Consider the following 72,089-nt stretch of genomic DNA (forward strand, 5'->3'; position numbering starts at 1 on the left):
TTGCCAGATTTGTTAGCAGAGTTTTCAGAAATTGAAGGTTAAATTGTAGCTTCTCAAATCTAAGAGTTATAAGAGAGTTTATAAAAGTAGTTGGGCTTTCAGCTAACAACACAAATACTAATTTTGGTGGCTTGAGAAGAAAGGATCAAACACATAAAAATGTCTACAAGGCACTGATCCACATAACATGATTCTTACACTTCAAAATGTAGTATAACCTGGAAGAATACCAGATGTGCTATAACTATGACACACTGGTGTGACAGACAACCAGGGCAGGGGCTTTTGGAGGGGACTGTAGGCTAGCCTCTTGCCTACTGACCATGGCCCTTGCATCTGAGGGGACTCTATTCTTTGGTGGGTACCTGGGGGGGGGGGACTATTGGAGTAGATTACTTCAGATTCAAGTCCATGTCTCCCCAAAACACACAGACTCTGAGAAATGGAGGACAAGGATACAGATTTGGGGTCTCTGTGCCCAAACTGGCAATGACTGCTTCAACCCCCTCCTTCCTAGACTCAGAGACTCTAAAAAGATGATATAATCAACAAAACAACTTGATGTGAGGACTCTTGCTCTAATCTGTTTATTAAGATGTTATGTGTCTTTCTACTATTGTGTGCCTCCTAGGTGTTCATTCCATTGTTAATTGAGGTAATTGAGTCACCTATTGTTTGTCTGTTGGCAAGTCCTCTTAGATACACCTGCCTGATGAGATTAGACTGATGTCAGCTTCACCCAGTTATCAAATCAATGTGGTATTTATTTCAATGTATACTATTTGTTTTATTGTCGGGATTGCCCCTATTTCTGGAGTGTATAAAAATCTGTGTTTTTAGTTCAATAAAGAGTTCCAGTTTTGGCATCGAAGCTAGTCTCGTCCAGTCTTGGGTGCAATGCCCAGCTATAATACCTTGGTCCTGTGTCCCAGTGGCAAGCGGTTCTATGACGGAATCACCCAGTTGGGGTGACAGAAGTTTTGTCACAACTGGTAAGTATATTAAGTATATTAATATGTTCACACAAACAGTCAGCTCTAAGAGTGTAGCAAGTAAAACCAATTATTGGATAAAACATATTAAAATCCACTCCAAATCCAATCCAAAGTGAAAATGTGCTCACAAAAGCAGTAGAGAACAGTATCATCCCACCAATGTGCAGTGCAATGAATCTGACACATTTTACTGGCTGATAGCTAAAAAGAGTGGTAAATTTGAGTGTAGAGTGAAACACAGTTTTAATTTTGACTGCTGGTGATTTCTGGTGCTTGTAGTTGTTTCATTTTCTTTTTTGGGGTCTTGCTGGAAACTTTTACTTTTTTAAATCACTATTTTTGTCACTTTTTAAATATCATTTTTTTCTTCCTTTCCTTGCCTTCCTCCAGTCTGCTAATAAAGGGGAGAGGTTAATTGGTCACAGGTGATACAGGTACTATATAACTTGCTGTAGAGCTCACTCTGAGCTTGCTCATCCTTGAGCTTGCCTGTATTTTGCTTACTGGACCTTTGACCAAGTGGACCATTGATTGAGTGGAGTTAAAAAACCGGAGTTGAAAACAGGAGATTATAACAGGAGTTTACTAACCTGTAAGTGACATCTGATATTTACTATTAGTAAAATTAATATTGTAACTGGGATATCCTCTGAAATAAACAGCACTTGACAGGATATTATCTGTAAGAGAATCTTGATGGGTTATGGGGTTTATCCATAAAGGAATAACCAAATTGTCAGGCAAGACTTGTCAATAGACGTTAAGTCTTAGGTGGTTTGAGATATGTTGCATAACATCTTCAGGTGGCAGAAGACAACCGAGGTGCATGAGATCTTTGATGGATAGGCAGATGGGTCTTGTCCTTGGATCTTGCTGGTGTCCACAACTTGTTAGGGGTAGTAGTTGATCTTGGCTTAGGCAGAGGTAATGCTAGAGCTTCATCTGGGAGAGGAATAAAATTCCAATAAGGTAGGACCAACATCTTCAATAAAATGTTTATAATATGTGTAGGAGAATCTGTCTGGTCCCGGTGCTTTGTGTGTTGGTAACTCCTTAACAGTTGCACATAATTCCTCCATAGTGATAGGTGCATTTAGAACTAGTTTATCCTCCCTTTTTAATTTGGGGAGCTGAAGGGTGGAAAAAAAGGCGTCAAAGGAATCCTTATGAAAAGGGGATGTACGTCTGGTGCTAAACAGTTATAAAGTTTACGCTAAAAATCTCCAAACACTTGAGCTATTTGCTGTAGGCAGAAAGTAGGGACACCATCTACCTTAAACAGAAATTCAGGGGCGGAAGGTGTTGAGTGGGCCTTCAATGTATTAACTAACATCCTATGAAGTTTATTAGCGTAGTGATAACATTTCTGTTTCATCCAAAGCAGTTGCTGTGCGACAGAGCTGGCCTCAAGAGTTTTAAGTTGATCCTTGAGTTGTATCACTAATCAAAGCTTAGATACAGAAGGTGCATCTATAAGCTTTTTTTCCGCGTGGGCTAATTGGTTCATAAGATCAGTTTTTTGGTGGAGCCTAGATTTCTTAAGACGCAAGCTTTCTATTATAACTAACCTCTAATAAACTCTTTGTGGGCTTTCCACAATGTTGAAGAGGCTGACACAGAACCTGTATTATTTTTTAAAAATTCACACAGTGTCTTTGAAATGGAGGTGTTGATCTCCGCATTTCGTAAAAGTGTGTCGTTCAAGCGCCAGTGGCAAGTGCATGAGTATGGTTGATCCAGAAACAGATCTAAAACCAAAAAAGAGTGATCTGACCAGGAGCTTGGGACAATATCGGAACTGACCGTCTGTTTAAGTAGGAGAGATGAGAGTAAAAAATAGTCTAGTCTGGTGTAGCTATGATGTACCAGAGAGAAAACCGAGAACTGTCTGGTACTCGGATGTTGTATTCTCTAGATATCAAACAAACCATGTCCCCTTATCCACTGATGGAAGGATGCAGACTGTTTCAAAACATGTTTTGAAGGCAGTTGGCCCTGGAGGTATCTCCTATCGTGCTTAGCTGACATAGATAAATTTAAGTCCCCACCAATGATCGTGAAATGGTGTGTTGAACTCAAAAGTGGAGAAATGGTTTCCGTAAAGAATACTGATTGATTATCGTTTGGAGCATACACATTAAGGATTGTAAGGAAGGTATCACCATATTGGCATTGGAATAAAATATATCTACCTTGGGGATCTAACACCGAAGAAACTACCTGAATTGGGTAGCCTTTTTTAATGAGAATAGCAACACCTGCTTTACCTCTATTGTCTAAGGCGGAGTATGCTATAGGAAAGTATTTGAGGGCAAAGTTAAATGAGCTACCTTTTTTGAAATGTGTTTCTTGGATAAGAGTAACATCAGCTTTGGACTGGCGGAATTCCCTAAGAACTATCGACCTCTTCCTCATTGAATTTAAGCCTTTAACATTGCAAGAGTATAATTGTAAAGACATGTTGGTGTGGTCTGAGTATTAAGCAAATGTATGCAGGATATTATGACAAATAAACCATGCTGTTTCAACAGAATACAACAAAAAAACATTGGCTAAGGAAGACGCAGCCAGTGAGCCTTAGCATAATGAACAGCCATAAAACAAACAAATCAAAAGAAGACTTGTAAATACAGTATAAGGCCAAAACATGGAGAAGGCCAGATTAGCCGAGGCCACCCAGGTATCCACACCCACAGCTGTAGATGGATGGGGATGACATTGGACGGGTGAAGATTATGCAGTGACTTCACTTCTCTCCTCTGAAATAAACAGCACTTGACAGGATATTATCTGTAAGAGAATCTTGATGGGTTATGGAGTTTATTCATAAAGGAATAACCAAATTGTCAGGCAAGACTTGTCAATAGACGTTAAGTCTTAGGTGGTTTCAGATATGTTGCATAACATCTTCAGGTGGCAGAAGACAACCGAGGTGCATGAGATCTTTGAGGGATAGGCAGTTGGGTCTTGTTCTTGGATCTTGCTGGTGTCCTCAACTTGTTAGGGGTAGTAGTTGATCTTGCCTTAGGCAGAGGTAATGCTAGAGCTTCATCTGGGAGAGGAGGCAAGCCTAAATTATGTAGGAAGGCCTCTCCTTCTTGAAGGTCTCTGATTGTGTGTTGAACACCATCTTTGGTTACTGTCAATCTGAATAGAAAGCCCCATCTGTAGATAGTGTGGTGCTTCTGTAGGTGGAGAGAAAGTGGACAAAGTTTACGCCTCTTAGACAATGTGATGGGGGATAAATCACTATAGATTTGGATTTTTTCCCCTCTGAAATCAACGGAAGCAGTGTTACGTGTGGAATTCAGCAAAGACTCCGTACTGTCGTAATAGTGGAACCGGACGATAATGTCTCTAGTTCTCGCGCCCAGTGGCGGTTTTGGAGTGAGAGAACAATGAGCCCTGTCCATTCACCAATCTAAATCCAGTACCACCGGGGCCAATGCAGTAAACAGACCTCACAGATAATCCTGTAGGTTGGCATCTCCTATAGATTCTGGGACCCCACGTATTCGGAGGTTCTGTCTCCGCTCCCTATTCTCCAAGTCTTCCTGTAGGGATTGTAACTGGAACATCTGTTGTTTTAAAATGTGATTATCTTCTTCTAGCACATGTACATACTGTACGAGATCATCAAATTTGGTTTCTAAAAGATCTGTGCGCTCTTCCACCAGTGCTATCTCCCCTCTGAGCTATTTTCCCCACTGCTGACGAAATAGTATGTGTCAGTTTCTGTAAAAGATTGTGTAACTTATCATCCAGAACATCTGCTGTGAGATATGGAACAGGTGAAAGAGGAGAGGGAGCAGATTGGTGCATTACCTCCGCTGCACGACCTGGCCGAGCATACGGTTCCAGCATCAGGGCTGCAGAATCACTTGAGGCTGGGGATGCGGCCCGCGACACATACCTCTTCATGTGGGTAGGTTGTGGCTGCTTAGTGGGCGATGGAAGGAATTTCTGCCTGTCAATCTTGCCCATCGGGACTTGCGGATGTAGTTGGGCTTGTATCTGATGCTCTCTTGCTGGGAGAAGCTGCTGACCGCTGTGGGGGAGCCAGAGGAGAGAGGGGTGTCTCGGAACAGGCTCAAAGTGCGTCCGCCATCATTCCCCATCGTGCATTCACCCAGGAAAGATCATTTTTAATGACATTAAATTATATGGCTTGTGTATCAATTGTATATGCTATATTATTTTTTTTGCTATATTTTTGCAATGAAAGTAGAATTACCCTTTAGCACTACCGTTCACTGAAAATGCCTGAATTCAGTCATTTGGAGGTTTGGAGGGTGGTTCACACACATGGTCATATAGTGTTTTTGGAGATAGTGTTGTATTGTACAATAGATACACCAATGCACACTGAATAATTAAGTAATAATTCTGATTAAGAAAGAGAACACATCTGTAAAATACTACAGGATGAATCTAAAGCATAATAAAACAAATACTGTGAAATTTCACACAATTAAAGTAGCTCAGTATACATTTATACATCATTAAAAGCTCTAATGAGCAGGGTCCTCTGTTTCCTCTTGTATCAAATTGTATTGTAACTGTCATGTCTGCCTTCATTTTGTACAGCGCTGAGCAAACTGTTGGCGCTATATAAATCCTGAATAATAATAATAATAAAATGTATTTTTTTCCATTGAAGCAGTATTAATCGGGTATCATAGCAAAATCTGTTTTGGGGTGTAATTGTAAAGAGTATATAAACCCAACGCTTCATATTCTTGATACATGCCTGTTGTACCAAGTATACTGTTCTTTTTGTATTGCTTCCTTTGTGTAAAATCCCTGGTGTTCCTGTCAGTCCTTCTGCTTTACTAACATAAACTGACTACACTAAGCAGGAGAGCACAGTGTGGTCAGTTCTCTAGCTGTGCTGGGGACTGCCTGCTCTACTCCAATGATCATACATGTCCTGTCACCCCCCCCCCCCCCACACACACACACACACACCTACACAACTATTCACTGGGATCAGTGTGCAGTTGTCCCCCCCATCTCTTATTCACCTGAGAAAAGAGGGAATGAGAAGGTGACCACTTATAAAAAAGGGAAAAAGGGTATTTATACATTTTTTTATATCTATACAGAAATGTTTTGCCTTTTATTTTGATTTTTAACTGATTTCGTTGTTTTACAAGGTGATCATTTACAATCACTTTAACTATTTTTTATCATGAGTATTCAATGCTGCCTTGAGGCTTTTTAGCGCTTGATCCTCAGTTATCATGTGCCAGTCTTTGGGGGGGTTAGCTGGTTTGGCTCTGTACATTTCTGCAAGAGTTTCATTGAACTTTACAAAAACAAACTTCCAGTAATCTGACCTATCAGTAGTGGCGTCTGGGTAAATAGCCCAATCAGGGTAAATCATCTGGTAATCCTTGTAAGGATGGGGCTTCCATTTGGTGTCAGCACTGCTGAAACTCCTATTGGAGATGACATTTGTAGAACATATTGAATGGTCCAGAGCCCCTGTCTGCTCATCTTTGTGTTCTGCTAATCCTCTTGGTCGATGTATTGATGAAAAATGCTTCTTATGGTCAGCTCCTCCAGCTTCACAGGGGGCTTTACAGAATGGACACTGCTTGCCACACCCAATCACCTTCTTGACCAGTTCCTCCTCAGGCTTCAAGGTCAGCTGTGGAAGTACAGAACTGACACTTAATGAGCTTATTTCCATTTGCAGTTCTTTTAGTAAGTCTGGAAAATATTCTTCAATGTCATTAATAAACTTCCCTATATCAACATTACTTTGGAATGCCACAACTTTCAAATTATTCTGAGAAATAACCAAGTCTTCTTTCAAAATATTACAGAATTTGGCTAAAAATGCTGACATACTACTGAATTGAGCAGTACTTAAATTCTTTAGAGCTTGCATTATTTTCTTAGTCAGTGATTGTAAAACACGTATTTTCAATGTCTGAAGACGTTGTTGGTCATTACAGTGTTCAAGAACGTACTGGGAAATCCATTTTTCAACAAAATGTTCATAATCATTGATGTACTGTGAATATTCATCACATGATTTCTTTTTCAGTAACTCTTCCAGCAACACATTTTGATATACAGTATGACTTTTGAATTCCCATGGTCCTCCTTTCTGCAAAATCTTCTCCACTATTTCCTCTCCAAGATGTCTGTTGATGTGATCAGTGATTGCCGGCCTCAAACACAGTTCACAAAATTGTTCAGCTCGTTGTTGACATTCATTCCTTTTCTCAAACATACTTTGGAAAGTTGAAAAGTATTTTGGTTTTAGTATCTCTAAACAGCTTCTGGGGTCATTTCTTTGGACAAAGTCATTGTGCATCTTCTGAAATTTGGGAGCAGCACTTCCTAAAATGTGAAGCTTTAGATCCAATTTGAATTCTTTGGTAATACTGACATGCTTAACATTTTGGCTGTTCAATGTTCTATTAATTATTTTTAGTAATTCTTGGGACAATATTTCATTAAAGTTTTCACTTGTATTAGCACACTTAGAAACATAATGATTGCAATCTTGGAGTAAAGAAGAGACCAGATTTTGTATGAAGGTCAGCTCTTTTCTAGATGTGCCGTAATGGTGTGTATCATTAATCTCAAAACTCTTTTTATATGCAGCAAGACTTGTGATATTGTAAAATTTTTTGAGGGCCTGTTCATCATGCTTCATATCTTGTTTCAGCTGCTGAATGATGATTTGTTCAATATTTTGTCTCTCTATTTTACTTAGCTGCAATGTACATAAAGTATTTTCCCACATCATCTCAAATTCTCTCTTTAGTTGTTCAAGGCTCATAACATATCTGTTCCTTCCTTTTGCTGTCATTATTTCTGCCACTTTTGCCTCAATTATGTTGATATATTGCTCTTGCATAACTTGGATTTCACATTTCTCTCTCTGGGTGTGTATTGTTTTCTTACATTCGACAACCAGAGTATTTTCCAGCTCTTTCCTTAGGTAGTTGACACTCCTGAAAAAGTCTTCTCTGAACATGTCTAAGAGATGAGCATTGCCATAGCCCTGTTCAAAGTAATTTGCAAGTGATTGTAACATGATTTTCTCTTCCTTATCCAACAGTTGATTCATTTCATCTATTATTTTGTTCCAGGTCTCTCCGCTTAGTTTGTCAGATGGTAAGTTATAAATAAAAGTCTCAGTTTTTATCATCCATTGATGAGCATTTTTCTGGAATCTCCATTCCCAGTCTGAGTATTCCATGCAGAGCTGTTTGTAGGCTTCTGTCATAAACCGATTTCTGAAGCTAAAGATAAACTTTTCATGTTTCACGGCATTCCACAAGCTTTTTAGCAATTCTGTGAACTCTGTGATTGTTTGTGGTTTTCCGGGCATAGACTGCAGAGTGTCAATTATGGATTTTTTAAATTCTTGTATACTTTCACTATAACCTATGTTTATTGAAGCCATAGGAGGTAGACCATGCCACAGACCAGGTATGTACCAAGAGTGTTTTTCAAGATCACAATAAATAATGTCAGAAAAGCTGGCTATACCACTTCTTTTCTCTGCTTTTGCTGCAATTGTTGTTAGCTCATTCAGTTGTTCTAGAAATTTCTGTCTTGCTCTTTGGTTTTTCACATGAGTGGATGTATCACTCACATTCTGGTGTACAAACTGGCAGCTCAGTTTCTTCCCTACTTCTTTCATTCGAAGAAAAGCATGGACCACAATTTGCAATATGTCCTTAATCTCTTCTGTATTTTCCATGGCCATATTGACTATGGTAATATCACTCAACCCCACCACCACTGTTGCAATCTCATTATCATGTTCATAGCTGCCATCAAGGGAAGCCAGTTCCATAGATTTCAACCCCTCAGTGTCAATCAGCAGAAGTAACTGACAACCTAGGTCCTCCTGAAAGTTCTCTTCTACAGTTAGAAGAGTCATGAAGGCTCCTCTTGTACATCTTCCACTGGCCACAGGCAGCTGCAAACCAAACATGGTGTTCAGAAGGGTGGATTTCCCTGTACTCTGAACTCCCAGAACCGATATTACTCTTATCGTGCATTTTCCTCCTGTTTTAATGTCCGTTTCTTTTAGGACATCAGTAATCCACTGCAGGGGAATGTTGGAAGTATCTCCATCTATCAGCTCTAATGGGAACCCGTCAAGTAGAATATCTGAAGCTATTTTGGGAAGTTTACTATGTATTTCATCTGTATCTTGACCTTTTTCTTCCATGTACTTTGCTGCTTCATAAAACTGCCCCAGCTCACGCAGGAAATGCTCAATGCCTAAACTACTGTCAGCTATCCTTTGGTCTATGTTCTTTAGCTCACTTGCATTGACAGACGGGTCCTTGTATTTTTCCCTGTACTCTGCCTGTAACATTGAAAGATTATTTCTTCCAGCTTCATCAAGAAAATTTTTTAACCATTTTATGAAAAGCTGCTTCTCCTGGGAAGAGCTCACTGACAATGTTCCTATAAACTTTTGAATACTGTCAGCCATAGTTTGGTATCTTTGCTCTGTCCGAAGATGATGTATTTTTCCTCGGAGCTGTGATTTATATTCCTCTGGATCTCTATCGCCAAGTTCTCTCATTCTGCACAGTTCCTTCTCAACTTTGGTCAGTTGTCTCCAGAGGTCTCCTATTAGTTTCATTGATACATTTTTAAATTGTGTTATGTTTTGTATTTGATCTGTAATTTCCTTGGTTCTTCTTTTTGCAGATTCACAGATGTGAAAGTCTTCATCTACTGCAATTTTTAACTTGTTCCAAACCTCCATGCCTGCAATTTTCTGCAAACTTAACTTTTTTGTACCATTTGTAATTACAGTTTTTATTGCTGTCTGCAATTTACAGTTGCAAGAAAAAGTATGTGAACCCCTTGGGATTATGTGAAGTTTTGCATGAATTGGGCATAAAATGTGCTCTGAACGTCATCTAAGTCACAACAATAGAAGAACACAGTCTGCTGAACATAATACTACACAAACATTAGATGTTGCCATGGTTTAATTGCACATAACATGTAAACATTCACAGTGCAGGGAGGAAAAAGTATGTGAGGCCCTAGCTTAATGACTTCTCCCAGAGCTAATTGGAGCCAGGAGTGAGCCAACCTTGACTCCAATCAGTGTGATGATATTGGATGTGTTGCTGACAGCTGTCCTGCCCTTAAAAAACACGCACCTGTTTTGGGTTTACTGGTTTCAAGAAGCACTGTCTGATGTGAACCATGCCTCGCAGAAAAGGGCTCTCAGAAGACCTACGATCAAGAATTGTTGATTTGCATGAAGCTGGAAAGGGTTACAAAAGTATCTCCAAAAGCCTTGATGTTCATGTGTCCACGGTAAGACAGACTGTCTACAAATGGAGAAAGTTTAGCACTGATGCTACTCTCCCTAGGCGTGGTCGTCCTGTAAAAATGACTGCAAGAGCACAGCACAGAATGCTGCATGAGGTAAAGAAGAATCCCAGAGTGTCAGCTAAAGACCTACAGAAATCTCTGGCACATGCTAACATTTTTGTTGACACATCTACAATAAGGAAAACATTAAACAAGAATGGAGTACATGGGAGGACACCACGGAGGAAGCCATTGCTGTCCAAAAAGAATATTGCAGCACGTATGAAGTTTGCAAAAGAGCACCTGGATGTTCCACAGCACTACTGGCAAAATGTACTGTGGACGGATGAAACCAAGATTGAGTTGTTTGGGAAGAACACACAACACTATGTGTGGAGAAAAAAAGGCACAGCACACCAACATCAAAACCTCATCCCCACTGTGAAACATGGCGGAGGGAGCATCATGGTTTGGGGCTGCTTTGCTGCCTCAGGGCCTGGACGGATTGTTGTCATTGATGGGAAAATGAATTCCAGAGTTTATCAAGACATTTTGCAGGAAAACGTACGACCATCTGTCCGCCAACTGAAGCTCCGCAGAGGATGGGTGATGCAACAGGACAATGACCCAAAGCATACAAGTAATTCAACAAAACAATGGCTGCAACATCACAGAATACACCTTCTGGAGTGGCCCAGTCAGAGTCCTGACCTCAACCCCATTGAAATGCTGTGGCATAACCTTAAGAGAGCGATTCAAACCAGACATCCCAAGAATATTGCTACACTGAAACAGTTTTGTGAAGAGGAGTGGTCCAAAATGACTCCAGATCGTTGTGCAGGTCTGATCTGCAACTACAGGAAACGTTTGATTGAGGTTATTGCTGCCAAAGGAGGGCCAACCAGTTATTAAGTCCAAAGGTTCACATACTTTTTCCTCCCTGCACTGTGAATGTTTACATGTTATGTGCAATTAAACCATGGCAACATCTAATGTTTGTGTAGTATTATGTTCAGCAGACTGTGTTCTTCTATTGTTGTGACTTAGATGACGTTCAGAGCACATTTTATGCCCAATTCATGCAAAACTCCACGTAATCCCAAGGGGTTCACATACTTTTTCTTGCAACTGTAGATGCAATTTGTGAGTCATTCACATTTCTGTTTTTAATTATTACATTCATTTTTTTCAGTTTTAGCTTTTCTGAGACTTTGTTCAGGTATGTTGCTGTATCTTCTCCTGGTTTTATATTGTCTCCACTGACAATTAAAAAGTAATATATGTCTTTTTTTTCTGATAAACCAGAGAGAATTTTGTATTGTTCTTCATTTATGCTCTCAACAAATATGAACATGGCTGCTGATATGGATAATAGGAATTGGAACTGTTGGTTGTGAGATTCCAGGTTCCCCCGAAGATTGGTGACAGCTATGGGTTCACTAAAAATGTCTATACCTTTTTCACCAGAAGGAAAATACCAGCTTATCTCCACCAGTCCATCTGAACTTCTCTTCATAATGTTCCCGCCATCCATATCCTGATGTACAAAAAAATTATGAGTCTGCAGGGCAGAACTAAGAACATAATTGAGGAGTTTAGATTTTGATAAACTGCACAATCCCAGTCTGACAAAAGAGTAAAAAGGCATACAAATGTTTACCAAATTGTCTTCTCTGAACCCTTTTACGTTTGCTAATGAATGAGGTCTCCACCGCTTTATAATGTCTCTCATTGCCCACAACATGAAGGTGCAATGTGATTTGTCAGCAGATGGGGGGAGCAGCAAGGGGATGGCAAATTGACACATGGACATTTTTGTTACAATTTCCTGCTGATAAATGTAGTTTTTGCATGAGCTGTGCATCATCTCACAAATAGCATCTAAAGGATTAGCAGCATCAGATGACTTGACTGTGTCATTGTCAAAATCCATGTCTTCTGACTTCTGAGTCATCTCATGAATATCACAGTTCCTGGCAGTTTGTTCCAAGGCCATCAATTTACTCAGAAAAAATAATTGTTGCTCCTTTCCAGCATCATTGGAACAAACAGTTCTTCTAATTTTCCTCACAAGGAATAAAGGATCTGTAGAATTGAATCAAGAGAAGAAAAAAAAACACATCAGGCACTTGTTTCAAATGGTCAAATGATAGAAGAACATTTCTGTTGGAGAAATATTTTAAAATAATCTTATACAACTTAGGTAATAACATTTCTAAAGATACAATTTTGTATTTGTTGGTACTAAGCTTTTTGCTTTCTTACCTAAATTTCAAACCCTGGAATGTTTACATGCACATAACAGTCTGTAAAATGATCCATTTTATTTCTCAGTCTCCAGTTTCACAAGTGTGTGCTCATGAATTTTATATAAGAAATCCTGAAGAACAATTGGTATGAAAATGAATGGAACGCGGCATTGCTACCACTTATATGAATATGATAGCAGCTTGGCTTTTGTGGGAATCCAGTGGCTTTGATGCCTTCTGAGTCACTTACCTTAAACAAGTTTGCACATCATGCATTTTGTGAATTTAGTTTACCGTATTTTTCGCTCCATAAGACGCACTTTTTTCCCCCCAAAAAAGGGGGGAAAATGTCAGTGCGTCTTATGGAGTGAATATAAAGCGGCCGGTCCGGTATTTCTGCCGCCACCATGTCAGAATACCGGGCCGGCCGCTCAGCTGTTCTCTCCTGCAGGGCCTTACCTGTTCCTCGCTCCAGCGCTGCACAGTCTTCCCGCGCTGGCTTCTGTGACAGCTGGGTGCCCACTGCGCATGTGCTGCGCTTTGTGAATGATCCGGTGTCTTCTGGGACACATGACAGGTCCCAGAAGGCGCCGGGCCATTCACAAAGCGCAGCGCTTCTCGCGCATGCGCAGTGATCACCCGGCTGTCACAGAAGCCGGCCCGGGAAGAAGAGGGAAGGACAGCTCCGCAGAAGTTGGAGCGGGTACCTGTCAAATTCAGGTACCCGCTCCCCCTCCCTCCCCAAAGGTCAGCAGTCTCTGGTCATTCCCTGCACTGTCTGCAGTCTCTGGTCATTCCCTGCACTGTCTGCAGTCTCTGGTCATCCCCTTCACTGTCTGCAGTCTCTGGTCATCCCCTGCACTGTCTGCAGTCTCTGGTCATTCCCTGCACTGTCTGCAGTCTCTGGTCATTCCCTGCACTGTCTGCAGTCTCTGGTCATTCCCTGCGCTGTCTGCAGTCTCTGGTCATTCCCTGCGCTGTCTGCAGTCTCTGGTCATCCCCTGCACTGTCTGCAGTCTCTGGTCATTCCCTGCACTGTCTGCAGTTTCTGGTCATCCCCTGCACTGTCTGCAGTTTCTGGTCATTCCCTGCACTGTCTGCAGTCTCTGGTCATCCCCTGCACTGTCTGCAGTCTCTGGTCATCCCCTGCACTGTCTGCAGTCTCTGGTCATTCCCTGCACTGTCTGCAGTCTCTGGTCATTCCCTGCACTGTGTCCGCAGTCTCTGGTCATCTCCTGTACTATGTCCGCAGTCTCTGGTCATCTCCTGCACTGTGTCCGCAGTCTCTGGTCATCTCCTGTACTATGTCTGCAGTCCATTGGTTCAGAATATTTTTTTTCTTGTTTTTCGCCTCTAAAACCTAGGTGCGTCTTATGGTCAGGTGCGTCTTATGGAGCGAAAAATACGGTAATTTCATTGCATAATTGTTCTGGATTATTACTCTGGTCCATAGAAATCATGGAAGCTAGAATATTTATAAGACCAGCAATGATTTTCTACACATTTCTGTGATGACACATATCCTTTAAGAGCATTAGGTAGGATTCTTGTCAACAGATCTTTCCCCTGGCCTGTGACTAAAAATGACAGAAATTGAAGATCCTAAGAATGTAACCATGTCAAAGCAGCATTTTGTATATCATTGATGATATCAGCATGGGTACCTTTCAAAAAAATTTTCAAGTGAGGAAATAAGAAAAGGTAAAAGGTTTCCTATACAAATTCTCACAATGTTTCCTTTGACTGATAAGAGGAACGGGCAGGGGCATTGTTGTGGCGGAAGATGACTCTCCTATGAAGCAATCCACAGAGCTTTTTTGGCTAGCTGTTTAGCTAATTTTACACTTACATAATAAGCAGATGTCACTGTCTTTTCCCTTCCAAAATGTCAAACTAACAGAATTCCCTCAGCATCCCAGAAAATAGTCATCATAATCTTTCCTCCTCACAGGTTTGCTTTTGCTTTCACTGGACCATTTGCCACTTACTGTAGGTAGACATTGCTTGAAATGGGCTTTGTCTTCAGGATCATAATGATAAAGCCAAATTTCTTCTCCATTTACAATTCACTTCAGAAAGTCCTTTGGATTTTGATTCCATTTGTTCAAAATCTCAATTTAAAGCTCTGCTCTTGTTTGTTGCTGTGCTGGGCACAACACTTTGCAAACCATTTGCTTAGCTTTAATTTCTCAGATAAAAGTGAGTGAACAAAACCTACTGAGATGTTTAAGGTGCTAGCTTCTGCATCTGCCTGTACTCTTGTTTAGTTGCCAATAATCATAGGTCATCCTGGATTAAATCTCAAACAGCATCATTTTTTTTCTCACACACTGATGTCAATGGTCTGTCTGTTCGTTCTTCAACTCTGTCTCATGCTTCTTTGAAAAGGGCTGTCCATTTGTAATTGCTTTGGTTAGTAATCTCCATAAACTTTAATCAAAGCAGTAATGATGTTTTTATTCTTCTAAATGTCACCACAAATCTGATTTTAGTTTATACTTCAATTTTGACAGAATTCATGTTAATCCACAGAGAGTTGACTTTACACTGACATAAATTTCAATCTAACACCATTAAATAATGGAAGAATAAAGCATCACAACTACTCCCAACCAGCCCCTGTGAATAAACGATAAAGAGTGGCCTCAGCCTACATGTCTCCACCAAACCACATACCCTGATACATTTTGCCCTACCCACTGTGACTTAATCATAGGGTCCTTAGGATCCCTAAAAATATATTTTAAGCAACAGACACCATGGATTCATGGTCAGAGGGGTGTCTGTGGATGTGGTATACTTGGACAGAGGGGTGGAGGTGAAAGTGGTATACTTGGACAGAGGGGTGGATATGATCTCCATGTATAATACATAAGGGGGATATGATATCCATGTATAATACATAAGGGGGGATATGATCTCCATGTATAATACATGAGGGGGGATATGATCTCCATGTATAATACATAAGGGGGGATATGATCTCCATGTATAATACATAAGGGGGGATATGATATCCATGTATAATACATAAGGGGGGATATGATATCCATGTATAATACATAAGGGGGGATATGATCTCCATGTATAATGCATAAGGGGGATATGATCTCCATGTATAATACATAAGGGGGTGGAATGATCTCCATGTATAATACATAAGGGGGGATATGATCACCATGTATAATACATAAGGGGGGATATGATCTCCATGTATAATACATAAGGGGGGATATGATCTCCATGTATAATGCATAAGGGGGATATGATCTCCATGTATAATACATAAGGGGGTGGAATGATCTCCATGTATAATACATAAGGGGGGATATGATCACCATGTATAATACATAAGGGGGGATATGATCTCCATGTATAATACATAAGAGGGGATATGATCTCCATGAATAATACATAAGGGGGGATATGATCTCCATGTATAATACCTAAGGGGGGATATGATCTCCATGTATAATACATAAGGGGGGATATGATCACCATGTATAATACATAAGGGGGATATGATCTCCATGTATAATACATAAGGGGGGGATATGATCTCCATGTATAATACATAAGGGGGGGATATGATCTCCATGTATAATACATAAGGGGGGATATGATCTCCATGTATAATACATAAGGGGGGATATGATCTCCATGTATAATACATAAGGGGGGATATGATCTCCATGTATAATACATAAGGGGGGATATGATCTCCATGTATAATACATAAGGGGGGATATGTGGAGATACATTCTAATACCTGTCAGGTTTTTATTGCTATATCTGCTCCTATACGGGAGATACATCTGCCCTATTTGTCCTGTGTACCATTTTGAAAGTGAAAGTAAAAGAAAATCCCGAATTATGGGTTGTGCCCAGAAAAGTAAAGAGGAAATCTTCCAATTGGGACACTGGTTCTGGTGACCTGGGGGATCCCAAGTGATTTCCTTGATTTGTAAAGATTTCCTCTCACTTCCTCTTTTGGCTATGGGACAGGAAATGAAGGGAAATCTCCCCAATGGAGCACAAAATGGCCAAAAACACTGTAAGGGGTTATAACTCTTTCTTGCTCTATCCAAAATATATTTTAAAAAAGTTTCACTTGTAGCTCTACTTTAAGCTGTGCCTTAACATCTGTACAATTCACAAGTGATATATGTTTTCTTTTGTATTCATCATCTACTGTTACAATGGTGCCCCCTTCCTGTACTTAAAAAAAGGAAAAACTGACTCTCTTTAGAAATGTTCATAATTAATTACCTTTAAAAATAAGCGTAAGCCTAACTGCTTTAACCCCTCGCCCTCCAGAGGATTCCCCCCCTTCCTGACCTGGCCAATCTTGCGTTAAGCGCTGCTTTACTTTAACTGACAATTGCACGGTCATGCAATGCTGCACCCAAATGAAATTTATGTTCTTTCTTTCCCATGAATTGAGCTTTCTTTCGGTGGTATTTGATCGTCTGTGCATTTTTTATTTATTGCATTATAAAAAAAAAGACCGACAATTTTGAGAAAAATACAATATTTTTTGACTTTTTGCTATTAAACATGTCCAGCAAAAAATTTTAAAAATCTAATTTTGTCATAAATGTTCGCCAAAATGTGTCTTTGCTAAAAAAAATCCCAATACATGTAAATGATTTGGGTTACGTGAAAGTTATAGCGTCTTCAAATGGCGGTATAGATAATGGGATTTTTTTTTTTCATTTTTACTAGTAATGGCGGCAATCAGTGACTTATAACAGGACTGTAGGACTACAGCAGACATTCTGACACTGGGGGGGGGGGGGGAACTGTCTTGGTGTCACTGACATCCCCAGTAACACCAATACAGTGATCAGTGCTAAAAAAAAAAGCACTGACACTGTACTAATGGCACTGGGCAGGAAGGGGTTAATGTGAGGGGGATCAAATGGTTAACTATGTGCTGGGAGTGTTTTACTAGGGGGCAGGGTGTGTGTGCTTCACTGTAATCACACTGCTCTGGATGGCTGTGCTGTGCAGTGTGCCTGATCTGACAGGGAGGAGGACTGCTAGTAAACAAAACAGTCCTCCTCCCCACGGGAGATCCTCAGAAATCACCAGGCGCCAGCGAGTAATTACTGGCCGGCGCCCGGTGATTGACAGCCTTGGCCACAAATGGCAGCACAAGTAGGGTGCATGTGTAGCTCGCCCCCTATCCGGAAATACAAAATCACGTAAGATGGCATCTCTGGTGTCTTTTGACAGCTCTTTGGTCTTGCTCATGGTAGTGGTTGGCGTCTGACTGACTGTGGGGTGGACAGGTGTTTTTAAAGAGCTCAGACAGGTGCTATTAAGTTAGATTAATGAGTGGAGTAGAGGTGGACTTTTTAAAGGCGCAGTAACAGGTCTTTGAGAGCCAGAATTATTACTGTTTCTTAGGTGTTCAAATACTTCTGTTCAGCAGTACAAGACAAATAAATTCTTTAAAAATCATTCAATGTGATTTCCTGAATTTTTTTTTTTAAATTCTGTCTTTCAGAGTGGGAATGCACCTATAATGTGAATGTCAGACCCCTCCATGATTTCTAAGTGGGAGAACTTGCAAAATCGCAGGGTGTTCAAATACTTCTGTTCCACACTGTATACAATATATATATATATATATATATATATATATATATATATATATCTGCACTCCTGCCGCAGTATTTCTGCTATAGGGCGGTCGGGAAGCAGTTAGAACATCTGTATATCTGCACATTTACTTTTATTTTACCTTCTTTGGGATCTATTTGTTTGTCAAGTTTTTGTTTAGGCCTTCCAATGTCTTCCTCAGATTCAGTCTGATTATCCTTCTCACCGTCAGTTTTGGAAAAATTATCTGTCAAAAAAAATGTAATAAACTGTTATGTTTCTGTTAAATATATCACTAACGTGTAAAGTGAATTTAGGTAAAAATGAGAACCTCGTGTCCCATGAACATTCTGCCATAAAAAACATTGCAGAGTTAAAATACGATCTCTGCTCTGCTCTTTATTTACATTGGGCCTCAGGCGGAATCACTGCAATTCTGCCCGTCATCCGAAATACAATAGTGGCACGTGTCTTCGGGTGCCATTCATTTTCAATGACACCTAAATGGGATGCGGTTCTGCCATGATTGTCATATGATAAATTGCAATTGCAGCAAACCAAAATTGCGCGAATCTTGTCACCCAAAGAGGAGAAGGAGCTTCTTTTGGGTGACAAGCGTTGCGTGTTTGCCTCGATTGCAGTGCGGTTTATCGCACGAAATTCATGACAGAACCGAATCCCATTTAGGTGCCATTGAAATTTATTGGCACCCAAACACACGTGGTTCCTTTTGCCACTATTGCATTGCAATTTGTGAGGACAAGGGTCTGAATTTAGACAGAGCAAGTAATTGGCCAAATTTGCATGAGCGCCATTAACTACCTGCCAACCGCTCACAGCAAATAGACTGCAAATGGCGGCAGGTGCAGGCACGTTTATGGGTACCAGCCTTGTTCCAGGTTTGGGGCATGTATATGCTGACCTGTGCTGTGATTGGACACAGTGACAGCTTGGCAACTGATTTCAGCCAATGAGATTGACTGAAATCAGCTGATCGGCTGTGTCCAATCACACACAGAATTTTGGGTTTACAAAACACAGAACTCTGTTTACTGGGAACAGCAATCTGGCTGTTTTTTCCCTGCAAAGCAGATAGTAAAGTAAAAGCAGCACATATTACACAGATTACACATTGCTAGGCACACAATTAACCCCTTGATTGCCCCAGATGTTAACCCCTTCGCAGCCAGTGTCATTAGCGCAGTGTACAGTATTAGCACTGATCACTGTATTAGTGTCACTACTGATGTCAGTGTCAATTAGTGTACCTCTCAGCCAGCGTCAGATAGTGCCAGATTGCCCGCCACACTGTCAGACTCCCACTATAAGTCGCTGTTCACCACCATTATAAGTATAGCATCATAGCTGCGTAAATTCCAGTATATATAAAGCTCTATTTCTATGAAACAAAAAATGATATAAATTTCATTCAGGTACAGTGCTGCATGACTGAGTAGCAAAAAATGTCCCAGTCATGAAGGGGGTAAAATCTTCCAGAGGTCAAGTGGTTAATCCTATGAGCTGAAATGTGTGTGTGAAATACCTTGGCATCTTGCCTAAATTTCAGCAGCAGGAAAAGATTTAGGCCTGGTTCACACTAGTGCAGGCTGCGCAGCCCGCGTCACACTCCATGCATTTCAGTTGCTTTTTTTCTGCCTCCAAAATGCACAGAAAGTCGGTGATATGGTTATCAATATCATAGTTCACATCAGTGCTTGCAGTTTATTTTTTTCAGGTACTTATATAGCGCCACCAATTTACACAACGATTTACATACATATAACACCCTAATCCCCCCCCCCCAAAAAAAAAAGTAAAAATTCTATATAATTCATGCAAGCAGCCTCGGAAATGTAAAAACCGTTGAGATTGGTGTGCAAAGCAACAAATGCATGCAAATAGAAGTATTTTTTATCAGGTTTGTAATACCACTGCAACTTGATTGTATTTGCATAGTTGCCAACATTTCAGAAAAGAAAATTATTAGGGACACCTTTATTTGCTGTCTGCCCAATAAGCTATTGTAGGTGGAGAATGTATGTTTAATTAGGGGCGGGGCATTCATTTAAAATGGGTGTGTTTCTACAAGGGGCATGCCGTTAACCAATCATGCGCTTTCATTTTAAAAATCTGTCCATAAAAGATTTACCATATAAACAGGAACACAGTGAGGATGTTATTGTTTATTAATAAAAGGATTTGTGGATCTGTTTGGCTGCAACCTTTTAGTTTGCACAGTCTATATAAACCCAACAGTCCTTGCAGAGACTATAGTAATAAAAACCGATTAGGCCTTGATCACTCAGTACTCATCAATGTGTCCCTCGTGGGAGGGCCATATTTACCTGCGTAGGTGTTGAGCACGCCCCTGCGCAGGCAGTCCCATTCATGTTCATTGGGACCCAGCAGCTGCACGGACACAGGCAGTGTGCATTTGGGGCTGAGCGCCCGCATGATGTCACACTGAGATTAGTGTCTGTGTCCATGCAGCCGCTGGGTCCCAATGAACATGAATGGGACTGCCTACGCAGGGGCGTGCTCAACACCTACGCAGGTAAATATGGCCCTCCCACGAGGGACACATTGCTATGTACCAGGTGAATGAATGAGGACATACACTGCAAATACATTTGGCATAACATATTATTTGACAATGATCTGTCTTCGACACCGGTCTTGGAAAATGATAGGCTGAAGGATTTGTGGGGGCAAAAGTTAGCAAAAGTGGCAAGCTTGAAGGTATTATATGGTGGCAGACTCTAAATCTGTTGCCTGCACAATGCTGCTTGCAATGGTCTGCTGGAGTGCCATCCTCAACAGCTGTATAGTCATCACTTCACCCTCACCCCTCAGCATTCCTATATCCGCTCTCCCCGGACCCCAAATTCACTATATCCGCTCTCCCTGGACCCCAAATTCACTATATCCGCTCTCCCCGGACCCCAAATTCACTATATCCACTCTCCCCGGCCCCTGCATTCACTATATCCGCTCTCTCCGGACCCTGCATTCACTATATCCGCTCTCTCCGGACCCTGCATTCACTTTATCCGGTCTCCCCGGACCCTGCATTCACTATATCTGGTCTCCCCGGACCCTGCATTCACTATATCCACTCTCCCCGGACCCCGCATTCACTATATCCGTTCTCCCGGACCCCGCATTCACTATATCTGCTCTCCCCGGACCCCGCATTCACTATATCCGCTCTCCCCGGGCCCTGCATTCACTATATCCGCTCTCCCTGGACCCTGCATTCACTATATCCGCTCTCCCCGGACCCTGCATTCACTATATCCGCTCTCCCCGGACCCTGCATTCCCTATATCCAGTCACCCTGGACCCCACATTCACTATATCCACTTTCCCTGGACCCTCCATTCACTATATCCGCTCTCCCCAGACCCTGCATTCACTATATCCGCTCTCCCTGGACCCTGCATTCACTATATCCGCTCTCCCCGGACCCTGCATTCACTATATCCGCTCTCCCCAGACCCTGCATTCACTATATCCGCTTTCCCTGGACCCTCCATTCACTATATCCGCTCTCCCCAGACCCTGCATTCACTATATCCGCTTTCCCTGGACCCTGCATTCACTATATCTGCTCTCCCCGGACCCTGCATTCACTATATCCGTTCTCCCCGGACCCTGCATTCACTATATCCGCTCTCCTCGGACCCTGCATTCACTATATCCGCTCTCCCCGGACCCCGCATTCACTATATCCGCTCTCCCCGGACCCCGCATTCACTATATCCGCTCTCCCCGGAACCCGCATTCATTATATCCCCTCTCCCTGAACCCCGTATTCACTATATCCACTCTCCCCGGACTCCGCAGTCACTTCACCTGCTCTCCCCGGACCCTACATTCACTATATCCGCTCTCCTTGGACCCCGCATTCACTATATCCGCTCTCCCCGGACCCTGCATTCACTATATCCGCTCTCCCCGGACCCTACATTCACTATATCTGGTCTCCCCGGACCCTGCATTCACTATATCCTCTCTCCCCGGACCCCACATTCACTATATCCGCTCTCCCCGGACCCTACATTCACTATATCTGGTCTCCCCGGACCCTACATTCACTATATCTGGTCTCCCCGGACCCTGCATTCACTATATCTGCTCTCCCCGGACCCTGCATTCACTATATCCGCTCTTCCCGGACCCCGCATTCACTATATCCGCTCTCCCTGGACCCTGAATTCACTATATCCGCTCTCCCCGGACCCCGCATTCACTATATCCGCTGTCCCCGGACCCTGCATTCACTATATCCGCTCTCCCCAGACCCTGCATTCACTATATCCGCTCTCCCCAGACCCTGCATTCACTATATCCGCTCTCCCCGGACCCCGCATTCACTATATCTGGTCTCCCCGGACCCCACATTCACTATATCCGCTCTCCCCGGACCCTGCACTCACTGTATCCGGTCTCACACAGTACACAGAACATGGAAATGCAATTATTTTAGTAAATATAAAATGCTAAATACCTTTTCCCATCAGCAGTATAAGGCAGCTTGGTATCAAGAGGTCCCTTAATTTTCTACCTCTTAGTGGAAGTGATGATTGGCATATTCAAGGCTTTGGACATCTTTTTTTGTCCTTTTCCATCTTTATAAAGTTCCATTACCTTGTTATGCAGGACTTTTGACAGTTCTTTTCTGATCCCCATGGCTCAGGATCTAGCCTAGTCAGTGCTTCCACGTAACAGCTAACAAACTCATTGACTATTTATACATTGACACTAATGACAATTTAAAAAGTCACAGATGGGGGGCATTAACCTCTAATTGGCATTTTACCCCGTGTGTGTGTCACCTTGTGTGTGTGTACCAAGGCCCAACATTCCAGGGGGCGGAGACTTCAGATCCGGGCCATTTGGGTGTTTTCTGTTATCATTATGATTGAAAAAGGAGCCAAACAACGATGTGATAATAAATGGCTTCCTATGATCATCATCCTTCAATAAAAGAGCATTGCTTTGCATGATCAGTCATATTTACAATATTTATGACAAAATTTCACAATTTCTGCCAGGGTGTGCAAACTTTTGAGCACAACTGTATATATATATATATATATATGTGATTTTGCATTTCCAGGTAGGGGGCGCGTGTGAGCCGCGCACAGCCCTACCTGCTCCTCCATTGGCAGCCTCACCTGTTGGCACCCGGCGATCGCTGACAGGGGAGAGACCTGTAATGTAAACAATACAGATCTCTCCCCTGTCAGCTCCAGCACACTGATTTGTATGGCTCTGCATATCAGCATGCTTACAGTGAAACACACACAGCACACAGTGAGACAGCACACAGTTAACCCTTTGATCTCCCTTCATGTTAACCCCTTCCTGCCCTAGTGTCATTAGTACAGTGTCAGTGTTTTTGTATTAGCATCGATCACTGTATCGGTGTCACTGGGGATGTCAGTGACACCAAGTCAGTTCCCCTCCCAGTGTCAGAATTCCCGTCGCAGTCCCGCTATAAATTGCTGATCGCCGCCATTACTAGTATGAAAAAAAAAATCCCAGTATCTATACCGCCATTTGTAGACACTATAACTGTCACGTAAACCAATTAATTTACACGTATTGGGAATTTTTTTTAGCAAACACATGGAGCAAGATACATTTTGGCCCAAATTTATGATAAAATTAGATACATTTTTTTTACTGGACATGTTTTTTAGCAAAAAGTCCTTTTTTCTCAAAATTGTCGTTTTTTTTTATGGCACAAAAAATAAAAAACGCACAGGTGATCAAATACCACCGAAAGAAAGCTCTATTTGTGGGAAAAAAGGACTTACATTTCATTTGGGTTCAGCATTGCATGACCGCGCAATTGTCAGTTAAAGTAACGCAGTGCCGTAACTCCAAAAATGGCCTGGCCAGGAGGGGGGGGGGGGGGGGGGCAATCTCCTGGAGGGGAAGGGGTTAAGCAAAGAAATAAGAGAGGAATCTGCAGATGGTACCTCTTGCAGATTCGATGATTTCCTCCTGTGATGTGACGAGCTGATACTGATCTTTGGATTTATTTTGACCATTATTCCTGTCCTGTGTTGGGTAAAGATACAATTCTACATCTGAAAAGAAAAGAAACAACATTTTCTTATTGCAGACTCAGAATAATATCTATTTCACGTGACTTCGTCATGAAGCAAACCCATGCATGAAAAAACGATTCAAGTGATGGAGCCATTCCCCATTTATATGCCACAATTGTAACTTTAGAAAATGAAATCAAATTCGAAAACAAATTGCAATATTGCTGTCTCCTTCAAAAACTGTGTGTATTAGTGTTAGAATATAGCAGTCTTCCAAAATTCAGATTTTGAATAGAATAAAATAAAACAGAATAGAATATAAAAGAATAGAAGTTTGAATCTGCATATATTTACCTTCCCTGGTGCCTCCTGCCCCTCCCCCTTAATATGCTATTGAAATTGTATAATTCAAATCTTTTTGTTTTTCTATACTTTAGACCCTGTAACAAAATCACTGGGTCTCTATGCTTCTCTGTGCAATGCAGGCAGATCATGGCTTATGGGAAGGACTGGCAGGGTACTATCTCCCTGCCTCAGTACTCCTCTCAAGAGGGCTGGCAATTGGGAGGAGTTATGAAAATATAAAAATGCTTTGGTAGATCAATGCCAACTTGAAGGCGTTGACATTGTTAAACGTGTTTTTGCGCACCCAAGCCCTACTCCCCGATATACAGCTCTTCCAATTGCTGCAAATACAGCTATGGAATAAGTACCATATGATAAGCATCAGGCCTACAGGGAGAAGCAGAAGTTCCCGTACATTTATGAGAGTTCAAGTAGTCTCTGTATCCACAGACAGTGATGTATTTAGGTTTTGTGCTGCCCTAGGCAACAGAAAAATTGTCTGCCCTACAGACACCAACCAACACCACCCCGACCCCCTTCCCCCTCCTGCGGAGAGAGCCAGAAATTGACCAACAACACCCTTGCACCCCCATATATAGATAGAAAGAAAAACTCTCTTCTGCTTGGCTCCGGACATCCCCAGGAACAAGAGTCAGGCTCTACAGCCTATCTCAGATCCCACCTGGTTCCATCGCGCAAGTCCCTTCTTCCATCTCTTCTTCTGAGGGGTGGTGCTGCCCCCTGAAAAATGCCGCCCTAGGCAAGTGCCGTGTTTGCCTTGTGGTAAATACACCCCTGTCCACAGACCAAAGTTGTTTTCATGTACGTGCTGCTTCAATTGCAGGCAGGGCATGCTTGCCATTAGAGAATAGACAGGTGGCGCACACACCTAGGGCATTATCCAAGGTTTATTGAAAGGTAAAAACATACTCACAGATGAAGCATGTATCTAAAAAGCATTTGCATAATGACGATGGCCACAACAGCAAGCAAGGTGTTCCAACTGTCAGTGCGGTCAAACGGCTGACGCGTTTCGGGGACAAGACCCTTTCCTCAGAGCTAATGACCAGCCTCTGGTGCAGATGAGTATGGATGTGGATGGATGATGGGAGCCTTGCTGGTGATGCATCCATCCACATCCATCCACATCCATCCACATCGGCACCAGAGGCTGGTCATTAGCTCTGAGGAAAGGGTCTTGTCCCCGAAACGCGTCAGCCATTTGACTACACTGACAGTTGGAACACCTTGCTTGCTGTTGTGGCCATCGTCATTATGCAAATGCTTTTTAGATACATGCTTCGTCTGTGAGTATGTTTTTACCTTTCAATAAACCTTGGATAATGCACTAGGTGTGTGCGCCACCTGTCTATTCTCTATCTAGTGGCTGATCTCCCCATCTGAGGAGGGCTGCACCCCTGAAGCATTTCCTTTGGTTGTCGCTGTCCTGGTACCCTTGGCTTCCCTTTTGTCTGTGCATTTCCTGAGGCGCTGGAGAGTACATACGATATCCGGTTGACATGCTTGCCATTAGACACATGCGGTTTGTTTCATTCGGAATCAAAATTCAGGACACATTTTTCAGTATACGTAGACTTGGATGTATCCAAATTTCTGAATTACAATAGTAATCCGAAATAACGAAACAAAATTTTGTCTGAAATTCGAATCAAATTCAAATTGATTTTGAAAATGAAATCAAATTAAAAAATGAAATCAAATTCGAAAACAAATTGCAATATTGCTGTTTCCTTCAAAAATTGTGTGTATTAGTGTTAGAATATAGCAGTCTTCCAAAATTCAGATTTTGAATAGAACAAAATAAAACAGAATAGAATATAAAAGAATAGAAAATAAAGAAATATAATAGAAAATAAAAGAAGCAAAAATTGAATAATTTGAGTAGAATGGAATAAAATAGAAAGAATATAGCCGTCTTCCAAAATTCAATTTTGAAAAGAATAGAATAAAACAGAATAGACTAGAAAAGAATAGTTAGAGTATAAGAGAAAAGAATTGCATAAAAATGGTATAGAAAATAAAGTAATAGAATAGAATAGAAAAGAACAGAGTAAAACAGAGTAAAACAGAACCAAAAAGGATAAAAAATAAGGGAATAGAAAAGAATAGAATAGAAAAAATAGAAAGGAATAGAATAGAAAAGAATATAATAAAACATTATTGAAAAGAATAGAATAGAAAATAAGTAAATATACTGGAAAATAAAAAATAGAAAAAAAAGAATAGAAGAGAATAGAAAATAAGAGAGTAGAATATAAAAAAATTGATTAGAATAGAATAGAGCTACCTTCCGAAATTCAAATTTTGCAAAGACTAAAACAGAATGGGGGGGGGGGGGTGCATGGCCGGCAACAGAGGAGCATGGCCGCACACCAGCTGAGCTCTGGGACAGAGGGTTCCTTATAGCGGCACACAGCAACTCACAGCAGCCCTGAGGACTTAGATCGGATCCAGAAGAGTAGGAGAAGCGGTGGACAACATGGGGAAGAGGAAGAGCAGAGACAGTCCCTGCAAACTGGGCGAGTTTAATAGCCCAGTGGGGACAACGACAAAGAAAGATGGCGCCGGATTCGGCGCCGGGGGGAATATGAAGAGCTGTGCACATGGGGGGGGGTAAAGTTATACAAGCTGTCAAGCAGAGAAGGATAACTACGGCTACAGACGGGCACATGAGTGATCCATGACATGAAAGTGATAATGTGATGGAAAGCAATTCTTATGATGATCAGCTCAATGCTTTTCCTACTTCAGGGCAGCCTACTGTAGACTCAACACTTAAAGCGGAGTTCCAGCCTTTTTATTTACTCCCTTGAAAGACAATGGTCTCCCTCTTCACAGTCCGTTTTGGCAATATACAGGTGAAACTCGAAAAATTTGAATATGGTGCAAAAGTTCATTTATTTCAGTGCAGCAACTTAAAAGGTGAAACTAATATATGAGATAGACTCATTCCATGCAAAGCAAGATAGTTCAAGCCGTGATTTGTCATCATTGTGATGATTATGGTTTACAGCTCATGAAAACCCCAAATCCACAATCTCAGAAAATGAGAATATTCCATGCAATCAATAAAACACGGATTGTACATAGAACAATATCGGACCTCTGAAAAGTAGAAGCTGCATATGTACTCAGGACTTGGTTTGGGCCCCTTTTGCAGCAATTACTGCCTCAATGCGGCGTGGCATGGAAGCTACCAGCCTGTGGCACTGCTGAGGTGTTATGGAAGACCAGGATGCTTCAATAGCGGCCTTCAGCTCTTCTGCATTGTTCGGTCTCATGTCTCTCATCTTTCTCTTGGCAATGCCCCATAGATTCTCTATGGGGTTCAGCTCAGGCAAGTTTGCTGGCCAATCAAGCACAGTAATCCCACGGTCACTGAACCAGGTTTTGGTGCTTTTGGCAGTGTGGGCGGAGCCAAGTCCTGCTGGGAAATGAAGTCAGCATCCCCATAAAGCTCGTCTGTGGAAGGAAGCATGAAGTGCTCCAAAATCTGGTAGACGGCTGCGTTGACCCTGGACTTAATGAAGCACAGTGGACCAACACCAGCAGATGACATGGCTCCCCAAATCAACACAGACTGTGGAAACTTCACACTGGACTTCAAGCATCTTGCAGTGTGTGCCTCTCCATTCTTCCTCCATACTCGGGGTCCTTGGGCCTCTCCATGCTTCCTCCATACTCGGGGTCCTTGGGCCTCTCCATTCTTCCTCCATACTCGGGGTCCTTGGGCCTCTCCATTCTTCCTCCATACTCGGGGTCCTTGGGCCTCTCCATTCTTCCTCCATACTCTGGACCCTTGGGCCTCTCCATTCTTCCTCCATACTCGGGGTCCTTGGGTCTCTCCATTCTTCCTCCATACTCGGGGTCCTTGGGCCTCTCCATTCTTCCTCCATACTCGGGGTCCTTGGGCCTCTCCATTCTTCCTCCATACTCGGGGTCCTTGGGCCTCTCCATGCTTCCTCCATACTCGGGGTCCTTGGGCCTCTCCATTCTTCCTCCATACTCGGGGTCCTTGGGCCTCTCCATTCTTCCTCCATACTCTGGACCCTTGGGCCTCTCCATTCTTCCTCCATACTCGGGGTCCTTGGGTCTCTCCATTCTTCCTCCATACTCGGGGTCCTTGGGCCTCTCCATTCTTCCTCCATACTCGGGGTCCTTGGGCCTCTCCATTCTTCCTCCATACTCGGGGTCCTTGGGCCTCTCCATTCTTCCTCCATACTCGGGGTCCTTGGGCCTCTCCATTCTTCCTCCATACTCGGGGTCCTTGGGCCTCTCCATTCTTCCTCCATACTCGGGGTCCTTGGGCCTCTCCATTCTTCCTCCATTCTCGGGGTCCTTGGTTTCCAAATGAGATGCAAAAGTTGCTCTCATCAGAAAAGAGGACTTTGGACCACTGAGCAACAGACCAGGTCTGTTTTTCTTTAGTCCAGGTGAGACGCTTCTGACGTTGTTTGTTGTTCAGGAGCGGCTTGATGACATTTGAAGCCCATGTCCAGGATCCGTCTGTGTGTGGTGGCTCTTGATGCACTGACTCCAGCCTCAGTCCACTCCTTGTGAAAGTCCCCAACACTTTTGAACGGCCCTTTTCCTGACAATCCTCTCCAGCCTGTGGTCATCCCTGCTGCTTGTGCACCTTTGTCTCCCAAACTTTTCCCTTCCACATAACTTTCTATTAATGTGCTTTGATACAGCACTTTGGGAACATCCAACTTCTTTAGCAATTACCTTTTGAGGCTTTCCCTCCTTATGGAGGGTGTCAGTGATGGTGTCAGGTCAGCAGTCTTTCCCATGATTGTGATTCCTACTGAACCAGACTGAGAGACCATTTAAAGGCTCAGGAACCCTTTGCAGGTGTTATGGCTGAATTATCTGATTAGAGTGGGACACTTTGAGCCGAGATTATTGCACTTTTTCACAATATTCTCATTTTCTGAGATTGTGGATTTGGGGTTTTCATGAGCTGTAAGCCATAATCATCACATTGATGACAAATCACGGCTTGAACTATCTTGCTTTGCATGGAATGAGTCTCATATATTAGTTTCACGTTTTAAGTTGCTGCACTGAAATAAATCAACTTTTGTACGATATTCTCATTTTTTGAGTTTCACCTGTACATTTAATTTGGGTGCAGTGCTGCATGACCGCGCAATTGTAAGTTAAAGTAATGCAGCACCGTATCACAAAAAATGGCCCGGTCAGGAAGGGGGGGGGGGGGGGATCTCCTGGAGGGGGAGGGGTTAAACAAAGAAATAAGAAAGGAATCTGCAGATGGTACCTCTCCCAGATTCGATGATTTCCTCCTGTGATGTGACGAGCTCATACTGATCTTTGGATTTATTGTGACCATTATTCCTGTCCTGTGTTGGGTAAAGATACAATTCTACATCTGAAAAGAAAACAAACAACATCTTCTTATTGCAGACTCAGTATAATATCTATTTAAAGTGACTATAATATATAGAATATAGCCGTCTTCCAAAATTCAATTTTGAAAAGAATAGAATAAAACAGAATAGAATAGAAAAGAATAGATAGAGTAGAGTGGAAGATAAAATAATTGTATAGAAAATAAAGTAACAGAATAGAATAGGAAAGAACAGAGCAAAACAGAACCGAAAAGGATAAAAAATAAGGGAATAGAATAGAAAAGAAAAAATAGAAAGGAATAGAAAATAAAATATTAAAACATAATTGAATAGAATAGAAAATAAAGAAATATAATAGAAAATGAAAGAAGCAAAAATTTTATAGATTTAAGTAGAATGGAAAAAAATAGAAAGAATATAGTCGTCTTCCAAAATTCAATTTTGAAAAGAATAGAATAAAATAGAATAGAATAGAAAAGAATAGATAGAGTAGAAGAGAAAAGAAAAGAATTGCATAAAAATGGTATAGAAAATAAAGTAATAGAATAGGAAACAGAGTAAAACAGAACCAAAAAGGATAAAAAAATAAGGGAATAGAAAAGAATAGAAAGGAATAGAATAGAAAAGAATATATTAAAACATAATTGAATAGAATAGAAAATAAGAAAATATACTGGAAAATAAAAAAAATAGAAAAAAAGAATAGAAGAGAATAGAAAATAAGAGAGTAGAATATTAAAAAATAGATTATAATAGAATAGAATAGAGCTGCCTTCCGAAATTCAAATTTGGAGAATAATAGAATAAAACAGAATGGCGGGGGGGGGGGGGGGCATGGCCGGGAACAGAGGAGCATGACCGCACACTAGCTGAGCTCTGGGACAGAGGGTTCCTTATAGCGGCACACAGCAACTCACAGCAGCCCTGAGGACTTAGATCGGATCCAGAAGAGTAGGAGAAGCGGTGGAGAACATGGGGAAGAGGAAGAGCAGAGACAGTCCCTGCAAATGGGGAGAGTTTAATAGCCCAGTGGGGACAACGACAAAGAAAGATGGCGCCGGATCCTCCTAACACTACAGCACCAAAAGCTGCACGGCCTGCTGGGGGGGGGGGGGGGAATATGAAGAGCTGCACACACGGGGGGGGGGGGGGTAAAGTTATACAGGCTGTCAAGCAGAGTTAAAGCGGAGTTCCAGCTTTTTTATTTACTCCCTTGAAAGACAATGGTCTCCCTCTTCACAGTCCGTTTTGGCAATATATATGTAGATTTGTTTTCCTAAATAACTTTTATTGGTAATTTCTGTCTCCACATCCGGTCCCTGCCGCCTAGGCGATTACATCATCAGACATTCCCTAGGGCTTCTGGGATATCGGCGTCATCTATTGCAGCAGTCCTAGGGAATGCCCGATACCAAAATCTTGCATTATTATGAGACCGGAAGTGACACGATCGCAGGGATTTCTTCACACTGCTCAGGTGCGAGATCGCTCCTTCTTCACACTGCTCAGGTGCGAGATCGCTCCTTCTTCACACTGCTCAGGTGCGAGATCGCTCCTTCTACACACTGCGCAGGTGCGAGATCGCTCCTTCTTCACACTGCTCATGTGCGAGATCGCTCCTTCTTCACACTGCTCATGTGCGAATTCGCTCCTTCTTCACACTGCTCAGGTGCGAATTCGCTCCTTCTTCACACTGCGCAGGTGCGAGATCGCTCCTTCTTCACACTGCGCAGGTGCGAGATCGCTCCTTCTTCACACTGCGCAGGTGCGAGATCGCTCCTTCTTCACACTGCGCAGGTGCGAGATCGCTCCTTCTTCACACTGCGCAGGTGCGAGATCGCTCCTTCACACTGCTCAGGTGCGAGATCGCTCCTTCTTCACACTGCGCAGGTGCGAGATCGCTCCTTCACACTGCGCAGGTGCGAGATCGCGCCTTCTTCAGACTGCGCAGGTGCGAGATCGCTCCTTCTTCACACTGCTCAGGTGCGACATCGCTCCTTCTTCACACTGCTCAGGTGCGACATCGCTCCTTCTTCAGACTGCGCAGGTGCGAGATCGCTCCTTCTTCACACTGCTCAGGTGCGAGATCGCTCCTTCTTCACACTGCTCAGGTGCGAGATCGCTCCTTCTTCACACTGCTCAGGTGCGAGATCGCTCCTTCTTCACACTGCTCAGGTGCGAGATCGCTCCTTCTTCACACTGCTCAGGTGCGAGATCGCTCCTTCTTCACACTGCTCAGGTGCGAGATCGCTCCTTCTTCACACTGCTCAGGTGCGAGATCGCTCCTTCTTCACACTGCTCAGGTGCGAGATCGCTCCTTCTTCACACTGCTCAGGTGCGAGATCGCTCCTTCTTCACACTGCGCAGGTGCGAGATCGCTCCTTCTTCACACTGCGCAGGTGCGAGATCGCTCCTTCTTCACACTGCGCAGGTGCGAGATCGCTCCTTCTTCACACTGCGCAGGTGCGAGATCGCTCCTTCTTCACACTGCTCAGGTGCGAGATCGCTCCTTCTTCACACTGCTCAGGTGCGAGATCGCTCCTTCTTCACACTGCGCAGGTGCGAGATCGCTCCTTCTTCACACTGCGCAGGTGCGAGATCGCTCCTTCTTCACACTGCGCAGGTGCGAGATCGCTCCTTCTTCACACTGCTCAGGTGCGAGATCGCTCCTTCTTCACACTGCTCAGGTGCGAGATCGCTCCTTCTTCACACTGCGCAGGTGCGAGATCGCTCCTTCTTCACACTGCTCAGGTGCGAGATCGCTCCTTCTTCACACTGCTCAGGTGCGAGATCGCTCCTTCTTCACACTGCGCAGGTGCGAGATCGCTCCTTCTTCACACTGCTCAGGTGCGAGATCGCTCCTTCTTCACACTGCGCAGGTGCGAGATCGCTCCTTCTTCACACTGCGCAGGTGCGAGATCGCTCCTTCTTCAGACTGCGCAGGTGCGAGATCGCTCCTTCTTCACACTGCTCAGGTGCGAGATCGCTCCTTCTTCACACTGCTCAGGTGCGAGATCGCTCCTTCTTCAGACTGCGCAGGTGCGAGATCGCTCCTTCTTCACACTGCTCAGGTGCGAGATCGCTCCTTCTTCACACTGCGCAGGTGCGAGATCGCTCCTTCTTCACACTGTTCAGGTGCGACATCGCTCCTTCTTCACACTGCGCAGGTGCGACATCGCTCCTTCTTCACACTGCTCAGGTGCGAGATCGCTCCTTCTTCACACTGCTCAGGTGCGACATCGCTCCTTCTTCACACTGCTCAGGTGCGACATCGCTCCTTCTTCACACTGCGCAGGTGCGAGATCGCTCCTTCTTCACACTGCTCAGGTGCGAGATCGCTCCTTCTTCACACTGCGCAGGTGCGAGATCGCTCCTTCTTCACACTGCTCAGGTGCGAGATCGCTCCTTCTTCACACTGCGCAGGTGCGAGATCGCTCCTTCTTCACACTGCGCAGGTGCGAGATCGCTCCTTCTTCACACTGCGCAGGTGCGAGATCGCTCCTTCTTCACACTGCGCAGGTGCGAGATCGCTCCTTCTTCACACTGCGCAGGTGCGAGATCGCTCCTTCTTCACACTGCTCAGGTGCGAGATCGCTCCTTCTTCACACTGCTCAGGTGCGAGATCGCTCCTTCTTCACACTGCGCAGGTGCGAGATCGCTCCTTCTTCACACTGCGCAGGTGCGAGATCGCTCCTTCTTCACACTGCTCAGGTGCGAGATCGCTCCTTCTTCACACTGCTCAGGTGCGAGATCGCTCCTTCTTCACACTGCTCAGGTGCGAGATCGCTCCTTCTTCACACTGCTCAGGTGCGAGATCGCTCCTTCTTCACACTGCGCAGGTGCGAGATCGCTCCTTCCTCACACTGCGCAGGTGCGAAAACAGGAAGTGCATGCTGGGTAGCCAGCTTCATAATTTCCCAGAAGAATGTCTGAACGAGCTTCAGGTGCCCACGCTTAAGATGACAGCGTTCACAATATGAGGGTGCAGTAAGTAAATTTGTTTTTTATGAGGAAAGCAAAGCATTACAAGTACAGGTGATCTCAACTTGCATTGCCTAAGCTGCCACTCTCACTTGGGTGCCTTTAGAAAACAAAAAATTAAGCGGCTGGAACTCCGCTTTAAAGAGATGTTAGTATCATTGAGAGGAGCACTGCAAGAGGATATATTGAAACGTATGCAACAATCTAAAATAGAAATTGATGCATTGGGAGCAGGGGCGGACTGACAACTCATGGGGCCCCCGGGCAATAGGGGATCATGGGGCCCCTGTGTCCTTGCGCAAACTCAAAAAAGCCTATGAAAAAGGTATCAGGGGCATCTCATGGGGCCCCCTACTGACCCCGGGCCCTCGGGCAGTGCCAGAGTTTCCAAATGGTCAGTCCGCCCCTGATTGGGAGAAAGAGTGGACCATATTGAAAGCAAAATGTGTGATTTCCCAGAGGCACTTAATGATTTAGTGGATGCCCATTCTGACTTGGAGGAAGAAATAAAAAAACTCAAAGTGTCAGACCTTAAGGATAGGTCAAGACACAATAATGTGAAATTCAGGGAAATTCTTGAAAATGTGAAAGCATTAGATCCACAACAAGAATTGGCGATTGATAGAGCACATAGGCTGCCTAGGCCGTCACATATACCTGAAAAATTGCCAGGGATGTAATTACAAAAATATATTTCTTTCATGTAAAAGATCAGTTGATGCAATATTCACGGCATCATTCACCACTTCCTGACCCATAGGCAGGCATTCTACTTTATTCTGATCTTTCACAAGCAACCATTTTGCCTCGGAAGAACTTGAACTCAATAACCAAAATCCTCCACAATCGCAATATAATTTACAAATGGGGCTTCCCTACAAAGTTATTGGTGGAGAAGAACGATACCTCCTACTCAATCTCCAGTATGGAAGATGGCCTAAAAATTCTTAAATTATGGGGCCTATTACCCAACAATCATGACAGTCCTCTGGAAAAAGCCATGTCGGAAAAAATTCCCCAACAATGGCAAAAAAGCCATGGATGAAGTCATTTTCTATCTCAAGAAGAATCTCCCTTTATGCAAAACTGTTTGTATATTTGACATAAACCTTTTCAATAATCTACATACACCCTCTCCCGCAGTCTCATACTGCTAACATAATGTCCATAATACAGTCCAAAATTCAAAATTGGAGATCCAAAATATTAAACAAACATAAAAAATAATAAAAAATATATAAATGACTATGGAAATTATAAAAATTATAGTCCACGCTCTCCAATCTTCCAGCTGTGTAAATGTCCAAATCTTCCCTTCAATCCAAAAGCACCTCAAAGAAAATAAACTAGATATAGTGCATTATCTTTAATAAAATAAAAATGATAAGTGATGTCATGCAACCACACTGGTGATATAGAAATACTAATAAATAGACATCATACATGTGAAGTGAAAGTCAACACACCACTTCACTAGTGGTCCTGTGAAACAACCACTGCAATACGTGAAATATCACAAAAACCACAATAAGTGATCAGTGAAAATTGTGCCAAAAATAAAGTGCCACCACTCTGCTTATGGGATAATATACAATTACCCTCTTGCTGCTTTCAAAGCATTCTGAAATTCCCTTATACCAGATGGAATTTCAGAATGCTTTGAAAGCAGCAAGAGGGTAATTGTATATTATCCCATAAGCAGAGTGGTGGCACTTTATTTTTGGCACAATTTTCACTGATCACTTATTGTGGTTTTTGTGATATTTCACGTATTGCAGTGGTTGTTTCACAGGACCACTAGTGAAGTGGTGTGTTGACTTTCACTTCACATGTATGATGTCTATTTATTAGTATTTCTATATCACCAGTGTGGTTGCATGACATCACTTATAATTTTTATTTTATTAAAGATAATGCACTATATCTAGTTTATTTTCTTTGAGGTGCTTTTGGATTGAAGGGAAGATTTGGACATTTACACAGCTGGAAGATTGGAGAGCGTGGACTATAATTTTTATAATTTCCATAGTCATTAATATATTTTTTATTATTTTTTATGTTTGTTTAATATTTTGGATCTCCAATTTTGAATTTTGGACTGTATTATGGACATTATGTTAGCAGTATGAGACTGTGGGAGAGGGTGTATGTAGATTATTGAAAAGGTTTGTCATTTTTCACTTTCAAGGGTGAAAGTTTGACTTTTCTGTGGGAAGTTATAGAGTTTTGATTTATTGTTTGTATATTTCTTTTTGTTCTGATACAAAGTTATCAGTTCACACCAGTTCAATCACCTCAGGTTCAGAGGAAATGTCTGGGTGATTGGTTGAAACGTTATTTTCCCCTGATCACAAGTACATGGTTAAATGTACACAAGAGTTGCTACACTTTTTTTTTTTTCTACCAGTCTTATGTTATTCTAAAAGTATGATCACATTTACCCATTGTGTATACTACAAGGATCATCATATCCCACAACTTCCTAACCGGCTCATTGATAGTCTCATTGGTCAGTTATGGCTAACATCTATCATTGGAAGGCGTCATTTTTGCAATTGGGTTTTGCCTATTTATGGGACTCAAATTTATATCTTTGAATGTGAAAGGGTTTAATAGCTCCTACAATAGAAAGGCTTTATGGTCTGATGCTCTGAAGGTGGACAGTGATATCATTTGCATTCAAGAATCTCACTTTGCAGAAAATAAGACACCTATATTTACTCATAATACGTTTCCAAAGATACAATGGAGTCCAATGGGAATGGACTTGGTGAAACCAGTAAGTATGTTCTGAAACATGCACTGCTTGCTGCCCTCAACGTAATAATTGTAGAAATGAATTAAGGGCGTCATTGATAGCAGACAATTATACTGTAGATAAAACAAAAATTTTTTAATTATTCGCAGAATAACAAAGTGGGCAATTCCTCACGGCTTTTAATATCTTGGGCTCCCAAAGCTTACAAAATTCCTTACAAGCTCATATCTTCGTAATCCAAAAGATGGTAAAGACCCCACTTTATTTCCTAACTACAGGCCTATCTCACTCCTAAATATGGACTTTAAGCTCTATGTGAAAATACTGTCCAATTGCTTGCTTCCATTTCTGTTCTCTCCTATCTCCATGGACCAAGTTGACTTCATGCCCAAGAGAACACACTGAAAGCCCTAAACATACACCACTGGCTAATCTCCTCTAAACAACAAGGTTTTTGCCTGTCCCAGGATGCAGAGAAGGCATTTGACAGAGTGGTTTGGGATTACATGTAAGCAACTTTGGAAGCTTTCAGCATGAACAACACCATGCCAAGCTATATCCTAGCACTTTATTCCAAGCAGACAGCACGAGTTCGAATTAATGACCGGCTGTCGGATGCCTTCTCCATATCAGATGGCACCAGACAAGAATACCCTCTATCCCTGCTTCTCTTTGTTATCACTCTAGAGCCTTTTTTTGAGATGGCTTAGATCCAATGCCAACATCATAGGCATCCAAGTCTCAGGATAAACATACAAGATTGCAGCATTCGCTGATGATATGCTACTATTCTTAACAGAACCCCAGTTCACCATCCCAAACCTATTGAAAGACTTTGCCTACTACAACACCATCTCCAATTTGCAAATACATTTTTCTAAATCATATGCCCTCAATATATCCCTACCCAAAAAAGAAGTAGATGTTTGTAAACTATGCTACCCATTTGTATGGCAATCAGAATCCATCATGTGTCTAGGGATAAAACTCCCAATACGAATATCAGAACTCCATGCATTGAATTGCATACCTATCCTACGAGATATTCAACACGATCTGCAGTCCTGGCCTAGAGGTCTCTATTCATGGTTTGGAAGAGCAGCCATTATTAAAATGAACATTCTCCCCTGCATTTTATATACAATGCTAGCAATCCCATCTAAATTGCCAAAATCCTTATTTACTGCTTACAGAAGAGCTTGCACTAACTTCATATGGGGTCAGAAACTCCCTAGATTAAACTATGAGCTCTTTGCTGAATGGGCTGTCTCATTGCTGGATGGGGCTGTCTTTTTGCTGGATGGGCTGTCTCTTTTCTGGATGGTCTGTCTCTTTGCTGGGTGAGCTGTCTCTTTGCTGGGTGGGCTGTCTCTTTGCTGGGTGGGCTGTCTCTTTGCTGGGTGGGCTGTCTCTTTGCTGGGTGGGCTGTCTCTTTGCTGGGTGGGCTGTCTCTTTGCTGGGTGAGCTGTCTCTTTGCGGGACAGGCTGCCTCTTTGTTGGATGGGGATGTCTCTTTGCTGGATGGGGCTGTCTCTCTGCCGAATGGGCTGTCTATTTGCTGGATGGGCTGTCTCTTTGCTGAACGGGCTGTCTCTTTTCTTGATGGGCTGTCTCTTTGCTGGATGGGCAGTTTGTTTCTTTGCTGGACACGATGTCTCTTTGCTGGATGAGCTGTCTCATTGCTTGACAGGCTCATTGCTAGTTGGGATGTCTCTTTGCTATATGGGGATGCCTGTTTGCTGGATTGGGCTGTCTCTTTGCTATATGGGGATGCCTGTTTGCTGGATTGGGCTGTCTCTTTGCTATATGGGGATGTCTCTTTGTTGGATTGGGCCATCTCTTTGAATATATAGGGGGCACTGTGATTATCTCTAGGGGCACTGTAATGTAAAGGGGCACTATGATAAAAAGGGGACTGCACTGTAAAGGGGCATTGTAATCAGTACAGTGCCCCTTTACAGTGCAGTCCCCTTTATATCACAGTGCTCATATATTTTGTATTATAAATTAATTTCAACAAGCAGTGTGTGTGTGTATATCTATCTATCTATCTATCTATCTATATATATATACCATATTTTTCACTCCATAAGACGTACTTTTTCCCCCCCAAAAAAGGGGGGAAAATGTCAGTGCGTCTTATGGAGCGAATATGGAGCGGCCTGTCCGGTATTTCCACCGCCGCCGTGTCAGAATACCGGGCCGGCCGCTCAGCTCTGCAGTGGGACCTTATGGAGATGACTGCTGACCTTTGGGGAGGTGGGGAGCGGGTACCTGAATTTGACAGGTACCCGCTCTTACTTCCGCGGAGTTGTTCTTTGACCTTACCTGTTCCTCTATCCAGCGGCGCGCTGTCTTCCCGGCTTCTGTGTAGTGTGGGCGCTGGGCTTGACAGCCGGGTGCCAAGTGCGCATGCGCAAGAAGCGGTGCTTTTTGTGAATGGTAAGGCGGTACCTGGGACACATGACAGATCCCAGAAGCCGCCGGACCAATCACAAAGCGCAGCACTTCTCACTCATGAGCACTGGGCACCCGGCTGTCATGCCGAGCGCTGACACTACAGAAGCCGGGAAGACAGCGCGCGGCTGAATAGAGGAACAGGTAAGATCAAAGAACAACAACTCCGCGGAAGTAAGAGCGGGTACCTGTCAAATTCAGGTACCCGCTCCCCCCCCTCCCCAAAGGTCAGCAGTCATCTCCTGTACTGTCCGCAGTCTCTGGTCATCCCTGTGCTGTCCGCAGTCTCTGGTCATCTCCTGTACTATGTCCGCAGTCTCTGGTCATCTCCTGTACTATGTCCGCAGTCTCTGGTCATCTCCTGTACTATGTCCGCAGTCTCTGGTCATCTCCTGTACTATGTCCGCAGTCTCTGGTCATCTCCTGTACTATGTCCGCAGTCTCTGGTCATCTCCTGTACTTTGTCCGCAGTCTCTGGTCATCTCCTGTACTATGTCCGCAGTCTCTGGTCATCTCCTGTACTATGTCCGCAGTCTCTGGTCATCTCCTGTACTTTGTCCGCAGTCTCTGGTCATCTCCTGTACTATGTCCGCAGTCTCTGGTCATCTCCTGTACTATGTCCGCAGTCTCTGGTCATCTCCTGTACTATGTCCGCAGTCTCTGGTCATCTCCTGTACTATGTCCGCAGTCTCTGGTCATCTCCTGTACTATGTCCGCAGTCTCTGGTCATCTCCTGTACTATGTCCGCAGTCTCTGGTCATCTCCTGTACTATGTCCGCAGTCTCTGGTCATCTCCTGTACTATGTCCGCAGTCTCTGGTCATCTCCTGTACTATGTCCGCAGTCTCTGGTCATCTCCTGTGCTGTCCGCAGTCTCTGGTCATCTCCTGTGCTGTCCGCAGTCTCTGGTCATCCCCTGTGCTGTCCGCAGTCTCTGGTCATCCCTTTGCTGTCCGCAGTCTCTGGTCATCCCTGTGCTGTCCGCAGTCTCTGGTCGTCTCCTGTACTATGTCTGCAGTCCATTAGTTCAGAATTTTTTTTTCCTGTTTTCTGCCTCTAAAACCTAGGTGCGTCTTATGGAGCGAAAAATACGGTATATATAATTTATTTTTTAAATATATTGAATATGGCCAAAATTGTAGCATTTCAAATAGATTTTTCTTCCATATGGCCTGTCAATGTATAGTGTCAATATTGTCCCTGACGTTGATGTGTTGAAAGCAGAAAAAATGGGCAAGTGTAAGGATTCAAGCAACTTCGACAAGGGCCAAATTGTAATGGCTAGAAGACTGGGTCAGAGCAACTCCAATACTGCAGCTCTAGCTGGATGTTCCCAGTCCCGCAGTGGTCAGGACCGACCAAAAGTGGCCCAAGGAAGGAAAACTAGTGACAGGGTCATGGGTGGCCAAGGCTCACTGATGCATGTGGGTGGCTGGCCCTTTTAGTCCGATCCAATATAAGAGCTACTAGAGCTCAAATTGCTGAAAAAAGTTAATGCTGGTTCCGGAAGAAAGGAGTCAGAACACAGAGCATCACAGTTTGTTGTGTATGGGGCTGTGTACCCGCAGACGGGTCATGGTACCCATGCTGACCCATGTCCACAGCCTAAAGCACCTACAATGGACGTGTGAGCATCAGAAGCTTTCAACGAAATAAAATTTGGTGGCAATTTTAAGCATTTCCTTTGAAAATGTCAGCGTTGCTTGCGCCCCTTCACTGACAGGATTAGGACACCTCCCAGATATGTTATTTAACTGCTTCCCCACCACCCTATAGCAGAAGTACTGCTACAGGGCGGCAAGGCTGCACAAAATCACGTATGTATACATAATTTTGCATTTCCAGGTTATTGGCACCCCGCGATCACCAAGTATCGCTAACGAGGGAGAGGTCTGTATGTAAACAATACAGATCTCTCCCCTGTCAGCTCCAGCATGCTGCTTTGTATTGCTCTACATAGCAATGCAATACAAAGCAATGTGCTTACACAGTGAAACAGCACAGAGTAAACCCTTTGATCACCCCTCATGTTAACCCCTTCCTGCCCAGTGCCATTAGTACAGTGTCAGGGCTTTTTATTAGCACTGATCACTGTATTAGTGTCACTGGGGATGTCAGTGACAGCAAGTCAGTCCCCCCCCCCCCCCCCCCACCAGTGTCAGAATGTCCGCTGAAATCTCGCAGTCCTGCTAAAAGTTGCTGATCGCCGCCATTACTAGTAAGAAGAAAAAAATCCCAGTATCTATACCGCCATTTGTAAACGCTATAACTGTCACGTAAACCAATTAATTTACACGTATTGGGATTTTCTTTTTAGCAAAGACACGGAGCAGAATACATTTTGGCCTAAATTTATGACGAAATTTGATGTGTTACATTTTTTACTGGACATGTTTAATAGCAAAAAGTCAAAAATATAGTTTTCTCCTAAAATTTGTCTGTATTTTTTTCTTTATAGAGCAAAAAATTAAAAATGCACAGGCGATCAAATACCATGGAAAGAAAGCTTTATTTTTAGAAAAAAAAAGAACATAAATGTCATTTGGGTGCAGCATTGCATGACCGCGCAATTGTCAGTTAAAGTATCGCAGTGCCTTATCGTAAAAAATTGCAAAAAATGGAAAAATGGTCTGGTCAGGAAGGGGGGGAATCCTCTGGATGGCAAGTAGTTAAAAGAATTAGATGTTTTCAACTTGTCACTTTAAACATTTAAAAAAAAACACTGTTAATGACCGAATACATTTTTTTTTTTCCAGTGGTACATGTTCCCCAGGGCAGTGTCCACACCCCATGATTTTTTGACATTACTTTCCTATTAGCCCAGAAAATGGACATTTTAATTTGACAGATTTGGCTCTATTGAGTTCACTGGGGGTTCAGGTTCAGCATCTGAACTTCTTTAAAGTTCACTGAACCCTGCTTGAGCCGAACCCAGGGCAGTTTGGCTCATCACGATTAACAACCAATAAAAAGGCCTGTAGCTGAACTCAGACAAGTACAAGGTGGATTTTGTTTGGTTGAAATTCAATCTACATGCTACTCTTGGCACCGTGGACTTTTCTTTTTGAACTGAAAAATGCGATCGTCTTCTTAAATAAAATGGCCGGGAGACCAGGATGTGAGCTAGTATCATTAGATTTGGTTTAGAAATACATACAGTATTAAACAAAGAAATAAGAAAGGAATCTGCAGATGGTACCTCTCCCAGATTCGATGATTTCCTCCTGTGATGTGACGAGCTGATACTGATCTTTGAATTTATTTTGACCATTATTCCTGTCCTGTGTTGGGTAAAGATACAATTCTACATCTGAAAAGAAAAGAAACAACATCTTCTTATTGCAGACTCAGAATAATATCTATTTCAAGTGACTTTGTCATAAAGAAATTGCATGCATTTAAGTGGTTGTAAAGGTAGCTGTTTTTTAAACTTCATATATTCTATGCATGAAGGTAAAAATCCTTATCTGTGCAACATCCTCCCCAGCCCTCCCTAATACTCACCTAAGCCCCCACTAGATCCAGCGATGTGCACTGGAGTCTCGGCTATCCCAGGACTCTCTCTCCTCATTGGGTGAGACAGCAACAGGAGCCATTGGCTCCCACTGCTGTCAATCACAGCCAGTGAGCCAATGAAGAGGGGGTGGTGCTTAGCCGCAGCTCTGTGTGTCAATGGACATCAAGCCTGCTTGGGTGCCCCCATAGCAAGCTGCTTGCTGTGGGGGCACTCAACAGGAGGGAGGGGCCAGGAGCACTGGTGGGGGACCCAAGAAGAAGAGGGCCCGGGCTGTTTTATGCAAATACACTGAACACAGCAGGTAAATATAGACATGTTTGTTATTTAAAAAAAAAATGAATGCAGCCTTTACAATCACTTTAAAAAAAGTTTATGCAGCCATTTCCCATTCATATGCCAGAATGGTAGTTTCATAGCAGTGAATAACATTTGCTTCATATTTAAATAGTACAAAAAATGGTGATTGAAGTCTAAGTTTAGTCTGCTTGTATTTACCTTCCATGGTGGCTTCACCCCTCCCCCCCTCATGAACATGCTATTGAAGTTTTTAATTCATGCTCTCTTCTGCTGAGACATCCTCTGATCCAACAGTCCTCCTTATGCATTCATGAGGGACAGGAGCCACACTGGGCAAATGTTCTTTTATCTCTATAAGAGCAGGCTGGTTAATCCCACATCAGCTTATGCCGGGAATGATGGTGTCCATCATGTGCTCAGCTTGGAGGTACATTAGTTCCTGCATAAGTACCCCCTGATTTACAATATCTTCTGGAGCAGGTCAGAAGAGTTTGTAGCCATTTCAGGTGGTCCCACCCAGCCAGTGCTCAATTGGGTGAAATTCAGCATGAAGCACCTGAATGTGATATGCTCACCAGGTGGAACTTAACTTTGATCCTGCTGCCGTAGCTGCACATGCTGTAGGGGGCCATCATTGAGTACCTGTGCGAATATGGCAAAAGTTCAGGCTCAGAGGATCTGGGCTTTTATTCCCACACCAGTGGTTGCTGCACTGTATTGTCACCATTTGGGAAGACACTGTGCATGTTGTGCTCCTGGTGAATACACAGCATGGCAAAAGAAAGAGGAGGACTTCCTTGCATATCAGGGTCTGCTATATCCAGACACCATCCATGTGAGGCCACAGCAAGCACAGGACATGTATGGTTGCCAAGGTAGTATTGAGCTTGAAGATGATATGGGGCAGTCTTCTAGGGGTGGGTTTCATGCCTCACAAGCCCTGGAAGTAATATGTGGCTGGGGGAAGGTATAGTATCTCTGGTCAATGTCATCCTCTGTGACCAAGAAGACTCATGTTCCTCCTCATTCCGTAATTTGGAGAACATGGACTCAGTCATGATCCAGAGCCTGCAAAAGGAACCTAGGATTTGTAGAATCCATGTTACAAGGGGAAGGGTGCAGAGCACATACTGCCCTTGCAGAGGATGAAACATCTGGAAGATGCACTGCAGGGGAACCTGTACCACTCGTTTCCAGAGGTTAATCTTGGTGAAAGGAGGAGCAGCAATGGGGATGGCTGCTTCAATGATGCCTTTTAAAACATTTTTCAGGTCTCAGCATTCAGAGCTGTCTGCTGCCAGCACATATCAGCAGTGGTTGCATTACATGATGGATGATTATGTGAGGGCTAGAGTGGATGTAGAGAGCCTTTGATCCGATTACCCTCGTCATTGACTTGACTATTATGCAATTGAACTCTTGGGCTATGCTGCAGCCAGGTTGCTCTATGAACATACATTGCTGCAGGGAGCTTTGTGCAGACAAATGACTGCATCTGTCCATAGATGCTTTTGACTGGCTGACATTTGTTAAAATAAACCAGTTGGATCAGTAGCAGCTATGCTGCAGATGTTGCTTATTACATATTTGTGGAATTGTTTAATCCTCCTTTTCTTTTTTTTTGCTGCATATCAGGCTTCTCTTTTCACTGCTGTAGGCCACCAAATATTCCAAATGTGACACATCACATTTTTTAGGAACTATTTCAATGCTGTGATTTTTGTTTAAAAGGGACCATTTTGTGCTTTGAAGGGTTTTATTAGTTGGATTTTATTTTTGCAGATGTGTGATGATAGCACAATATGTGCATTTCTTTTAGTCCAGGGTCAATTCTTTTCTTTACAAGAATATTCATGTTGGGTTATGGTGGTTAATCTCTATTTGTACCTGTAACCTAATTTTTACAAAGCTTCTTTTGTGGACGAAGAAATTGTTTCATTTTCTGCGATAGGTAAAAACTATGTTGGCCAATTTTTTTTTAGTTTTATTGGAGAGCATCATCATTAAAAATGACCAACATATTAAGTTTCCTCATGCTGCTCCCCAGCTGGGAAGTTTGGAATACACAACTTTTAAAGCATGGTAAAAGTGATATACCTTACTAGAAAACTGTCCCGTCTCGCTTTTCATCTCCAAAATTCAAATCTAAAATAAACATGCTTTGAAATATACAAACAAATTAACTTGTGAGCCACCAAGGTATAATATAAAATTTTGAGTATTAGGTCGCTGGGTAATAAGCCCACTCTCATGTAATGTGCGTTTATCAACAAAATATTTGAATAATTACCGCGCTCTAATATCATCAAAAGGTGTCATCAAAAAAGGTGCAAGGTGCTTATAAATTAATAGAAGTGAAAATAATTGATGTAACATGACTAATTAAATAAATAAGATTAAAACATGTGAAAAATTGATACAATCATATCATATTAGCAGATCACTATATATGCAATCCTCATATCAATGTGCAAATCTTCCATTTGTAAACCTCAGAAAAATTCATGATATAATATAAAAATTTAATAATTTGAAAAATAATTAGAAAATGATAATAAATTAAAATAAAAATAAAAAAGTCTACTGTGGAAAAACAGCAATATTGTCCCAAGTGTAACTGTGCAAGTGGATGTCCAGCCTAGACAGATATACTCTCCTTCGGTGTGAAGATAAGATCTTTGCAGTGATGTTGTAAACCTGTGTGACTGCAGGGCTGTGAGGGATACTCTCTTCTTTGATCCACTCCTTAATCCTCTGCCTTTGTATTCCTCGTATGTCTCATGCAAGAAAGAGATAAAAGATATAGGCCCTGATTCACTAAGATGTGAGTCTATCAGCAGAGTCTGACCATTCAGGCAGACTCCGGTCAATCAATCAGTCGTCTGAGCAGCGTCTAGCAAGCTCATTAACGAGCGTCTACTGACTACTTTGCTATTACTAAATGTGGTATCCTGTCTGGCACATTTTTAGGTGCAATACCGGATATGTTCGCTAGATGGCGCACAAGCACAGGCTTTATTAATATTGGCGTTTTTATGATGGCAAAAGAGAATCCTTAGAATGTAATAAATAGTACACCTGTATTAGAATTTTCTATTTTCTTCTTTCTTTTTTTTTGCTGTGTCTCCAAAATGATCAGGAAACTAATGCATTTACTAATTAATGTCATACATTCTGTATTCAAATGTTAAACATTTTCACACTTATATCTCAAATAATTTATAATTTATAACTTCTAATTTCCCAATATAATTATATATCTTCATTCTCTTTAGTCACGTAACTATTCTATGGTAAAGACAAGTGCAGCGCTATAAATGCGATCAATAATGAACGCATGTAAAAACCAAAAAGTGCAAAGAATTGCAACAATGATGTAATATTGTAAATGGTGCTAAAATAAGTTCATAGAATCATTCCTGAATAATGGAATGTCCTTCGTGTGAGAGTACCAACTCAGAGAGTGCCTATGAATGGCACGTGTGGTCTCTCCGTGACGGACAGTAGTACATGAACTCGTGAAAGGTAAACCACCCTTGGGACTGGTCTACACTCACCAGAACAAAAGTATTAATGTGCATGGGTTATACACATCACACATCTGGGGGTGCAGCGGTATGCTGGCAGTTATGGGTTAGTCATCCAGCTCCATCCATCCATCAGGGTGGGTGCCCAAATGGTCCTGGGGAGGAATTAGCTCAGCCACAGGAGCCAGAAAGGTGCTCAATGGTGTAGTACACTGTCACAGGGGTGGATGACCTTTCACGAGTTCATGCACTACTGTTCGTGGTTATATTTATCTTGTGTAATACCATTTTACTAGTTTATATCAGTGACCAGCGCTCGCTCTATCATTTTTAAACAATGTAACTATTCTACATTATAGCTCAAACTGTGTCTCCCACAGTGGTTTAGTGGTTAGAGCTCAGAACTTACAGCACTTGGGTCATGGGTTCTAATCCCAGTCATGGCTACATCCTAAAAAATGGAGATCAATTTTCTGGGTTGAGTCAGTGCCAGGAATATTGATCAATCAATTATGATTTTGCCTAATGACTAGAAAGTGGATGAATGTTACCTATGTACTGTTCTTCTGCCAGTTAGGAAATGTGCAAGTTTCATGCTGTGTATATTTCATTGTAACATTTTTCTCTTTTAAATCTGTCTCCTTATACAACTTGACCCCCTCCCCCACCCCGTCATCACCTGTCCCATATGCAAATCTATGGATCACCGCCCCACTCTTTAACTATCTATTTACTGATCAAGTGAATGTGTCTCATTTTCTATCAGCTACAGCTCAGATCTCACATTATTATACGATTGCTGATTGTATCTCACTACTAGTCTGATTGAATTCACAATTCCTGGTCAGTCCCGTTCCCTGACCTCTAATAACCTTTAGGGCCAGTTCATACTACATGTGTTTCAGTTGCTTTTTCGGCATCACAAACGCACAGAAAGAAGGTTATGTGGTTGTCAATGTCATAGTTCACATCAGCGCTTGCATTTTCAGTGCATTGCAGGTGCTGTAAACAAAGCTGACCACGCTGCATTGTTTCTGCACAGAACTGTACTGGAACACATTGAAACGTCCTTGAATGTACTAAAACGCACATGTCCCTAACTAAATTGAATACAAAGAAAATAGAAAAAAATAAGTGGAAGGGATACAAAAATGCAATGTAAACATGTCCAAAACGCATCCAAAATGTACTGGAACACACTAAACATGCATGCCAAAAGGGCATGAAAAAAACCCATCAGGAACACATCTAGACTGTTTCTATAGTGTGAACCAGCCCTTAGGACTTGTTCACACCATTGGTGGTGCAGAAACGCATGCAAGAACACACATTTTCCAGCACAGCAAAGAAATGCAATGCCCTATGTAGATGTGCGCAGGTACCATGATGAAAACGTTGTTGCACCTATACACGTCTATTAAAAACAGCCCCATTCACAGCCACAAATACGCATGGCACCACACTACTGTGCGGTTAGGTGCGACACACTTGGAAAATAACATAAAAATAAGCCAACATGGCTAAAACATATCTTGAAAATATGGGGACTCTGATATCCGGCGACAGTCCGTTCACCAACGAGAAGCAATTCTGCACCCTAAAACCAACATAGAGGAAAGGGATGGTCAAATTGCTGTGCTGCGTCCAAACCACCTCTGGCATGCCAGGGTCATTATGCAGGTCCTCGATGCCAGTTCTTGCCTGCGGCCACAAAATATCCACTGGCCACGAGTGAAGGTGAGTGGAGGACGTGAAGGTGGATTTCTACCAGCTTCAACCGCAAGCAGTACCACTCCTGAAAAATGAGAGCAAATAATCATTGACACGTCATCATGACAGTCAATTCTCAGTGCAGGCTATCTAGAGTGTCTTTCCTTTTTAACCATTTCAAGAGTTCAAGGAAACATTCTTGGAGCATCTACTGTGTTTGGAAAGGCCAAAGGCCCCCCCCTCCCCCAGGCACACTAATGCTTATGCAGGCCATAGACGGGGAGAAAAACGGCCGATTTTTCTTTTAAAAAATGAAAAATCGGTTGTTCAAGTGGCCGATGTTACCAGCAATGGTAAAAAAAATCGGCCGATTTTCATCCCGTCTACAGCCAGCAAAAAGTGTCCCTGCAGAGAGCTCCGCTATTTCTTTGACATTTATAGCGGTTGCAACAATGTATTTGTATCCATTTAGGATACAGATGTTTTTATTCGGAAACAAATAGATACAATGTTGCAACCGCTGTAAATGTCAAAGAACTGTCAAAGAAATAGCGGAGCTCTCTGCAGGGACACTTTTTGCCATACTGGAATTCCTCTAATTTTTCATCCTTCTTCTTCCTCTTCTTCTTCTTCTTCTTCTTCATCATCATCCTCTTCTTCTTCATCATCATCCTCTTCTTCTTCTTCTTCTTCTTCATCATCATCCTCTTCTGCTTCTTCATCATCATCCTCTTCTTCTTCTTCATCATCATCATCATCATCCTCTTCTTCTTCTTCTTCATCATCATCATCCTCCTTCTTCTTCTTCTTCATCATCATCATCATCCTCTTCTTCTTCTTCATCCTCTTCTTCTTTTTCTTCTTTTTGTCTTCCTCTTGCAGGTCACTGCTCATGTGCAGATTTTTTATCAGTAAAAAATCAGTCGATTTGCCAATCATTGCCGCGAAAATTGGCCGATCGGCAAATTCAGCAGTTTTTTTTTCCAACTTTACCGAAAAAAAAAATCTGCCAAAATACCGAAAAATGGCCGAACAAATAGCCCACTAACGATCCGAAAATCGGCCGATTTTCGACCTATCTAATGCCTGCATAAGATATGGTGTGGCCCTAGGGTCAATGTGTGTTTAGAATACTTCCAAAATGCACATACAAAAACACTCCATCCAAATGCATGTTGCATTTCTATAGCATGTTAAACAGAAGAAAAATGCACTTCCATAATGTTAACATGCGCAAGTAAAAGTAGACAAAATCCACATCCTTTTATTCTGGCTTCACATACATGCATTGTGGTCTAACACCGCACTCCTGGGCAAATCACATGCAATTTGTGTGCGTTGCAATTAGAGACAAACATTTTGCACACCTCAAATTGCACCGCATCCGGGCCAAAAATGTGCAGGACCCTTTTTCAGGGTATGGGTGTGAATAGGCATGCCATCCAATCTGGCAAATCGCAATACGCTTTGTGTACCAATATTGGTGTGTTGGTAACTTCACCTAGAAAGCCGCAGCAGGTGGCATGAAGGGGTTGCGGTTGTGATGCGGTGCAGCGCTTGCACAGAAAACACTGCAAATTTCACATCGCATCTTTGTGACACCAGAATGTGCCAATATGTGGCTTGACAAAGCACAGTGGTCACTGCAGATTATTTTCAATCCATGTTTTTTGACACTTTTCATTCACTGGTTTAACTCAGGTGATCGTTAATCACAATTATCTCCGGAGATCACATGCAGCCCCTCAACCATCTACACAGATCTCTGGAAATCTATACAGATCTCCTTGAAAAAATGTCTCCTCTCTTCTTCGGAAAACAATTGTCCTCCACCTCATAATAGGGGGACAGAGAAGACTTCTCCTTGATAACTAAAATCAGATGAATTATCTGTGCTTAATAAACATACACCAATACTGCAAATGCATTGTACTGTCCAAGGCATTGCACACTAACGCATTGCACACTAGAAATGTCAAATGCGTTAGTGTGTACAGTGCATGAGTGTAAAATGCTTTAGTGCAGACTGCAGTGTACAACGCATTGCACACTATAATACACTGTACAAAGTAATACCGTGTACACCCACACATTGTAGACTGTAATACACTGTACACTGTCATGCAGGATGGAGCAACGCATTGCACACTGTGATACCGTGTACACCCACACATTGTAGACTGTAATGCACTGTACAATGTAATACCGTGTACACCCACACATTGTAGACTGTAATGCACTGTACAATGTAATACCGTGTACACCCACACATTGTAGACTGTAATGCACTGTACACTGTCATGCAGGATAGAGCTACGCATTGCACACTGTAATACCGTGTACACCCACACATTGTAGACTAATGCACTGTACACTGTCATGCAGGATGGAGCAACGCATTGCACACTGATACCGTGTACACCAACACTTTGTAGACTGTGATGCACTGTACACTATCATGCAGGATAGAGCAACGCATTGCACACTGTAATACCATGTACACCAACACATTGTAGAATGTAATGCATTATACGCAGTATACATGTCCAGATATTCAAAGATTAGCCATGAAGGCCTAGCTGGTTACCTATTTGGTGACCGCAGATAGCCGAATAACGCTACACTGCATCCAGGCAGCTCTGGGAGGGCGTCATATGACATCCTGGCAGAACGCGCTCTCCGTGATTGCTGTGTCCTAAGGACACAGCTGATCATGTCATATAGTAAAAGCCAATCACAGCGGCTTTTTACCATGTGATCAGCCATGTCCAATGACACGCTGATCACTGGGAAATGCATTTGCATTGGCTGCACTTTCCTCACGCTGTCAGAATGTTTGGAAAGTACTGCCAAGCACCAGCAGTTAACAGAGCAGGGGTCGGCCCCGATGATCAGTGCCCACCAGTGCCACCCAACAGTTCCACGCACCTGTGGCCAGCAGTGCCACCCACCAGTGCTGCCTCATCAACGCACATCAGTGTTGCTAAATTACCGGTTTACCAAATGTTATAATATAAACAGACTTTTATTCATTATGAGCTATTTTGTTGTTTATCGAGCAAAAAGTAAAACACACAGCAGCAAGTCAATACCACCCAAAGAAAGCTCTATTTGTGTGAAAAAAATTATCTAAATTTAAGATGGGTACAATGTGGCATGACCGCACAATTGTCATTCAAAGGGTAACAGTGCAGAAAGATAAAAATTGGCCAGGACAGGAAGGGGGTAGGAGTACCCAGTAGGCAAGTGGTTAATATCATTGACCCATCAATACCCAGGAGCTAATGTACAGATAAGTAGCATGTGCACCAAGTGAGATTCTGCTAGGCCCCACCCACAAAATTGCAATTACCTGTCCCTCACATGTTAACATATTTGCAATGGCCATACTTACTGTACATATAAGGATCATCTCCTCAGTTGAGAACTGTGCTCTCGCCATGTCCAAATGCCAATAAAGTTCTCAAAATAACACAGCAAACCGCCAACCACTCCTCATCCACTGACACTCCCCACAACCACTTCCGGGTGCGCGCGCACGTGATGACGGACTTCTGGGAGGACAGCCGCTCGTGCGCCATGGGGTACACCTGTTTGTCGCTTATTTGTATGCGAATTTTGTACCCTATCGCGCATTTTTATGCGCGGCTATGATAGCTTTCGTGAATGTGTGTTACTTAGTGATTTGTTTAACCTTGGCTAATATATATTGGTATCCAAAGGCCAAAAATCAACACAGTGTGGACTATTTTATAACTGTAAATCGAATTGTAGAACACCTGTAGCTGGCTGCACAGTGAATGTGACGTATTCAGTGGTACATAATATTGTGGTGCAAACTGGTTCTTTTTTTTTGTTTTGTTTTTGAAAAAGCCAGTTTGCACCCACTTGCATATTCACACTCTTATATAATCTACTCAAATGTAGCTTGTAAGTATACAAAGTAACTATTAAGGTTGGTCATATGATTGAACATAAAATAAACACAAAAACAACAGTCCAACATTTATTAATCAAATATATCTTCATTTATTTGGTCAGCAGGAACAAGTAGGTACAGTCAATATCTTGGTGAGTCACAAAAATAGGATTGATGTGGCAAAAATAAAACACTCCTGCTCATCAGAGCTTACAATCTAAAGATACTTCTAGTGAACTGTGCGTGCTCAGGTTATAGCAGGAAACAAAGGGGAAGATGAATCAAGTAACATTTTCATGCACATAAGATTTACTTACACAATCACTTAGTATGAAGATCCATTCACAAAAAAAGTCTACACATCAAAATATAAAGAAAACAAAGCATGTGAAAAAAAAACCCTCCCACCTCTACAAATCCCCTCCCACCTCTACAAATCCCCTACACATACATTGGTCAGCAGGTTTGTCAGAAAAATGCATTGGAGTCTAAATAAGCAAGCAAAATTAAAACAAGAGCAGATTTTAAACAAACCGATTGACATGTGTGAGGCTTTCAATGCAAAGAGAAAAAACAATCATTGTGCAATAACACACAAACACACTTTACAAGGCCAAAAATATGCAAACATTTCCAGCCCACTTCCAAACACAGCCTGAGTGGTGTCTGGGGCAATTCAGCACAAAATCTCTTCTTCCCCCAAACCACCCGGCCTAGTAACAGGCCAAATCACTCCCTACTGCACGTCTTTATATAAGCTAGGTTGTATTTGGAGCACGCCAAACAAGGCCCCACCCCCAATGAAGCCACACCCACCACTGACCTTAAGTTGGTCAGTGAAAGTGTTTTCACCTGATGAATCTGCTTCCTACCTGCATTAACCCTTGGTATACAGGCCCCACAATTCAGAAAGATATATACAGTGAAATGTACGTGTGCAGCATACAACAGAACATTGAGCAGGGATGTGAAAGGGAACCCCAATTGGAACCTTTATTGCTACTATGGTCACAATTCCCTCCAGATTCTCGCATGAGTTAAGACAGTCACATGACCACATCTTGTATGCAATACTGAAAATGACAAATCGATTTGACTAGTATGGTGAATTTCCCATCAATTGGCGAAACACTCCAGAAATCAAACATCACCAAACATTACACTCTGGGCAAAGCTGATTTACAAATCCTGCGACTTACAGTAAAGTTGACCATTTCAATGCAATTTTCAAAGACATCTGACACAGATCTCTATGCAAATTGCCACTAAAGTAGAACATGTACTACTATAGAAATCAGTGTTTGAAACGCACCCATGTGGTCGCTCTAATACAGTGTTTCTCAACTCCAGTCCTCATGGACCCCCAATAGGTCATGTTTTCAGGATTTCCCTCAGATGAAACAGCTGTGGTAATTACTAAGGCAGTGAAACTGATCAAATCACCTGTGCAAAATAATGGAAATCCTGAAAACATGACCTGTTGGGGGTCCATGAGGACTGGAGTTGAGAAACACTGCTCTAATAGCAGACAATAGGGTGCGACTTTGCAGACGATTTACAACTTGCATGTTGTGCAAATCACATGCCAAGTCCCTCTCAATGTGCACGCTATTGGAGCGTTCATATTGTTGTGGTTCAAACTTGGTTGGAGCCGCAAGTAATAATAGAGTAATGAATACACTACTTTTCATGCAATTTGCTGAGAGATCGGTGTCGAATGTCTTGCAAATTGCACTTGAATTCACCATGTACCCCGACTTTGAAATCATGCAACTTCTATGCAAGTCACATGATGTGACTGTGGTGTCAATAACACCACTTAGAAATCTGCTTTAACCTCCCTGGCGGTATGATCATGTCAGGAATTTTGTGCTGAAAGTGGTACCATTTTTTTGCATGGAAATATGTAGTTTTTAATTGTAGGCTGTAATTTTTAGGAATAACTCACTGAAATCTGTCCGAACAAGAGTCTATTAAACATTCCGGATATGATAAAACTTGAAACACAAAATCATAAATTATAATTTAATTAATAATCATAAAAAATAATAATATAATAATCAATTTAATTCAATAATATAATCAAACCAAAAACACTGAAATTTGAAATACAGAGGCAAATTCGCACATCGCTGAGCAAAGTCGCAAAATCGTTTTCAGTGTCTGATGACGAATTTCCCCACAAATCATTATCACTCAATTCTGCAAGTGGTTCTGATTTACTATCGCTGTTCTAAAACCGCTTTTGATGTAAAGGGACGCTTTTTGGCCGCCATGGACTTTTCTAAGTTTCCAGGCAGAAAGAACAGTCAAAATGCAGGCAGGGCGCCGGACAAAGCAGTGGGGAGAAAATGTATGTGAAATGCAGTGAAAAAGCAATGACAGCAAAAATGTCATTTTTTAAAAAATTTCAAATTTCCCGCCGGTTCCGCCGCCCGAACGTTCCGACGTCACGGGGACCGGAACACGGAAGTCAGATGCCGGCATCCGCCGGAGGAGATGGACGGGGACGCTGCAGGGGACACATCGTGGGAGCGAAGGACAAGGTAAGTGCTGCAGGGACCCCCAGAGAACGCTGCATGGTAAGCCCGAGTGTAGCTCGGGGTTACCGTTCTTGGTATAGAAATTCTACCCCGAGCTACACTCGGGAAAACCGCCAGGGGGGTTAATGTGACCGGGTGGCCCCCAGTAACATTGGGATTGCCAAGCAATTGGCATGACAGGCGACTTGCAAATCATAGACCAAGTCGCACCCTATTGGCCACTGTAGGCTCTGTTCACATCCAATTGGATTGTGAACTCGTGCAACTTCAGTTGGGCAATTGCCGCATCGGATTAGATGTGACAGTGGTGTTGGCCCCCAGTAACATTGTGTGCAATTTGCCATGCAAAGAGCAAGCTGCTGGCCATGCCAATCACATGACAAGTCACATCCAGAGTGTGCAATTTCAGGTGCGATTTGTGCATTGACATCGTACCTGATATTGGATATAATGAATGTGAGTGTATTAACATACACCATTTGTTGCAGCGAGAGTTCAAAGGTATTTGAGAATTGTGGCCATTTATTAGCAATTTAACATCTAGACTCAAATAGAAATCGCAATGCTACACACAATTGAAAACACAACTAGTTAGTAATTCTCTAGAAAACACAGTAAAATTGGCAACTTAAAGAGTAATTTTCAATTGCATATAGTGTGAGCGAAGCAGGAAAATCAACAAAGGAAATAAATCTTTGAAGGCGTGCGGTACCTGCCTGCTGGGATAAGGGTCTGCTATGCATTTGGGGGAAAAATGCACGCCAGGATTTGTGACAAGTTTGATGTGTGGATTCACCAACCAAGTCTTTTCTCTCTCGCTCACTCTTCTGAATGTCTCTCTTTATCACTCTTCAGTATGTATATCTCGCTCACTCTTCGTCTCACTGGCTCGCTCTTCTCTCTCTCTGTCAGCTCTTTGCTTGCCAAATCCTTCACAAAAGTGGGTGGAGTGTAAACCATCATTATCAAATCTATTAGTGCTCCAGGCCCTTACCTTATCCCATTGTATGACATTCACATAAGGTGCAGCTTTGAAGGTGTTTCAACAGACAAGGCCTCATTCTAATTCACATTTTAGGGATCATTTAGACAGAAAGCAAAGATGTTGCCAGAACATGTATGTGAAGACAGCCACACACGGAGATCATGCTACTTCCTTGCCGTGGTTGGGATTCAAACCGACAACCCTAGAGTTGTGAGGCAGCAGTGCTAACCACTAATCCACGGAGCTACATTGCTAATCCAGCCTGTATTTCTGTGCTGTGAATCAATCCTAGGTCCCTGGGCAAGGTCAGTGTAACTACCAGATATCTCCAATGTGACACAAATGTTGTGCTATGTTGCCAATTCACATGTATGATGGTTCTATGTATCCCAATACAAAGGATTGCAATACTAATACAGGCGTACCTCGGTTAACCAATGCCTCAGGGAACGTCATATTTGGGGTACAAATGTCAAACCATTTCAGTTAATTGGTCTGTTTACAAATGTTTGAATAATTTGGTATGGGCATGTGGCCTGGTATGGTTCAGGAGGGGGGGAGGGGCGCTCGCTCGTCCCCCCCCCCCTTTCCTGACCTGCCGGGCTGCATGCTCGGATAAGTATGTGTTATGGATTTTGGGGGGTACCCCATGCTGTTTTTTATTTAATTTCAGCGTGGAGTTACCCCTTAACATCCATATGAGACCCGAAGGGCTTAGTGTGGATGGGAGGGGGGACCCCATGCCGGTTATTTAAAACACTGTTTATAAATCCCTGCAATACTTTGACATTCAACTGTCAATGGGGAACTCCGCCGACAGCTGAAACATGAGCGCTGCATTGGTTTTTACTACTAAAACGCCGCATGAGTTGATAACATAACATGCGGGATTGTAGGAGCGACAGCCATGTGTTAATGTTTCAGCTGTCAGCGGGGTTCCCCACTGACAGCTGAATGTAAAATAATTCCTTGTGAAGAAAAGCCTAGCTGACATTTCTTATATAGGTATGGGGCGGGGCCAGCCGGGAACAGCAAGCATGTGACATGGGGCGGGTCACTGGGATGATGTCCCCGGCTGGCCCCGCCCCATACCTATATAAGAAATGTCAACTAGCCTTTTCTTCACAAGGCTGGAAGCCTCGGACGGGAGCAGAACTTTTTTTTTTTTTCGGGTCCCTGCCGCCGCCGCGATCGACGTTGGATCTACTTCGGGGGACATTGTTTTAATAAAGGACTTGTCAAAGACCCTGTACTGTGTTTTTTTTTACACCACACTTTTTTTTTGTGAAGGAGTCTGCGGGAGCATGTATCGCAGACTCCTTCACGTAGGGGGGGGGATCTTGGGGCCCCCTTGTTAAAGGGGGCTTCCAGATTCTGATAAGCCCCCCGCCCGCAGACCCCCACAACCACCGGCCAGGGTTGTGGGGAAGAGGCCCTTGTCCTCATCAACATGGGGACAAGGTGCACCCCCCCCACGTTGAGGGCATGTGGCCTGGTATGGTTCAGGAGGGGGGGCGCTCGCTCTTCCCCCCCCCCCCTTTCCTGACCTGCCGGGCTGCATGCTCGGATAAGGGTCTGGTATGGATATTGAGGGGGACCCACGCTGTTTTTTTTTTAAAATTTCAGCGTGGAGTTCCCCCTTAATATCCATACCAGACCTGAAGGGCTTGGTAAGGATGAGAGGGGGGACCCACGCTGTTTTTTTTTTTTGTTTTTTTTTTTATTGCGGACCTTTATTATTACATTCAGCTGTCAAAATAAATATTATCTAGACCTTTGAAATAAGTAAAATCATTACAGAAATAATTATAAAGTATAAGAAACAAAAATAGAATCACTAGAACTAAGGAAATCTAATTAGATTACATGAAGATATGCCGAGTGCTGTTTATTAAACACAATAGACGCGAGCGAGTGTCGGCTGTCAGAGGAATCCACAGTAAGATTCACTATTAGTCAGTGGCTAAAAAGCAAACGCCCATGGCAGAAGTCTAAAATGTGTTCTGCACATGCTCAGTTGTATCTGCCAAAGACACTGCACGGGCGTCTAGATTTTTACTGTGTCGATTTCCTTGAAAAAAACGATTTTTAACACATTCTTAATTTTTTTTGAAATAGCAGATATTGTTTAAAGTGAAGTCCTGATATTTGGCAAAGCAAATTTCTAAGTGAACATGTCTCTGCAGTGATTTTTCATGGTGTTAGACCTGCTTCTTAGCAAGTCTGCTTTTGTGAGTCTGATTTCGGGCGTGTGTCTTTTTGTGAATTAGATTGGGCATCTGCTTATGGGCTCTGCTCAATAGTGAATTAGGTTGCAGGGTAAAAAATAGACGGACGCCCATAAAAATTGGGCTTAAGCCCATGAATATGCGCCCACGCTCAATAGTGAATCAGGGTCAAAGTGTCATATGTCAAGATCTTTGGTTGTCTCCTGTTCCTGTAGGGTTGTATTCTACGTTGAGGAAGAGAAAGGTCCTCATTCTCCTCTACATCACTTTCAACAAGCTGTTCTGTGTTCTCTGTTGCTGGGCATTCTTCTTCTATACCTCCAAAAGCATACTCAGTTTGTTCAATTTGATCTATATGCTCAGTCTCTGTGACTCCTTCTAAATCATACTCACTTCCAGCTGACATGGATAGAACTCAATAGCTTCTGGGTGTAGCTCTATACTTTCCTCTGGGTGGTCACGCTGGGTGACTGGGATAAAAGCTCTCCAGTGTCTTTGTTCGTGATCTGATTCATTTTCTGATTCTCCCTCGGATGTCTGTGTAAGTTGTTGAGTTGTATTTCGATCCTTCCCTTGCTTCCTTGCACTGATTCTTTTGGGTATCTTTTGACCTCAGTCGCTAGGTAGATAATCACATGGCAATAGTAAGTTGAGATGTAAAATCCTTGTTCGGCCTTTTCCAGTTTCTGGTTTGATTTCATACATTGGACTGTCTGCACACTTCTTTTTAAGAACAACATGTATGGTATCTTCCCAAAATGATGTCAATTTTCCTGGACCTCCTCTTTCAGTAAGATTTCTGACTAGAACTTTGCTACCGGGTGGAAGTTCAGCTCCATGAATTTTCTTGTCATAGTGTTCTTTTCCTCTCTATGTAGCTTGAGTAGCTATTTTTGAAGCAACCTTATAGGCCTCAGACATTCTATCTGTCCATGTGTTCACATGTTCAGGGTAGGTCTTGTATTTTTCAGTTACTGGAGTGTCAAACATACTATCAATGGGTAGTCTTGGAGACCTTCCAAACAGTAGGAAGAATGGAGATTGTCCTGTAGCTTCACTTTGAGTACAATTATATGCATGGACTATCTTTACCAGTGAATTTTTCCAGTCCTTTTTAGAATCTGGTGACAGGGTATGAAGCATTGATAGCAGGGTACGAATAAATCTCTCAACTTTCCCATTACCTTCTGGGTGGTATGGCGTTGTGTGAGACTTTTGGATGTGGCAGTGCTTCCCTAATGTCAAAAACAAGTGATTTTCAAACTCTCTACCCATAGGTTGGTGAATTCTGGTAGGAAATCCAAATTTCAAGACAAAATCATTGAATATTTTGTCAGCAACAGTTTTTGCGAACTTGTTCTTGGTTGTATATGTTTGAGCAAATCTTGTAAAGTGATCGATTACCACTAAGATATACTCATATCCACCTTTACATTTCTCCAGATGAAGAAAGTCAATGGAGACCATCGCAAAAGGATAAGTTGTCCCAATATTGTTCAACGGGGCCCGAACAGGTTTACTTGGCCGTTTGTCTTTCAGACAAGTACATTGGCGGGTGATGTAATGCTCAGTGTCCCTTTGCATATGTGGCCAAAAGAATCTTTCTCTGATTAAATTTACAGTCCTTTCTACTCCTAAGTGTCCCATCTCTTCATGTAACTCCTTCCATACTAATTGATGGTACAACTTGGGCAACACTAGTTGAGAACCAGATGATGCTGTCCGTCTTAAAATATCATTGTCGAGGTAAAGTTTGGTCCATTGTTTCATAAGTATGAAAAGATCAACAGGTTCACCTTGTCATTCCTGTTTGGATGGAAACTTGTTTTGGCTCTTGTACTTCCATACTTGTCCAATCACAGCGTCTTCCTTTTGTGCGGTTCTTATTGTCTCTTTTGATATTTGAGTTACTTGATATTTGAATTTCTTTGGTGCCGCATCTGTTGTTGTATTGGCAATTGTCATTGGGCATAGCCAAGGTATCCTTTCTTTTTGATGTGCTTGAATTGCTTGGGTTATGCAAGTGATGACTTTGTGGTCTACTTCTTGTGAACATTGTTGCATGTATTGTTCAGGACTCAATGGCATATGAGAAAGTACATCTGCATCAGCATTCCTTCTCCCAGGATGATATTTAATAGTGAAGTTGAAGTTAGCTAGTTCTGCAACCCATCGATGTCCTGTAGCATTCAATTTTGCTGTAGTGAGGACATAGGTTAGTGGATTGTTGTCAGTATATACAACAAATGATGGACAGTAATATAGGTAATCTCGGAATCTATCACATATTGTCCACTTCATTGCTAGAAACTCGAGCTTCCCTGAATGCATGTGGTAGTTTTTCTCAGCAGGTGTGAAAGTTCTAGGCCCATAAGCAATCACTTTTAGTTTCTCCTCTTGCTCTTGGTATAATACGGCTCCTAGTCCTTCTTGTGAGGCATCACAGTAAAGAACAAAGGGTTTGGAATAATCGGGGTAACCCATAACTGGAGGATGAGTTAACACTTCAATGAGCTGGTTCAGTACTACCTGATGTTGGTCAGTCCAGGCTATAGACTGATAGGATGGAAGTTGACCTTTTGACTTTGGGATTGGTTTGCTCTTCTTCTTTGTCTGGTTATCTGGTGTTGAGGTTGTGGTAGGTGTCAAACCTGCTGACAATAATTCATAGAGAGGTTTGGCAATTCTAGAGAAGTTTTGAACGTAAGGGCGATAGTAGGAAATAAATCCTAATAGTTTCCTGAGTTCTCTGACAGTCTTTGGTTGGTTGGTTGTTTCTTAAGGCAAGGACAGGTGCTGTGTTTGCCGGGTCCATAGAGTGGCCTTCTTTTGACACAACCTTGCCCAGGAATCTGACTTTATTTTGAAAAAGTTCACACTTTCTGCCTGTTAATTTGACTCTGTGTTGTTGGTAATGCTGGAGTACTGACCGGACATGCTCCACATGCTCCTGGAATGATTTGCTATGGACGAGGTTGTCATCTAAGTATGGCAGGCAAATCTCATCTCTCAGTCCCATTAAACATATCTCCATACTGCGTTGGAATTCGGCTGGTGCTGAGCTCAGACCAAAGGGTATTCGGATTCATTCATACAAACCCCAAGGTGTAATGAATGCTGTCAATGGTCGACTGGCTTCTTCCACAAATCCTTGATGGTATGCTTTCCCCTGGTCTAGCACAGAAAACCATGAACTTCCTCCTAGACTGTCTAGCATGTCTTGGATCCTAGGAATTGGATGACGGTCAGGAATGGACTTCTGGTTCAACTCTCTATAATTGCAACACAGTCTTAAACTGCCATCTTTCTTTCTTACGCACACAATGGGTGAGGAGTATGGCAATTTTGATTCTACAATCCATCCCCGATTTATCAGATCCTGCAGATATTCCTTAACTTCTTGGTGCAGTGGTTTTGGCACAGACATGTAGGTTCTTGTGACTGGTGTGCTGTCTTTGAGACGAATCTGTATCTGTAAAGAAGGAATACATCCTATATCAGAGTCATCTTTGGCAAAAGCATTGCATTCTTCCCTTAGCATTTCTTTGACGATTTGTTGATCCTCAGGAGAGAGGTGATTCAGAGGCACTGGGGGATCCCAGCACTCCTGATTGTCATCCCCCACCCGCGGATTTCCAATTTTCCCTTTTGGTCCTACCTTGAGTGTATGTGCTTCAGAGGTCACCAAGTTAGTAAACACCTTCGCTGATTGTTTCAATTGTACTTGAGCCGGATATGTTGTTTTTATGGGCTCGATGCCTCTAATCTTCATTTGACCTGGTAACACAATGTCCCGTTTAGTTGTATTCCAAACTGGAATGGTCAGTTTGGAGAATTGTCCTTTTTGAAATGAGACTAATGTCTCACCAATATGCAGTCCATCTGGCAGGTGATAAGCCTCACTTGGTGTAAACAAAACTGTCTGGGCCTGCAAGGATGGTTTGGTGTGAGCACTACACCGGATGTATGTTACCGTATTTGCAGGGATTATTTGGTTCTTAGTACCAGTCTTCACGATAGCACCGTTTTCCCTACAGTTGGCTTGTAGTAAGCTTACAAGGACTTCTGCTTTGGGGGTTGGCAGTTCCAAAGCTGTTCTTAATATGTCCACAAAACCTGGAATAACTTTCTTCCCATCAGCAACTGTCTCTTTGAATGTTTCTTCAATTATATTATAGCCGATAATTGGCTTCTCAGCTACTTTCTCATTCTCAGAGACTACTAGTGGTACTAATAACTGTTTGGTAGTATTACTGCTCGATGTAAGCTGAAAGGTTACCCCAATCCAACCTGAGAACGGAATCTCCGTCTCATTGGCTGCTTTCCCTTGGAGTACCCCTGGTCCTAGCAGTTCTTCAAACGATCGGAGCACAGTGTGTGGCAGTACTCATTGTCTCCAACCCTCATTGATGATGCTAACCTGAGAGCCAGTATCTCATAAGGCCTGGACAGGACTTTTGTCTATTTCACAGTTCACAAGGCATCTCTTTCCAATAAGATCCAGTAGCTTATTGTGCTGTTTCAAGGTGATGCCATTCACGTTAGTTGGCAATGTTTCAGCTGTTGGGGATTGCCTTTGAACAGGGCAGGTTGGTGTTTTTCTCCAGGGGTCTGCATTTGACTTTCCAGCCGGAGCTCTGATGGTAGGTTGGGGACTAGTTTCTTTACTACTGACATGAGTTGCATTTTGGGATGCAGGTTTGGCTCTGGCATGGGTTACTGTCGGTCCCTTAACAGCAACCCTCTCCTGTTTAACTGATTTTGTTTGGCAGCTTTGCATTGTCTCACCCTATGTCCAGCTTGACCACAGTTGAGACAATGGTCACATGCAGTTCTCTGATCAGTCTTTTCACAAGATTGACAAGCCCTTGTCCTTCGACCAACCTTTGCACTAGGTCCTCTAAAGCCATGCTCTTGTCGAGTTCTCGAATCTTAGAGAAGTGTTTTCATATCGAACATTTCTTGTTGCAACTGTATTACTATCTTTTCAAGGTCAGGGTTACTCTTTGGTGGCTGTTGTATTGCCAGACTGCTTGCTTGTGGTGGAGGCAAAGAGAGGATGCCTGGTTCCTGAGAACAATGGAGGGTGTTGGCCTGTCACTCTCTTCCCTTCCTCAGGTTACTGTGCTGAGATTTCTATTGTTTCTGCTCCCTTTCCATCTCCATGTTAGTAGCCTCATTCATATTTTCTATAAGCAACTCATCTGAGACTGTAGGATCATCCAAGTGTTGTTTTAGTTGGAACTTGATATGGTCACTTCTCAGTCAGGTGCCCACCTACCTTAAGAATTTCTTTTGTATAAATTCAGTCCTGAAGTGTTCATCTGAACCTTCCCCTTGTGAAACAAACAGCAAACGGTGCTTCAATGCAATGGCCCTAAATAGGAAGTTCTGGGTTGTCTCTTTACTATTCTGTGATATATTGATCAATTGTTGGTATAAATCAGAAGCGTTCTCTTTATAATGGCTTTTTAGGATTCTCTTGAGTTGCACTAGGGTCAGTCCACTCTTCAGCTCTAGCATGCCTCTGAGGCTTGACCCGGGACTAATGGCTTTGACCACAGCTTCCACAAGCTCTGACTCGGGATATCCCTTTTGCAGTCCTTTATTAATCTGGTGCATGAGGTTAGTATAAGACAGCTTGTCTTTCTGTTCCTTTTCACCTATCTGACCAGCAATTTTAAAATCCTTTTTGATTGTAACTTCTGCCAAGTTAGTATGAGAAAGTCTCTGAGCAACTAGAATAGGGTCTTGTTTTGCAGGACCTTCTTTTGAGTGTTTGTCTTTAGTGCTATGTTCTTTCATCTGTTCCTCTATTATCTTGGCTGTTTCTTGAAGTTTTTCCTGTATACTGTGGTATTGCTGTTTTAAATCCTTTAACTGTTGTTCCGCTTGAGGGTCTTTGCCACTATCGCTTGGTGCTTCCATGTTATCTCTTTTCTCTAACTCATCGATGAATTTCTTAGTTGCCTGAAGAAATTGTGTCACCACTTCTTCACTTTCAGTCTCTACCAATTCATCTAACACCTCATTCACTATCTGCATGTAATGGCTCCGGATTATTCCTTTTGCCATCCTTGATTCAGAGGTCTTTAGAAACTGGCAAGTCTCCATGAGATCATCAACTGGCATGTGAATTACATGTTCACTGATTTCGTCTTGCAACTTTTCGATATCCATACTCCTAATATTTTTCTGTAACTTCACTACAGACAGCGTAGTCACTCCTTTTCACTTCTGTGACCTTTCAGCGTTCCTTTCAGACCGGCCCCACGTTGGATGCCGATTTTGTTGCACATACGGTAAATAATTCCACTGTGCGAAGGATGGGTTGGGTGAAACCAGAAGTGTTTTATTAGGAATGGCTGTAATAAACACAAAAAACTCTTAATTACATGTGACTGGATATGTTCACTGTAATCACTGTCCTCTATACATTACTAAATATTTCCATATACATTAATAAGTATTTTCATATACATTAATAAACATTTTTAATCGCAATACTTAATATCTAGACCTCTGCAGATATGCCAGTAACCTATTCTGCATAACAATAGCGTATTACAATAGAGAAATCACATTTCCTGTATCTTAGCGCCAAATCACATACCTGCAATATATATTCACATTTATGCTACAAGTAGTCTGATTGCATTATAGTAGCCGCGGCATTTACTGACCACCAGGGCACATGTTAAGTCATGTTGTCCTATTTATCATGTTAAACAGCCTCCTGCTTTCCTGTAATACAAACAGAAAACTCTTAATTACATGTGACTGGATATGTTCACTGTAATCACTGTCCTGCTGGAAACAAAGTGTCAGACATTTAATTCCCCCTCCTGTGTCCTCCTATTATAAACAGGATGTAGTTCTGCCATCTTGTGATGATACAATAAAAATGCAATCACTAGTATTGTCAAGGCTCCCGGGTATGATCAGAGGTGTGTGACTGACGCAGGGAAACGCAGACTTCAGATATATTATAAACAATATAATTTATTAACACTAACAATACAAACATAAACGCAGTGCAATATTAAAACATAACAGTGCAAACAAACCAAACCAACCACCCACAGATAACAGTACATACAATGCAAGCGTCGTCAGGCAGGCCGGGTCAAATATCAATCGGGCAGGTAGGTACAGGGGGAGCAAGCGGAGAATGGTCGGGGTCACAAGCCAGGTTCAACAGGTAGCAGACAGCGAGGTACAGAGGGTCAGGCAGAGGGATGGTCAGGAACGAGCCGGGGTCAGAGCAGGAGAAGTCAGCAGAGATCAGATCAGGCAGGGTCAGGGACAGGGACAGGGACAGGATGCAGGAACAGGAACAGGATGCAAGATACAGGGCCCAGGAAAACACATACACCAAGGCAGAGTCTGCAGGTCTGGCCATCCCTTAAATACACCAGCATAAGCAGTTTCAGGTGTTTTGCTGGCTGCAAGGTTGAGTCTCTGATTGCTGGGAGCACCCACTGGCCAGCCCTGGTACTGCAGCTCATAAGGCAGGTGATACCCACCATTGCTGGCCAGTCCATTCCTGACAGTACCCCCCCCTCAAGGAGCGGCCTCAGGACGCTCCAAACAGTCCTAGCTGGGCAAAATGTTCCACCGCCCGGGTCTGGTAACTGGCGGGATATCAAAGACTGGCCCACCGGGCAGGACTCCGGGCAGCGGCACACCGGGCAGGACTCCGGGCAGCGGCACACCGGGAAGAGCCACACCGGGCAGGACTTCGGGCAGCGGCACATCGGGCAGGACTCCGGGCAGAGGCACATCGGGCAGGACTCCGGGCAGATGCACATCGGGCAGGACTCCGGGCAGAGGCACATCGGGCAGGACTCCAGGCAGAGGCACATCGGGCTGGACTCCGGGCAGAGGCACATCGGGCAGGACTCCGGGCAGAGGCACATCGGGCAGGACTCCGGGCAGAGGCACATCGGGCAGGACTCCGGGCAGAGGCACATCGGGCAGGACTCCGGGCAGAGGCACATCGGGCAGGACTCTGGGCAGAGGCACATCGGGCAGGACTCTGGGCAGAGGCACATCGGGCAGGACTCCGGGCAGAGGCACATCGGGCTGAGCGACAGGTCTCGGGCCCCAAGGCGGGGCGGCGGGCACCGAGTCACCAGGCACGACAGTGGGCTCCGAGTCAACTGGCAAGACTGCGGGCACCGAGTCAACTGGCAAGACTGCGGGCACCGAGCCAACTGGCGGAACAGCGGGCTTCGAGTCGTCTGGCAAGACTGCGGGCACCGAGTCGTCTGGCGGAACAGCGGGCATCGAGTCAACTGGCGGAACAGCGGGCACCGAGTCGTCTGGCAAGACTGCGGGCACCGAGTCGTCTGGCAAGACTGCGGGCACCGAGTCGTCTGGCAAGACTGCGGGCACCGAGTCGTCTGGCGGAACAGCGGGCATCGAGTCAACTGGCGGAACAGTGGGCACCGAGTCGTCTGGCAAGACTGCGGGCACCGAGTCGTCTGGCAAGACTGCGGGCATCGGGTCACCAGGTATGACAGCGGGCACTGGGTCACCAGGCATCAGGTCATTTAGCTCACCAGCGGGCACCGCGTCATCTGGCAAGGCAGTGGGCACCGAGTCACCAGGCACGACAGCGGGCTCTGAGTCAACTGGCATGACAGCGGGCACCGGGTCATCAGGTACCGGATTGTCTGGCTCGACAGCGGGCATCGGGTCACCAGGCCTAATAGGATCGTCAGGCTGGATCAGTTCATCATGCTGGGTAGAGGCATCAGGCTGAATGCAGGCATCCGGCTGAGTAAAGGCATCAGGCTGAGTAGAGGCATCAGGCTGAGTAGAGGCATCAGGCTGAGTAGAGGCATCAGGCTGAGTAGAGGCATCAGGCTGAGTAGAGGCTTCAGGCTGAGTAGAGGCTTCAGGCTGAGTAGAGGCTTCAGGCTGAGTAGAGGCTTCAGGCTGAGTAGAGGCTTCAGGCTGAGTAGAGGCTTCAGGCTGAGTAGAGGCTTCAGGCTGCGTACAGGCATCAGGCTGAGTACAGGCTTCGTACAGGCTTCAGGCTGAGTAGAGGCTTCGTACAGGCATCAGGCTGAGTAGAGGCATCAGGCTGAGTAGAGGCATCAGGCTGAGTAGAGGCATCAGGCTGAGTAGAGGCTTCAGGCTGAGTAGAGGCTTCAGGCTGAGTAGAGGCATCAGGCTGAGTAGAGGCATCAGGCTGAGTAGAGGCTTCAGGCTGAGTAGAGGCTTCAGGCTGAGTAGAGGCTTCAGGCTGAGTAGAGGCTTCAGGCTGAGTAGAGGCTTCAGGCTGAGTAGAGGCTTCAGGCTGAGTAGAGGCTTCAGGCTGAACCACGGAAGGCAGGTTCACCGGTTTGGATACTGGCAGGATGGTACTGGTTGGAAAGAATTTTCGCTTTTTTCTGGTTTTAACTACTGGAGCACTGCAAGTAAACGCAGGTCTGCAAACGAATGGAGCAGCTGGAGACAGAGAAGAGCTGGAGGATGGGACAGAGGAGGGAGCAGTTGCTACAGAGGGCTTTTTTACAGGGTTAAAGGCAGGATAGGTGCAGCGAGTGGGAACAGGGTACTGACATGCGGTAGATAGCAGGGCAGGAGGAGCTGTTGGGAATGCAGGAATAGAGCTTTGAGGAAATAGATTAGAAGCAGGACTGGGTCTTTGTAGGCTGACTGAGGCTGGGTGCAACAAGTCTGTCCATGTCTGCAGTATGGGTTGAACAAAGCTGAGCTTACACAAAGCCTGTCTGACCAAAGACTGCACTGCGTTTATACAATCTCTTAGTACCTGTGGTGAACATGTGGAATAACGCTCCAGAAAGTAATCCCCATCATCCTCTAATAACCATACCAGGGACTCTACCTGGTCTGCACTAAATGGTGGCAAAAATTCATCCCTGCATTCGGGGGTACCAGATGAAACCAACTCAGCACAAACCTCAATCAATGGCTGCACCTCAGAGAACTCTGTGCCCTGATCTACTAGAACATGAGCGAGCCGTATACATTCTAGCAGTTCATCTCGGGTATACTCCTTCAGAGTTTGATAAGCATACTCTCTGTCATCAAACACTAGCAGATATAAATACGCAACCTCATCCAGATCCATCCTTCCCATCAACAAACCAAGATGGCTTCCCTGTGCAGCCACTTCTGGTCAGGATTGGCCTTGGTGTAATGTCAAGGCTCCCAGGTATGATCAGAGGTGTGTGACTGACGCAGGGAAACGCAGACTTCAGATATATTATAAACAATATAATTTATTAACACTAACAATACAAACATAAACGCAGTGCAATACTAAAACATAACACAGTGCAAACAAACCAACCACCCACAGATAACAGTACATAGAATGCAAGCGTCGTCAGGCAGGCTGGGTCAAATATCAATCGGGCAGGTAGGTACAGGGGGAGCAAGCGGAGAATGGTCGGGGTCACAAGCCAGGTTCAACAGGTAGCAGACAGCGAGGTACAGAGGGTCAGGCAGAGGGATGGTCAGGAACGAGCCGGGGTCAGAGCAGGAGAAGTCAGCAGAGATCAGATCAGGCAGGGACAGGGACAAGGACAGGATGCAGGAACAGGATGCAAGCTACAGGGCCCAGGAAAACACATACACCAAGGCAGAGTCTGCAGGTCTGGCCATCCCTTAAATACACCAGCATAAGCAGTTTCAGGTGTTTTGCTGGCTGCAAGGTTGAGTCTCTGATTGCTGGGAGCACCCGCTGGCCAGCCCTGGTACTGCAGCTGATAAGGCAGGTGATACCCACCATTGCTGGCCAGTCCATTCCTGAAAAGTATCTTCTATTGACAAAGATAGATTTCTGTTATATTAGGTATTAGTCTTTGGATTTTAATTTTATGGGACTGCCTATTTTCTACACCTCTTACATATAACAAGCATGCTTTACTGCATCTACAGACTGATTGTACTGTTTTGGGTTTAGTAACACTTTTAAGACTTAAGATATGAAAGGCGGTGCAGACCAGCACAGAGCCCACTCACTCCTGTAACAGATATCAGTCTGAAAAGGGGGTCTCATACCACTGGTATCATCCACAAGAAACCTTATTGGAGAATTCCAATAAGTCACCCCCCACAGCCCAAGGTTGTGGAAAAGAGGCCCTTGTTCCCATCAAACACTGAAGCACCTCCCCCCTCCCACTCATGATGAGGGCAAGTATCCTGGTATCCTCACTGGTCTCCCCCCTTTCCTGCCTTGCCAGGCCAATGCTCAGTCCAAAGGCCTGGCATGAATTTAGGAGGAACCCCATGCTTCCACCCTCACTTATTGGGGGTGGAGTTCCCCTTAAAATCCTACCAGGTCTAAGCAGCTGATAAGGATTTTAGGGAGAACCCCATGCACTTTTTTTTTTAATTTCTTTTACTGTGGGGTCCCTCCTAACCTTCCAACCAGACCTAAAGGGTTTTTTTTTTTAAATGTCAGTCCTGATGCAGCAGGTTCTATATATTTGCAGGTACTTTAAGAGGACCCCCCAGGCATGATATTTAAAGGATTTTTTTTTACATTTAAGCAATGCAAAATGACTGCCCCTTCAAAAATGGTACTTTTTGAAAAAAAATGTTCACTAATTCATATCTCTCCCTCAGAGCAGTCCCCGAGTCCCCATACCACTTTTATGGCAAATAACTTGCTTATAAGCCTTCAAAATGGGCACTTTTGAATTTACAAGTTTGAGTCCCATAGACTTGCTTTATGTTCGAAGTCTGCAGATGAACTTTTGTTTTTTCTAATGTTCGACTGTGAACCGAGCAGGGGGGTGTTCGGCCCATCACTAATAATAATTATTAGCAGATGACCCCAACCCCCTCCCCCCACCATCAGAAGTCAAGAGTTCTCCCTTACAACATAGTGCACCCCCTTTACCTTGTGCTGCTGCTGAGAAGAAGCTGGGAGCAGAGCTGGGAAGCAGAAGGTACAGGGTCTGGAGGAGAATCAGGGGAGGGCTGGAGTCTGCTGAATGCTGAGATCAGGGGAGACTGAGACGAGGAGGTGCTGCAGCTTTTGTCCTCTTCTCTGTTGCCAACTGCAGAGACAAGGTGAGGTGGAGATGCAGGGAGTGCTGCAGCTGCAGGAGAGGTGTGACTGTCACATATAATTTCCTGGTAGGCAAGATTCGGTCTGTGTGCCTTGTGTTTGAAATGTGTTTTAGAGTGTAGTCTAAGTAAAACATTTCTGGTCACATTGATTTCATCCTCCATACATTTTCAGTATTATCAGGTACACTATATTGCCTAACGTATTGGGCCGCCTGCCTTCCCAACACACAAACTTTAATGGCCTCCCAGTCTTAGTCCGTAGGGTTCAATATTGAATTGGCCCCGCCCTTTCCACACACATAACCTTTAATGGCCCCCCAGTCTTAGTCCATAGGGTTCAATATTGAGTTGGCCCCGCCCTTTCCACACACATAACCTTTAATGGCCCCCCAGTCTTAGTCCGTAGGGTTCAATATTGAGTTGGCCCCGCCCTTTGCAGCTATAACAGCTTCAACTCTTCTGGGAAGGCCGTCCACAAGGTTTAGGAGGGTGTCTATGGGAAGGTTGGACCATTCTTCCAGAAGCTCATTTGTCAGGTCAGGCACTGATGTCGGGGGAGGAGGCCTGGCTCACAGTCTCCACTCTAATTCATCCCAAAGGTGTTCTATGGGGTTGAGGTCAGGACTCTGTGCAGGACAGTCAAGTTCCTCCACCCCATATTGGCTCCTCCATGTCTTTATGGACCTTGCTTTCTGAACTGGTGTGCAGTCATGTTGGGACAGGAAGGGGCCATCCCCAAACTCTTCCCACAAAGTTGGGAGCGTGAAATTTTCCAAAATGTTGCCTTAAGAGTCCCCTTCACTGGAACTAGGGGGCCAAGCCCAACCCCTGAAAAAAAAACCCACACCATAATCCCAAGATTATAGTATTAGGGGGCCGCGCTCTAATATTATATGAATCTGATTATTATATATAAATAATTTAATTAATAAACCTGGTGATTAAATACTTTGTGCATAAAATATCAAAATGTGATAACCAATGAATAATCATTTGATTATAAATACTGTGAAATAAAAATCCAAAAAAATATAAAATGTCCAATAGATGTAAATCAAAATAAATAAAGAAAGAAAATACTGTGGAAAATGAAAAATGTTATTAAAAAAGTCTCCAGTTGATGTGAAAAAAATATATATGAATCCAAATGATAGTGAAAAAAATGATAAAATGTTATTGGAAATGGGTGAGAAAAAACCTGTGAATATTCCAAAAGGCAATATACTCTCCTTCTAATCAGCCTAAAGATGGATATATGCTGCAGTGTGATCCTCTGTAATGCAATCAGCTGTTGATCGTATAGAGGTGCAGATCACTCCTTTCTCAGTCTCCTCAATCCAGTTTTCTATAAATCCAGCACCACATTGGCTGTCCCAACTTTATCAGACCACAATCTGTGTCCTGTCCAAGCTGGTCTTCACCTTTGCTCCCCAACTGGCTTACCATTTTTCTCATCAGCAGTTAGAGCAGTCTTGTGACTTCTATCATTGTCCAGCCAAGCACGTTAAAGCTTGTAGTAGGAGGAGTTTTCTTTCTGCTTTAGGAGGATGCAGAACCCCTGACCTCTGTCTGGACAGTGCTGAGTGGCCCTGTGCTGATCACATGCACTCTCCCAAAAAAAAAAACTCTCTAGCAATACACAACAAACTGAGCATGGACAGACAGAGGTCAGGGGTTCTGCATCCTCCTAAAGCAGAAAACTCCTCCTACTACAAGCTTTGCGATCTATTCATATTTTAATATAGAATACACACTCCAGTGGCTCACAAGTGACTCTATATTCATTGGCCCCCCTCCACCAAACTTTACACTTGGCACAATGCAGGCTTGAAAGTACCATTCTCCTGGCAACTACCAAACCCGTCCATTGGATTGCCAGACAGAGAAGCATGATTGGTCACTCCAGAGAACACGTCTCCATGCTCTAGAGTCCAGTGGCGGCATGCTTTACACCACGGCATCCGACGCTTTGCATTGCACTTGGTGATGTAAGACTTGGATGCAGCTGCTCGGCCATGGAAACCCATTCCATGAAGCTCTCTACGCTCTGTTGTTGGGCTCATCTGAAGGCCACACCAAGTTTGGAGGTCTTTAGCTATTGACTCTGCAGACAGTTTGTCGACTTCTGTGCACTGTGCGCTT

The 72,089-nt window shown here is 43.3% G+C and overlaps 1 protein-coding gene across 1 annotated transcript; it reads right to left on the bottom strand.

Moving 5' to 3' along the window:
- Positions 1–6,174: 6,174 nt before the first annotated feature.
- On the bottom strand, positions 6,175–58,296 carry LOC149435838 (interferon-induced very large GTPase 1-like). The gene is made up of 7 exons (XM_089662370.1): positions 58,119–58,296; positions 42,364–42,474; positions 29,879–29,989; positions 24,160–24,270; positions 18,312–18,416; positions 11,430–12,398; positions 6,175–9,809 (listed from the first exon to the last, which is right to left on the bottom strand). Exons 1-7 carry the CDS (start codon positions 58,294–58,296, stop codon positions 6,175–6,177), a joined length of 5,220 nt encoding a protein of 1,739 aa, XP_089518496.1.
- Positions 58,297–72,089: the final 13,793 nt, after the last annotated feature.

The sequence above is a fragment of the Staurois parvus genome, unplaced genomic scaffold, assembly GCF_062004578.1.
Source record: "Staurois parvus isolate SC_StPar_1 unplaced genomic scaffold, SC_StPar_1.0 ptg001462l, whole genome shotgun sequence".
In the NCBI taxonomy this organism is placed as follows: Eukaryota; Metazoa; Chordata; class Amphibia; order Anura; family Ranidae; genus Staurois; species Staurois parvus.

What these genes read in the sequence shown, in the direction of transcription:
- LOC149435838 (XM_089662370.1), bottom strand. Translation starts at nt 58,296, where the DNA reads ATGTCAGCTGGAAGTGAGTATGATTTAGAAGGAGTCACAGAGACTGAG. An exon ending in AATCATCGAATCTGCAAGAG is followed by an intron (nt 18,417 to 24,159) that starts GTACCATCTGCA and finishes TTTTTTTGACAG; the next exon opens with ATAATTTTTCCAAAACTGAC. An exon ending in ACAAATAGATCCCAAAGAAG is followed by an intron (nt 12,399 to 18,311) that starts GTAAAATAAAAG and finishes TCAATTCTACAG; the next exon opens with ATCCTTTATTCCTTGTGAGG.